Below are 72,089 nucleotides of genomic sequence, written 5' to 3'. Positions count from 1 at the left end.
TGTCTTCTCTTTCATGGTACAAATCCAACAGTCCTCTAAAGAAGGCATCAAATTTGCTTTCTAATCATATGTGATAATGAAATCACCAATGGAGAAATGAACCATGATTGGAAACTTTACTTTTTATTTTCATTTTATACTGTGTCTGATACCAAAGAAAAAGACACATGTAAAATTATAAATAATTTATTTCAATCAAATAAAGTAAAACTGTAATAGTTGAATATATATTTTATAAAAATATTTTTGTCGAAGTCAAATTTTAAAATTGTGCATTTTCTGTACAAAAATACATAAAGTGTATTAATAAAAAATTCTAAACACTTTATGTAGACTACACTATTGCTATATTATCATTGATGTAAAGTTGGAGTATAACTTTGTAATAGGTGTTCAGGAAAGTCCCTGAACCCTAAACCCTAGGTCCATGTCCAATTTTAATCAAATAATTTAATAAGACTGAGAAGGATAATTATTAAATTATTATATTTATTGAGGGAAGTACCGAGCCAAGGTCAGGATAATGAATAGACCCACATGGATTGAGAGTCCACGTGTTGCCTGAAAAACCATAGAGGAGACAGAAAACAAAGTCCAAAAATCTCTTGCCATGTGGAGAGCTCAGGCAGCACAGAGACTTTGTCTTCCCCCTCACAAACATAGTAATAACCTATGGTGGTGGGCCCTACATTCCAGCTCAGGTGAACCAGAATGAGGGGTGATTGGTCTGGGCTAGTGGCTATCTCAGGAAGAGGCTGGCCATGGTGCCAAGTTCTGAAAACTGAACTTGACCAACCACAATGTCAGAATTAGGAAAGGGGATCTTGCCCAGGAGGGACCACAGGTTGTGAAAACAGATATCCTTTAGGCAAAAGATAAGAATCCTCATCATTCTTTGATCACTAGCAAATTCAGAATGCAAAGATAGGCACAAAGACATTCTTGCTTCTTACTTACAGGGACTTACTCACCCTAACTGCCTAAAGGAGCTGCCAGACTCCCTCTCAGGAGGGACTACCACTGACTATTGCTCTATTGATTATATTCAAGGTTTGCTTCTTAGAAAGTGTCTGTCAGAAAAATCCTGCTAGAACGTGCCACAAGTTCATGAAGTCATGGCTTCAGATTTCACTTGCAAGCCTTGAGGTAACCTCAGCATCAATGACAGCCTGAGGAAACACAGACATTGCCTACACAGTGGCTTCTGTGATAGCTTTACCAACATCCTGTCCTTGACCCCCACCTGTGATGTTCCTTCTGTACCTACTTAGATGCTGATGGTCAACCACAAAGCCAGCTTGACACAGGATAGACTAGTTTGAAGGTTTTTTCTTGTCATTACACATTTCAGCTGGTTGACTGTCCAAGTGACCTTTTACATGTTCTCTATCCCCACAACCTGTCACAGACTAATCACTGAAAATCATTCTCATAATGGTTTGCTCAGTGGAAGTCATCTGATATCAGAAATGGGGTTGCAAAATGTCTACATCTGGCACAGGAAAAGCCTTGATTTTATTCCTGTTTTTTCTTCCCATGCACTCAGAGATTTCTGTGCATTCAGCATGCTATCTCAACCAGTGTTAATAAAAGCACCAAATGAAGTATCTCTATAAAAATATTTATTAAGTCTTGAGTACTTAAGTTTCTTTTATTTAAAATGTTTATTTATTTATTTCCAAGGAGCAAGAGAGAGAGAAAGAGAGAGAGAGAGAAAGAAAGAACTGGCATGCCACAGTACATCTGGCTTTATGTGGGCACTGGGGAATCAAACCTGGGTCATTAGGCGTTGTAGGCAAGTGCCTTAACTGTTGAGCTATCTCTCCAGCACTTGAGTACTTAAATTACTAAAAGAGCTTTTTATTAGTAGTTGAGGAATGAGTATTACTGACTGTGGTTCCCCGCAGCCCTGGGGCCACTGCACATTGGTCTCCCAGGGGCAACCAGGCAACTGCGGAGCCGGGTCTTAAGAGGCCCTGAGTGCGAAGGGAAGAAACACCCAAGGAGACAGCTTCAGAGAATAGCTCATTTGTTTGTCAAGGGAATGGGTTGGGTTTATAAGCACCTGTGAAAGAACGGGAAGATGTAGTGGTCTAATTAGCATGTAGTGACATCACAGGTGAATGGGAAAGGGTCACATGGACTGAGTAGTGGTGGAGAAAGGTATGGGGTATGGGTCGCAGAGGATTGGCTATGTGAAGGCTGCTGGCTGATACCTCATTATCTACAGGGGCATGCCAGGAAAGCTACAAGAGGACCAAGGCTCTGGGGAAAGTGAAACCTAAGTCTTATCAGGATGTCCAGGTGCTTGGGGCTCGGAGGAGGGAGCAGCCTCACTCATGCTGGTCTCCAGGGGAGATCTAGGCTGGCTGCAACCTCTGGGAGAAGGGAGCCTGCTGGTCTCAAGGAGATTTATCCGGGTCTAAGCCTGCTGCAACCTCCGGGTCAGGGTCCCTTAGTCATGCCTGACAGCTCTGGCCTGCTTAAACCTCCAGTGGTCTGGGGCCCACAGCCATGCCCGACATATGATTAATTCATAATTTTGTCAAGCTTCTGCACCATGAAGATGTGGTGTGCACACTAGAGCACATCTACTAAGAGTTATGAGCATATCCGTATCACCTAAGAGTTTCAGATAACTCAGAGATGAAAATTTTAGCCAACTACCCTAATCAAATGAAGAGAAATCACCAATTGCCTGTGTGACATTTGCTATGAGATGCAGCACCAATTTTACTTCCTTAAGTTTATTACCCAACCAAATCAAAGTCTGAGAAGGAAGGTGGGGAGGAGGACAACCCTGTGGAATACTGTGTTCTGGATACAACATTACACCTCCATTGTATCTTAGCATCCATTTTTGTTTCTTCCTGCCAACAGGCCTTTGCTACTGCCTTGGTATTACTGTAACTTGCTTTTCTCCCTCTGCCTGGCTCTGTATTTAGCAGCTACAGGCAGCAGAGCCTGAATCTTGTTTTAAGAAAAATGTTACAATGGGGAAATACTTCAGTAAGTAATAGATTATTCAGTTTATTAGACCACATGCTTTTTCCAGAGTTGAACATCCTATTAAGGAATTTGGCATTGTTTTCTCTAGAAAGAAGGAAGATTCTGACCTAAATTAAAATTTTCAGGTTGCCAAACAAAGTTTTTTGGAAAGTGTTCACAAAGGAAATGGTTTATCCCCACTAAGATAAGCATGAGCTGAGTTGTAAAACAAATGGAATCCAACCACCAGAGTTGGACTCTGGCAAAAACATTCTCCCATAAACCTTGCTGCCTAAGGCTGCAACCAGGAGATCTAACCTAGACCTGCGTACATGGAGCTGTGGTCTGGTAACATAATACACCTTAATTCCTTGTGAGACAGACCTAAAAACACTTGAGAATGGAAATAAGAGCAATGAAACCACAAGCTATACACTATCCAGTCAATTAATTTGTTTATAGTATTTATATTCAGGGTTCTTCCAAAAGCCTTTGAGGGAATTCAGTGTTCAGAACACTGCTGTACTTAGCCAAGGGTGGTTTCTGGCTGAGTGTCAAGGACAGCTTCAAATCTCAGAAAGAGTTCTTTGTGGATAACCTGAGGGTATAACCCTAGGAATATTACCTCCATCTATGTCAAAATAAAAACATCCATCCATGCCCATGGAGCATGTGGGCTCTTCCCACCTCATGCACACACTAGGGAAGATAATTACAGCCCACCAGCACAGAGTCTCCTGACTGTGAAGACCCTATTAGCTTATTATGCACAAATCCCCCATGCATGAGACATTAAACCTACAACAACCCCTGTGGAGCATGTTTGTAGTCAATGGCTGCTTGTCTTACTGTTAAGATATCGGTCCTTTTTCACTTTGAGATCTTGCATGAGATAGAAATGCATCTAATCATTTCTCTTCTATTTTTCATAAATATATGAAACCTATAAACTCACTCTCTTTTAATCCAAATTTCCCACTATCACCAGTCATTACATATATTCTATAAATATACTTTTTTAAATATTAGACATGTTACCATCCTAAATATCTATGCCAAACATATGTCTTTCATTAGATAAAACTTTCTTCTTCAAAAAATCTACCACTCATGATGGTTTGTTTTGTCTACCCCACTCAACCACCCTCCCTGCTCAGTAAAAAGTTCAGTAATTCCGTTATTGTGCAATATGTCCCCAGCCACTTTTATCTACAATATATTATATTAATCTTTGCTACCACTTTCTTTCTTATATGGCAGTCAAGTGCTCTCTCTTTCTTTTGTAATTTTGTTATTTGCTATTGTAGGCCATGCCATCAATTCATTCTCCACCAACAGCCAGAATTATTTTTTCCTTTAAAAAAATATTAATTTTTAAATTTTCTATTGTATTTATTTGTTTGACAGATAGAGAGATGGAGGAGAGGGAGATAGAGAGAGAGAGAGAGAGAGAGAGAGAGAGAGAGAGAGAGAGACAGGGAGAACATGGGCACATGAGGGCCTCTAGCCACTACAAACGAGCTCCACATGCATGCTACACCTTGTGCATCTGGGTTTATGTGGGTATTGGGGAATCAAACCACAGTCCTTTGGCATTGCAGGTAAGTGCCTTAACCACTAAGCAATCTCTCCAGCCCTAGAAATATATATATATATGATTTTTGAGGAGAGAAAGTGTGTGGTATGGGGTGTGTGTGTGTGTGTGTGTGTGTGTTTGTTCGGGGGGGGGGGGACTAGGGCTTTTTGGGGATGCAAACTCCAGATGCATGTGCCATTTTGTGCCACTGGTTTTATTGTGAGTACTGGGCAATTGAATTTGGACTTACAGGGTTTTCTAGCAAAAACTTTTAATGGTTGAGCCATTTCAATAGTCTTTAGAATTATGTTTTAACATTTTAAAATTTATTTTTTTTTAAGGAATTGCAGGGAATAAATGAATAAATAAGTAATAAGGGCATCATTAGCCCAAGTTTCCTTGACCTTTCTTACTTGTATAATAATATATAAAATAAACTAAGGAAGAGAAAAAGAACAGAGACATAGTCCTAGTGTACCCTTTACCAGTTTTGTCCTACAGAAACTAATATATTGCAATATTATATAGATTGATGTCAATGATAAGATATAAAACTTGGCTATTGTTGTAAACCAAGTTTGTCCAAATTGAAATGTTTCATCTGTATGGAATGCTTACTAAGACAGGAAGTAAGCAAGGCTGAGGACTCCACCAAGCTCAGGAAGTTACTGAATTTTTTTTAAAATTTTTGTTGTTGTTTATTTATTTGATAGCGACAGAGAGAGAAAGAGTGTGTGTGTGAGAGAGAGAGAGAACAGGCGCTCCAGGGCCTCCAGCCACTGAAAACAAACTCCAGACGCCTGAGCCCCCTTGTGCATCTGGCTAATGTGGGTCCTGGGGAATTGAGCCTCGAACCGGAGTCCTTAGGCTTCACAGGCAAGCGCTTAACCGCTAAGCCATCTCTCCAGCCCACGAAGCTCCTGAATTTTTAAGGCCGCTAGATCCTTCAGCACGTTATTCTCACAGTAAACAACAACTGAGGCTGGGGATGGAGGAAGGTTGACTGAAACCAAGGGAGCTCTCAGTGTGCTCTAGAAATAGAGCTGTGAGGTTTCACCATTACCTAGCTGGAGTGGGCCTTTCTGTGATACAGCTCCCTTAGCATTACCCATCCTCCTGTAAGTAACCCTTCACCTCTTCTTTCTAAGCAATCCCAGTCAACTCATTGGTTCACCAAAACTGGAGTTTGGTGCGGTATTGCTTTTGTCTTTCATAGTTGTGTTTGCTTCTTCCCAAAGACAAGTTTCACATTACAGCTGTCAAGACAAAGTACTTTTCTGTCCCAAAAAGGATCTCTCTGTGTTCCTTTTAAAGTAGACAAACTTTTTTGGTCTCACACCTTAGCATTGGTAACCACCAACTTGGTTCACAGTTCTTCAATTTTGTTATTAAAGAATGAAACGAATGTGAAAGAAATGCAAGTGGACTAACACATTATATGACCTTTGGGGCCTGGCCTTTTCATACAGTGTAATTCTCTGAAGGTTTCTTCAGGGTGTAGCAGAGAATGAAAATTTAAAGATAGAAACTACTAAAATATTTTATCAATATTTATTTATTATTTGTGTGCAGGTAGTATTGTGTTGTGTTGTGTATGGTGTGATATGTGTAGTGTACTCACATGCTCTGTGCATGCACGTGCAGAGGTCAGAGGAGAACATGGAGTGTCCTCCTTAATTACTGATCTGCACAGATTTCCTTGACACAGAGTCTCTCTCTGAATACAGTGCTTTCTTGGTGTCTGCTACCTTTAGGACTGGAATAAGGCATACATGTCCGTATCTGTCTGTTCATGTGGGTGCTGAGGAATCTCTTGGGGAGACTTGCATGCTTGTTCAGCAAACATTTTTACCCGCTCAGCCATATCCTTACCTATGAAATTTCTTTTAAATGTTACATAAAAATAAAAAATATTGTTTTATGATTCTGGTACTAGTGATATTTCATTATGTGTATACATTTTTTTATATTCAAATCAAGGTAAAGTTATTTATCTTCTTGAACCCAGTGGAAGATAAGCTTTCTTTCTCAAGGGACACATTTACAGTATGAAGGTGGGATGTTTTGTGGGTTTTTTGCATATGTATGTGTGTGGAGTCCATATGTTTATGCATTTTCATATGTGTGTGAACATGTGTGTGCAGATGTGTATACACATGGGTACACGTGACTGTGCTGTTACAGGAAACTAAGTCATTCAGAGATGGCACCAGAGAGAGAGAATCATAAAATTTGTTTATGTCAACATGCACCCAGGGGAGTAATTTCCAGAGCCTGAGTCCTGAGGTCTGATAGCTCAGATGTTTTATAGACAGTATTGCAGGTAGACCGACATTAAAATCTTTACACTATTGGTGGGTTACAACTGGTGTCTTCATTAGCCAATCTCCTTCTTGCTCTCTGAGTCAAAGTCACTTGCTCAACAGAGTTCACTGATTTTGTTAGATTTACTAGCCAGCTGCAGCTAGGGATTTTCCTATCTCCAACACCCCAGCACTGAGGATCTCAGGACCCCCACCTCCATACCCAGCATTTTATATGAGTGGTTGTGGTCTGAACTCATGCCATTGTGCTTAGTGTACAGCAAACAGTTTACATACTCAGCAAGTTCTCCAGCTTCTGGTTAGTGTTTAGGAAACTACCAAGTTATTTCTAGAATTGCTGGGCCATGTTACATTCCTACTATACACTGGTGAGTGATTGTCCCTATTCTACCAGCATTTTATATTTAGTGATTTGTATTTTGGTACATGGTGATATCTTGCTTAAACTGTAGTTTTCTAAAGTCTAACGATTTTCAATATCTGTCAGTATCACTATTTACCATCAGTATATCTTCTTGGATGAAAGGGACTGGTCTTTACTCATATTCTATTTAAATTATTTGTTTTGTTTATTCCCATTGAATCCTGAGAGTTCTTACTTATTCATTCTGTGTATTAGCCTTTGACATTTTTATTGTGGGTGATTATGACATGTGATCATTCTCACTACTAATTTAGGTCTTTGCATTTTTCCATCAGCATAGTATTATTTTCAGTATTTACAACTTTAATATGTTTTAAAATTAATACCCAGGTATGTCTATCTTTTGGCTAAGTAGATGTAAATTTTATTATATTTTCAATTTTGAAGTCCAGATCTATAGTGTTAGTCTATAAAACTATAATATTTTTCTATTTCTGATATATGTATATCTGTATATATTTGTGTGTGTGTTCATGTTCATGAGTGTGAATATGGGCCAGCACAGGTAGAGGTCAGATAACTTTCAAATGTTATTCCCTACCTTTTACCTTATTTAAGGAAAGATCTGTCAGTCCTATGGCTCATTGTTGCATTTTCTAGTCTAGCTGGTTTGCTAGGTTAAAGGAAATTCTTCTGGTTTTTCCTGATATCTCACTTTTAAAAGTAGTGTTGGGTGATCAGGTGCAAGTGGCAAGTACTTTATCCACTGATCCATGTTCCCAGCCCTTGTTTATGTTTTCATCATATATCTTTACTATATCTCTTAGTTGAAGTTTTTGTTTTATTTTTTTCCTACTTTCTGTTTTTCTTTCTTTCTTCCTTTTGTAGATTTCTTCAAATTCTCAAGCATCTGATATTGAGGATAGTTTTATTTTTAGTTCACATGACACTGATTTTCTTATACCTCCTGTTGTCCTAACCAAAACTTGTAGAACTGGGAGGTATGGGTGTAGTTCAGTGACAGAGTATGTACTTTGCAAGCACGAGGTCCTAGACACACTGGTATTATAGCAGAAAATAAAAGCTGAAATTAACTGAAAGTCAGTTGCTTTTCTTGGAATTATCCAAGAGTGAAGGACTTAGGACAGACCATCACTCCACAATTCTAAACAAAGGTAAAGATAGGCAATGAGAGAGCGGACAGGCTATCAGGAGAAGATGCTGCTAAGGCCATAAACTGATAGAAACATTTAACTGGTAAACTTGGTAAACTGTCTGAAGCAAGACTATATATTAGCCTGAGGGTAAGAAACCAGCTATAGAGTTTCCATATATTGAGGTGTATCATTTCTAGGGACTCTACTAGGTTCTCAGAGTGAAGAGCCAAGAAAAATAATTTTGTTTCTCTCTATAAGAAGAAGTACCAATTTTGAAATATCTCCAGAATGTTCTTCATAAGGCAATGACTTGGGCACAACCCTTGTGTGACACAGAGGAATAAAGGAATGTACCCTCTTTTACCTTTTCTACCTTTCCTGTCACATGGGGACAGAAGAAAATGCTTAGAGCTACTTGTGAAGATCACAGTACAGAAAGAGTGGTTCTCTGAAGATTGACGCTCACATTTGAGATTCCTTCTGTTACTTGCTTTTTCTTTTCAAAGTGTGTTTTTCTTGCTTCTTATAATATATGGAAGTTTCCTTGTAAAAGTTGGAATGCTTTTCTTTCTGCCAGAATACCTCCCCACCTCATTAAGAAGACCACAGTATAATAGTAGTGAACTAGACCTGAAAGAACTATGAAAGTTAGTCTCTGTTCAAGAAGATAGTTTTGGCTGGGCACAGTGACACACACCTTTTATACCAGCACTTGGGAAGCAAAGGCTGGAAGATTAGGCATTAATGCCAGTGTGGGGCACATAGCAAGATCCTGTCTCAAGTTTAAATTTTATACACACACGCACATACACACACACACACACACACACATAATGTATATATATATAAAGTTTAAGAAGGAACTTGGAATTTTTAAGAACACTGAAAATGAGATGGAAGCAAAGTCAAAAGCACTGGAAGTATGTGAAGACTACTGCAGAAACATGAAGGCCAGATGAACGCTTAGCCAGATTAGTATAAGGTTTCACAATGATGCCCTGTTTAATTAAGATCTTATTGGTTGGTTCATCACATTCTGACTGACTTTGAGCAGAGTTTTTTTTTTTTTTTTTTTAATGTATCATAAAAAAGGATTGAAAAAAAGGGCTGGAGAAATGGCTTAGTGGTTAAGGCCTGCAAAGCCAAAGGATACCAGTTCAATTCTCCAGCACCCACACAAGCCAGTTGCACAAGGGGGTGCATGCATCTGGAGTTGGATTGCAGTGGCTGGAGACCCTGGCATACCCATTCCCTCCCTCCCTCTTTTTCTCTCCCTCCCTCTTTCTTTCTCAAATAAATAAATAAATAAAACATATCAAAAAATACAAAAGCAGCAACGGAACTAGATTTCTATATGGTATAGACAAAATAACTGTATCCAAAAAATAATAGAGGAAATCTATAAGAATAGATGTGCAATATAAGCAAACAATAGTAAACTCAAAAAAAAAAATGAAATGCTAGTGTGAGGGTTAATATCTGGCTTGTCAGTATGGCAGAATTTACCATGGAAACAAATCTCTGAGATGTCTGTTAGGAATTTTCTAGACTAGCATCTTGTTTTACTGTGGGTGGTCCCAGCTCATGGGCTATGTTCCTGGACTGTATTAAAAGGGCAAGTGAGCTGACCATTCAACATTCATTGGACCACAATTCTTCTTCTGATGGTCTATGAATGGGACATTCAGCTTCCTGCTCTGTCATGCTTTCCCCTTAATCATGGACTCTACCCTCTGTAACTGTCAGCCACAATAACCCCTTTCCTTTCCTAGGCTGCGTCTGACTGGTTGTTTTATCTTAGCAACGGGAAAGTAAATGATACAGATAGAAATACAAAGAATACTGTAGCAGAAATGAATCCTTCTATGTCCTTATGAGTACAGTGAGCATGGCTAAGCATTAGGTAGATGATTTGAAATATATACCCATTACACAAAGTAACACTGCGGGAAACTAAAGGACAGGGTATTCAGGAGATGTAGGAAATTGTTTAAAATCACAACATACATTATTAGAATACCAGGAGAATTAAAAAAAAATGATTGATAATAGAATTAAATGAATATTTGAAGTGATAATAGCCAGGAATTTCCAACATTTATAGACATCAAAAGATGGATTATATAAGCTCAGAGAACAACAAACAGTACACATGAATGTTGGATGTTATCAAATGCTAAGTATATGCATTCATAAGGTAATCTTAATATGGTGGACCTCGTTAGTTAATCTGTATTCATGGCTTAAAAATTATTTTATATATTTCTAAACTATACTTCATAATATTTTGTAGAATCTGAAGTGCATATGTGTTGGTGTGTTATTTTCTTATATATTTCACAATACTTTGTAGGATATTAAATGTATGTTATTTTCTTTTGTAGTTTATATTTTTATGATTTTGATAGAAGGATAATATTGTCTCCAAAAATGTATAGAGAAGTGGTCTGCCACATTCTGTTTTCTTGAAAGCATTCTATAGAATAGGTTTCTATTTTCCTTTTAGTGTTTAGAATTCTTCAATGAAACTATTCAGACCCATAGATTTCTGTTGAGGGAGTTTTAAAACTACTGAGTCAATTTCCTTAGTGATCTTGGGTTTCACATGATTATTTTATACTATGTGGGTTATAGTACCTTATATTTTAAAAATAAATTTCCCTTTGTAGTCAATCTATCATTATAAAGTGTCACATTTTATGTTTGTGGAGTTGTTCATAAATTATCCTGTCAGTGGCTAATAGCTCTTGAATATATACCTAATTTCATTTTGCAATTTTCTAAGAAAATTATTATTTATTTGCAAGGGGGAAGAGAGAATAAAAGAGAGGGAGAATGAGAATGTGAATGGTCATGGCAGGGCATCTTTACCACTGCACAGAAACTCGAGATGCTTATGCCTCTTTGGGCATCTGGCTTTACTTGGGTGTTAGGGACTTGAACCCAGGACATCAGGCTTTGCAAGCAAGCACCTATAACCACTGAGAAATCTCTCAAGTCTTCATTTCTATAATATTTTAATCCTTGTCTTCTTTTCTTCATTGTGAAACTTTAATGCTGTTAGTTTTATTGATAATTTTTCAGATAACCAGTTCTTTGTCATTCTGATTTTTTTTCTAGTTTTAATTGAATTTACTCACCTGGTTATTTTTACTGTTCTTTTCCAATGTTATTTAGCTGCAGTTTAAATTATTGACTTGTGTATTATTTAGGGTTCTCTAGAGGAATATATCCTATAGAATGAATTGTATTAAAAGGGAATTTATTGGATTATTGTACGGCAGTCCAACTATAGCAGTTTGCAGGCCTGAGAGTTAAGGAACTCAGCAGCTGCTCAGTCCACGAGGCTGGATGCCTCAGGAGTCCCAATCTGGCACTGAAGGTCTGGAGGCTTCCTGGGGAGCCGATGCTCATCTGTCCACGCTGGTCTTGAGTCCACACTGGACAGCAGCAAGTAGCAAGTAGCAAGCAACACTGGCAGCCAGGTGGGAGGAGGAGAAGCTTGCCTTCCTAGAGCTTCTTTAGATAAAGCCTCCCCTCTGAGAGGGGCCACCCATTCTGTGGGAAGGGCTCACCCTGGAGGAAGAATTCCTCCTTTAGTTAATCCTCCCTGGAAGCAAGCTCAGAGACACACTTAAGAGGAATGTGTGGATTTCTAAACAGATCATGTTTACACAAACTTAAGCATCACAACTTGATAATTTTCTTTCCCAGATATATGTGTTAAGGTCTGCAAATTCTCCTTTCAGCACCAGATACACATGATAATGCATGCACTGGAGTTCCTTTCCAGTGGCTGGAGACCCTGGCATGCTGATTCATTCTCTCTCTCTCTCATAAATAAATAAATAAAATATTTGAAAAATAAATAAATAAAATATAATGATATGTTTCCAAAAGTTGAATAAATACAAAATTAAACTTGTGCCAAGACTGAAAAAATAAAAGCATATTAGAAACAGGTATTTAGATTTTAGCCTTGGCTCCATAACCAAGGATCCTTGTAATTTTGACCAAGGTACTTCCCCTCAGTCTTCAGATTTGAAAGCAGGCAAAAATGATAGAATATGTTTTATTCCTTCTATGATTTCCATTCCAGGATTCCCAGGCTCCAGTGCTACATTCTAGTAAAGTATGTAATCTCTGTGAGCACCTATTGCAGAGGGGACACAACCAAGCTTTGATATTTGTATTACTTTCCCATCTCAATTTTCATCATTAATTTTCATGAATTATGCATGAATGATGGAGGAGACCAAAAATAGACATTAAGATAAAAGAAGAAATAGTGGAAAAGAAGAAAATGTTCATAGGGTAGGGGTATGGAAAGAGGGAAAACAAGGGTGATGGGAAGGGATTATGTAAATTTTAACAAAGTATTTTATTCCAATTAAGAAGTAATAGTCTACTTAAAAAAAAAAGACGTGGACTGAGCAGGTACCAGGTTCGGTGATTCTCGGGCCTGCAACTGCTATTGGACTACTGTAAGCTAATCCAATAAATTCCCTTTATAAAATAAAAAAGAGAGAGAGAAAAATGATACCATAACTGTTAACATTGAAAAGCACCATTCGTCAAATGGGAAACCATATAGTTAACATAGTATATTAAAAATTTTTATATTACTTGTAATTATGAAAAAATAAGTAGAAAAACAAAAGACAAAAGAAAAGGATCTCTGGCAAATTCACTGGTGATTTTTTAAGTTCTTATCAAATCAAAATAATTGAATTATTTTAACAAAGCAGAAGTATATCACATCAATGCACATGAATTGAAAAAAGGCATACAATATTCTCTGTAGAACCAGTCATATCTGGTATCTTTACAAAATTGTCATCTTGGATTATACTAGAGAGGAACTTTAGTAATTTGGGGATTGACAGACTAGGATAAAATATACTTCTGAAGCCCTGCATTCTAGAACAATGAATGGCATGGTTTATTTCAGTCTTAAGTGAAAGAGTGAAAGAGGAAGGTGTGTGTGTGAGGGGGGGAGTGATTAAATGAAATGTTCCCTCAACGCGCACCAAAGGATGTAGCAATGGCATGTGTCTATTCTGAGACGTGTTTGTGGATGTCCTCTGTGACCAGGCTGCTGTTGACCACACAGACAGAAGCAGGACTTACAGAAACCCATCTTTTAGCTTCTGATACAAATTGATAGATCTGTGCCTCAGTGTTTTTTCTGCAGCTGATGAGCACCTGCATTCCCTCTTACCTTCCCTCAGAGCTTTTAATCAGACCCAACACTGAAGGATTAAAACTTGGCCAGTCATAAGGGAAAAAGTCTCTCCTATGAAACAGTGTCTGTACAATCTGGCTTGCGCCCAAACCACAAGAGCTTTAAACAGTCGGCTAGCTTTGCCACCGCAGACAGGTTTAAGCACAGAATGGGATGAAAGCTGCTCTCAGGCTTTGACTCTTACAGGTTGCTAGAGCCCTTGATGTTTCGTGTCTATTCTCTGAAAAAATGGCTGACAAATGCATGGCAGTTCTGTAAAAAATATTTTGAAATGTATTTTATGATAAGACAAGAGAGTGGAAGGTAAGCTAGCTGAATTATTCTGAATATGAGTGCTTATTTAGGTGACTTTAAATTATCAAGCTAGTAGTTTATTCCTGATTTTTATATTTAATCAAATTGTTATTTTTTCCCCAAGATAGCCCCTATTTATTTTGCCATCATCACATAGAAGAGACTAGTTCTGCATCCTGGTTCTGACAGTCAGGAACTGTGAGACTTTTGAGAGTTCCTTAGTGTTTCTGAGCATCTGTACCTTACTCCACCTGGGATGATTTGTTGTACTTCTTGACTAAACCCATAAATGAATATATGAGTATGGCTTAAAGCACCAGAAACACAGAAGCTACTCAGTGAGGAGCCTTTTGTGTTAGCATTAGTAACATCAGATCATTTTTGTTGGTTTTTTATACATGTTGATAATCAGATAACCTGGATATAGTTGAAAAAGATTTCTTTAAAACAATATACTACCTAGTACATATATTCATTACCTTAACTGCACAGGGATTTGTCTTCTCATTCTGCTAAAAATAACAGCTGGTCCATGGTGCACTAGACTGGATGTGAGGAACTAGCCCTGAGATATTCCTGAGAGCTCCACTCAGCATCATTTTAGTGTTTTGCCGTTTTGTTTTCACAACATGTTGGTCATAGTTGCTAATAATAGAAGCTAGGTTAAAAAAAAATCATTAATTCAGATAAATGTATTCCTCACACAACCCTTCTTTTCCTGCCACATACGACACTGTTTATTTGTTGTTGTGGTTGTGTTTGTTTTATGACAGTGTTTTGATGTTGCAGGCTGTGGCAGGTCACAGTGGTATGACCTATTGCCTGCTCTGGATGTGGGGTTACAATGTTGTGGACCATGTGATTTACTAAAAGGAAAAGAGTAAAGTTGCTCACTTTTGGCACCTAATTGCTTTTATGGTGTCTTCTGAACAGTGAAATGAGGCTCATGGCCACATTTCAGCGAGTCTATGGTGGGAAAGAAAAGCAAGAATGGCAGATGGTCCACTGACCTGAATAATGGCCACAGTAATTCAGATTCTCCAAACCACCCTTATGCAAAAAGAATAATCTCAATGTAGGAAACAGTCTGAGAAGGTGGAGTGCTTCATCATTCGAGGCACATAAATAAAAACCAATGCTAGTTATTAAGCTACAAAAAGAAATGTCATCATTATTATCTATTTATTTTTGCAATATAGGAAAGAAACAATTAGAGAGGTCAGGAATGTGTTCTTGAGTACATGTAAGGATACTGACTGCATCGGGCTGCTGAATGGAATGACCACAAGCCCTGTTCTTAGGTTGAAGGTGTGGAAAACAGCACAGAGGCGATTCGCTTTCCAGACATAGGATAGATACTGACTTTCAGCAAAAAGGTGCTAAGATCTCAAAACAATCTCAAGTTACCAGGATAGAAGAAAATAATTTAAAATAATATTTTATTTTTGTAAATGGACTTTCTCTTCCCTTCTCAGAGCCCCCCTTTCATTAGGCATGAGGAAAGTCAGTGTCCACAGAAAATACTTCAAGATGACTTAGTGAATTTTATAAAAGGGTTCCATAAACACTAGCAGTTTTTATGAGAGAAATATTACTGACATGTGTTGCATCTTATGCCCAATAATGTGAAATTAGTTCTTGATTATAGTGCTAAAGGAACTGGAAAATCCAAACCTTTTCATTGAAAAGTTTACTTTCTGAGGTTTGCCTTGTTTTAAAATACACTCTCTTGAAAATGTCTGGCTTGTGAGCTACTGTAATAATAGTAAGGTAAGAGAGTTAAAGAAGCAGTAACAAATTCAAATGCAAATATTACTCAGACCTGAGGTGTGCATTACTTACAGAATGCTTGATGCCTTTGACAGGAAGGAATACTTATATAAATCACAAGGTCTGGATTTAGGGGTTGGATATAAATGCATTTAATTGAATGAATAAAATAATAATTATAACAGTTTTAATTTGTGTGAATCACTCAATAATTAAAATGCATAAAGTGATTTAAATAAATCATCTTAACTTTTGTTTCCTGAGACCTCAAAGCATCTAGTCATGTTACCATGGTTATCACATGTATTATGAATATATTTTTATTGAGTAAGAAAGTACTTTTGATATTAGCCTCACATTTAACAACTGAAGTGACACAAGGTAATGAAATATTACTTTGATATTAAAGCTGCAAAGTAAAATAAGTCATTACATTGTGATCTTTTTTGAGAGTTGACGCATCAGAGAAGAGAGCATAATATTTTTTCTACACTTGTGGATTTCCTGATTTAAGTTTTGACTTCCTTATTGACTTTTTTCTATGAGATTAAAAGAAAAAGAACAGTAGTTAATGTGTTCCTCTCATGTGTTGTATAATCACCAAGAATTCTTTACATTTACAATGTTGCCTGGATTAGTTATAACTGACTAGTTCTTAGATGTTTTATGAGCAATAAGTAAGTAGTCCAAACTCAGTGAATAAATCCTCAAGAAAGTGTGTGACATTTTAAAGTGCTAAAATACTTCAAATAGTTTCCTATATTCTGTGCCCTTCCTCATTTTATTTCACATCTGTGTTTGCCACTAATTAATAACATTGTCTTTTTCTTCTTCATGAAATATGGACACTTCAAGAAATTTCCACTTAAGAAATCCTTATTACACAATTGTGTTCATTTTACTATCATAGAGAGTAATTTGGCCACTTGGGCTCTTTTCCCTAGAGTAAGTATAGTTTGAGTTCATTTTGCCAGAAACTACTATGAAGTGATGTTGAATCTATTTTAAGAGCAAAGTAATAAACATTTATTTTAATTTAGGCATATGTGTGACTTTAAAATCACATCTTTTCAATATCACACACAAAAAGCCCAAGCAGCAAAGAGTAATGCTGAATTTTAAAATTTATCCTATTTTTCATATTTTATGAGCCTTATTATACCATTGCCACTTGCTTTTTCTTTCCATTGAGTTACTTCTTGCTAGGTACTTGAGAAATGAGTTATTCCAATGAAAGATCTTTTTTCTAAAATGAGAATTATATGTGTATATTGAGGTGTCACATTTATTTTCAGTCATACTAGAAAAGAATTATAATAATTATATATTTATTCTGCCTTCTGTATATACTGTTTGTTTTTACATGCAGAATAAAACTTGTTGAGAACAAGACTTCATAAAGATCCATGGCTCTAATATAATATATTCCACATATCATATCCTTGCTCCACACATACAGTGCCCATCTAAAAACTTCACATTCCCTCTTAAGTCTATAGCCAGGGGTTGCTTTACAGATGGATTCCAAAGGTAAAAAACGGTATCTTCACTTAAAGATCCAAGAGTATAAATCAAAGTTCCAGGAATGTCCAAGAAAGTGAAAATTTAAACCCAAAGCATCTGGCAAATGTGGTAGTGGGCTTTATTATTCATAACATCTTCTTTCCAAATGTACACAGGACAAAGTTCCAAAGTTGGGCTCAAAAATGATACCTTCTGATTTCCTTCCACCTCAAATGTTTGGGACACTCCAGAGAGCCAACAATTGAACAAGAAAGTCATGCAAGAATTGTAAAAGGAATCGGAAAAAAAAGAAAAAAAAGCATATACTTTGCAAAACATTGCATTTGATTCCAGCAGTAGAAACTATGTGCGGCTGTTTGTCTTGGTTCTGCTGCCCCTTTGCACTGTTCAACATGGGTTGGCTGGCTGCATGGCTTTCCACAGGCTTTACAAGAGCTTCACTATTCGTTGGGCAATAAGGAGATGCTTTTGAGTTTGTGGAACTAAAAGCTCCATTTAGTCTTTCACTCAATCTGCTTATGTAACTTAAATATTTTTAGTGCCCAGCAGTTCAAAGAAGCTAATGTGTTGTGATTCAAAAAGACAAATAGAACACACTAAAAACAGCATTTGAATGTTTTCCTAAGCGAGTTTCAGGGAAATGTGTGGTGCTGTGAATGGAACTCCACATAGCATTTTGGCCATCAGAGCACTTCCTTCCCTGTGCTCAGGCCTCAATGATTCATTGTGCAGCCCTGCTGCTCCCATGGGCCTGAGCCTGACTCTGTCCACAGTAATCAAGCCTGGATTCATTCCTATGTGGCTCCCAGGTGACAGAAGGGAAATACTCCTCCTGGTGATTTATTGATGAGCTAAGCCCACTTACAGATGCCAGTTTCACTCCACAGCCTGCCTTTGCAGCTTGGCTCTGATCTTGAATGCCAACCAAGGAATTCCTACCAGGAATGTCCAAGAGAACTAACTCTTTCTTACTATGGTCTGAGATATTAATAAACTTGTAGAAATCATTCACTTTAGGGAACATGCTAAGTGGGATTTGTATCATACACCCACTCTTACCAGGAAATGATTGAGGGTAGTGAAGTGTAGTGTCTCAGCAGCATTCTGGACTTCTGTCAGGGGCTTTAGATTAGAAAAATCTTACTGTTGGAAAATATCTCATTCTTGACTCACTTGCTGATGTGATCAGTTGTGACATGTAGAGTCCTCTTGAGAAATAATACACATTCATGTACTGCCTTCAGTCCATCTACTGTGAAAATAAGGCTTCTTTAAACATATTGAATTTTATTCAAAATATGGAAATATCTTAGACTGAAAGATTTCCAAAAACAAAACAGTTTTTGTTATTCAGCTGTCACCTAAGTTCTATCTGGACCCAAGTGAAGGTTAATTGTGTAAGATCATGAGTGTGTAGAAAGAACAATAATAGTTCCTGTTTGGCCATGCTATGCAATATTTTTCTTATAACAATATAATATAAATTTATGTAAATATTTATCTCCAACCATTAAAAAAATCCATAACAAAAGTTCCAGGCTATAAACCAATACAGTGATTTTGCCAAACAGCTGACACTCACTGAGAAAAATGAAAAATTTTCCTAAAAGAATGTATGTGACTGAGAATTGATAATGCTAACTAATGTTTTAGGGCATTTCTTGCAACTATACTACTACTTCCAAGAAATGTATGACTTTTTTGTCAATAATTTAATATATTCAACTTGAATTTTCTCTGTTCCTGTTTATTCATATCCTTTCTCTTCTTTGACTTGCTATATCAGACTATTCTTTGCTGGATTATGAGGGCCCAGTTCATATTCATGATTTATTTTTTTTCTTTCAACAATCTTCCTTCAATTCAAATGTACAACTTAGTTTATAAAGCAGAATATCTGGTCATTAATTTAAAAATGGGATTATTTTACATATTATTAAAAGGTATCTTTCTTTAGCAAAGAATTGTTAACATTTCTTTCACAACTTATTCCTTTTAATTCATTTTTCTTTGACAATTATATAATATTTCATGAAGTATCTGCACCTTAACTGATTATCTATTACAATATTGATTTATATGCACATTTTCTGTAGCTCATCTTTTGTCATTTGTAAGTATATTGGGGTTCTCTAGAAAAGCAGACCTGATAGAATGAATATATGTCATGAAGGGAATTTATTAGGTTGGCTTACAAGACAAGGGTCGGATCCAACAATGGCTGTCTGCATACAGGGGAGGCTGACAACCAGGTAGAAGGTTGGTTGTCTCTGCAACCCTGCTCTGGTGGCAAAAGTGTAGCAAGTTCCTGTAGAGCTGCCAGATGAGTTTCTATCACCACTGGAGGGGCAAGGATGCTGGGCCTTTTTAAGATACTTTGTTTTTATTTATTTATTTGAAAGAGAAAGAGGCAGAGAGAGAGAGACAGAGAGAAAGAGAGGATGGCCATTCCAGGGACTCCAGCAGCTGTAAATTCACTCCAGATGTATGTGCCCCCTTGTGCATCTGGCTTATGTGGGTTCTGAGGAATCAAACCTTATTCCTGTGGCTTAGTGGTTAAGTGTCTAACCACTAAGCCATCTCTCCAGCTTGGATACTGGGTCTTAATGTTAGCAAGGATTATAGTGTCAGGGCAGATGTGCTCACAAACAAAGAGCAAATGCAACCAGCGCAAAGGTAGTTGTTTTTTCTCGGAATCCCTTTATATGTAGATTGTCACCTGAAGGGCTTTCCCCTGAGTGGGATCTTTCCCCTCAGTTAATATTTAAAAACACCCTCCCAAACCTGACTAAGAAGCGTTTGTCTAACTTAATTCCTCACCCAATCAAATTGACAAAAAAATTATGCAAATGTCTCATGCTTACTGCTGTTCCATGTGATGAATTACTAAAGACTAGAATTTCAGGGTTAAAAGCTCAGTATATTTTTTATTAATTAGTTTTGTATTCAGCAAATACAGGCAGTTTGGTACCATTGTTAGGCTCATCCATGATCTACTCCCTCACCTTGGCCCCTCCTTGTTGAGGTAAATGGGTCATGCATTGTGTAGTTAGCCCACAGTTTTGAGTAAGATAAATGTCTCTGCATATCATGTCCCAACATGTGGCTTCTCACATTCTTTCCGCCCCCTCTTCTGCAAAATTTCCCTGAGCCATATAGGATTCATTTTTGGTTTGCTTCAGTGATGAGGTTTTGGGGGCCTCTGGGTCTCTGGCTCTCTGATTTGATAGGAGTTGATTTTTCTCTGGGTTGTTCTCCTTTCCCCTTGTGCTGGTATCCCTTTCACCGGGAAAACAGCACCCTTGCTTGTTTCGCCAATTGTTCTTAGTTTTAGCTGAGGCCCTTTTGAGGTATGATGGGGTGGCTCTCTCCTTAGGATCTACATCTATCTGGAAATGACTGTAAAAATCATTACCAGCTTATTTTCTAAAATTGCTGTATGTAACACATTTCTTCCAGCAAATGTGAAACTACTTGTTTCTAAATTTGGGGTGAGGTTGCTATACAAAATTCAGATTTGAACTTTGATTCTGATTAATTTTGTAAAGTTTTTTGTTTGTTTTTTTGAGGTAGGGTTTCACTCTAGCTCAGGCTGAACTGCAATTTACTATGCAATCTCAGGGTGGCCTTGAACTCACTGTGATTGTTTTATCTCTGCCTCCCAACTGCTGGGATTAAAGGTGTGCACCACCACACTGAGATTTTGGGGGGGGGGGTTGTTTTTGATATAGGTCTCACTCTAGTACAGATTTATCTGGAACTCACTGTAGTCTCAAGGTAGCCTTGAACTCAAAGTGATCCTCCTACCTTTGTCTCCAGAGTACTGGGATTATTTTATTTTTAAAAAATTTATTTAAGTCTTTATTCTTCCATAATGAGGACACTCAAAATAGTACTTTTTTTTTTTTTTTTTTTAGATATGACTCCAGTAAGTAGGCTAGGCTGGTCTCAAACTCACACTCCATCTTCCTCAGCCACCCAAATGCCGAGATTACAGGTGATTACCATCTTACATGGTCAGAATTACATTTTATATTTCTAAGTACCATATTTTCTATGATGTTTGGAATTGTATTGCTTTTATGTTAGGCGTAACATTATCTTTCAATGGTTAAGTGGTGTGTTTCTTAACCTCTACATATAGCATTGATAATTCAACTTTCTTTTTTGTATTTTGCATGCATGAGCATGTGTGTATGTAGAGTATATGTGGTGTGTCATGTGTTGTATGTGCACATGTGTGTGCAGATGAACCCACCATGCGCATATGTTTAGTGGCCAGAGGAGAATTTCCACTGCCTGTCTCTGTCACTCAACTGTGTGCTCCCTTGAGACAGAGTCTCACCCTCAACTCTGAACTGTTTTTGGTCAACTAACCATAGAGATTCTCCAGTTTTCAACCTCTCCCTGATGAAATTAGTTAACAACTATTTACGTGGCTTTTGGGTGAAATCAAGTTAGAATGGTATCAGACCCTTCCAGACTCTTGTGTTTTTAATCACTGAGTCATGTCACCAGCCATACTTTCTTTATTACTATGAGAAATAAAGAAAAATGTTCATTACAAGATATCCATATTTAATATCTATGAATGTTTTCTTTGTGCACAAGTAGATCTTGACCTTGTGTTAGTTCTTTTGCTTAACTGCAACATTTATGTAACACCATGATATCTTAAGACAGAATCAGTTTTCCATAATAATGTCCTGTGTAAATCCTACCTCATATTAATTTTCCAGTGCCACTTCATGTATGTCACCTGATTTCTCTTTCGTTGATCAATTTTTAATTACTGAATCATATTATTTTTAGCATTTCTATAAATGGCACAAACAACTTCACCATTCCTAGATTTTGATTACAATATCCACTTGTATTTGACATGAAGCATATTTATTAAATTTTGGGTATTTTCCTTTAACATATTTATGTATGTTTACATTATCATTTACATTTTATAACTTTTATCATGTCATTTTGGGCTTGACTTACTTTTATGTTCCCTGTAACTCATAATAAATCAGAGTAACATAATCAAAACAAAATACTAGTTTCTTGCTTTGTCAAATACTAAGAGCTAATACTGCTTTCCTGTACTTAATTGAAACCTTTCCAATAATCTTCATCTAAAACCTCTGTCTTTTCTCATTAGACATTGAGTATAATGTAGGAATATATTGCATTCAAGTATAAAATATAAAATTTCCCTCTCTTTTTTTTCTGTAATTGCCAATATTCATGTTATGTTAATATTATCTTAGCAGAAAATGTGATATTGCCCACTCATATTACATGTTATATAGATTTAATGGGATATATTTGCATAAATAATATGTATGGATATAACCATTTATTCCATACAATAATTATGGGATGCCTACTATATGTGACTATTATGGGAATAGAAATTCATGAATGTACAAAACAAACATTTTTACCTTCATAGACTCTACATTCTAGAAGGCTTTGTATCTTTTTGTGTCAACTCATTGCCTTTCTGTAAGAAACTTAGTCTTAGCTAGTTAATATTATACTAGAATACTTTAAATGTTTTCCTTTGGTGGGATAATTGGACAATAATTTTCTTGAATTAACTCAATTAATTTGGCTAGTAATATTTTAAACCATCACCTTTTTGGAGTTTGTACATTTTGCTTTAATAAATTCTAGATTCCTACAGAATAGTTTATAAGTCTTATTCCAGAATTATATTTAATATAAATTGGACTTCCTAAAATACATATGGTAAAGCATATTCTAATATTTTATTTATCATTTGTTGATAACTTTAAGATGCCTAACTATGTATGTGCAAATGTATTTATTCAGAATTCCAAAAGCTTGTATATTAATTGGCTAAGAATAACGAGGACATGATATAAAAATTACACAAATGTGGCTTAGGTAAATGGACATTCTGACCATAATTTAATGAGAAAGAACCACTGGAGGAGTAAGATTGTAGAAAGATGATAAGATCTGTTCCAAATGCTGTGGTAAAGTGAGGGGAGAATTAAAGCTACAATAAGAGTACTTAAAATGCTCTTTGCCACTGTTAATTGTGTCATTATTGTGAAGAGAAAATGATGTGATGTTACCAATGCTTTCCAAATCAAAAATGTCTTAAGATTGTTGTACCAAGAGAATGAAATATGTTAAATTTCAATATGTACTTGTGAAAGTAAAACTTTTTTAATTAAGTAATTTTTTAATAAAACTGCTTCACAAGCTTCTGATTCTTTATTTCCACATGCCAAATAGTCATAAGTTGAGCTCTTAATATTTATTATGACAAGGGACCAGTAAACCTATCATAAATGGCTTTAACATGTTTTTTTGTCATAATGTGTAAGAAACCACTGCTTTATGGAAATCATCAAATGAATACCCTGATGACAGTTATTAAGAGTTCATAACTTTTACCTACTGGTATTAACATTAGAGGTCTCATATTTGGGCTAGGGAATCCTGGATTTAACATACAACTAGCCTTAGATTTATTCCCCACTATCATATGTCAGCAAAATAGAAAACAGTTGATGCAAAACACTGAAATAATCTATCACATTACAGTTGCAACAGTGTAACGTTAGCTAGTATTTGTAGAAAATACATTTAATGAGGAAGCACATTCACAGTGGTTGATATATACATATACATATATATATATATATATATATATATATATATATATATATATGTATGTATGTATAGTATATATATGTATGTATACATATATATGATCAAAAATTTGAAATTCTTATTTTCTTTGAAAAACCCTGAAATGACATTTACTTTCTTAATCCTAGTAGTCCACAGTCAAGAAGTATGTCTTATGCCTGAGGGTAGCAAGGTGATAAATTTTATCCAACTCAATAAAAACTAGAAAGCTGGGCTGGAGAGATGGCTTACTGTTTAAGGCACTTGTCTACAAAGCCAAAGGATCCATGTTTGATTCCTCAGGACCCACATAAGCCAGATGCACAAGGTAGTATTTGATCTGGAGTTTGCAGAAGCTGGAGGCTTTAGAGCTTCTCTTATCAAATATATAATTAAAATTAAAAACTATAAAGCTATTACTATTAATACACTTAATTCTTACAAAACCTTATGAAGTAGACCTTGGTATGCTTTTCAAATATGAAAAATTTACTGAAAAGTAGCAACTCAGCCAAAATCACATTATGATTATGGGGAGAATATGTGTTTGAAGCCATGTGGTCTGGCCCTAGAAACAATTTGCTTAAGTACAGTACAATCTGCCCTCCTAAGAAGGATTCTTTTATTTCTAGAAATCACTCTAAACAGGGATGCCCTGCCTTAATTCTGACAGATATATATAAATTATGAAAATTGGTTATTTGACTCTATAGTGTGGCCAAATTACTTTTTTTCTTCAGCAAGTAGAGCATATTTGGGCAAAAAGAAATTCTTGGAAAAGAGCTGAAGAATAATAAAGAAAACAACATAGTGATTCTGAAATGCTGTGAACTGGTCCAAAATAGCATAGAAAAATTGTACTATAAAAATACAAATATAGTTACATAGATGTTTTAGGATACATTTTAATGTAGATATGGTAAATAGTAAAACATATTCATGACACAGAGAGAGTTGAGCGTTGCTGACAGTAATTTAAATAAGATTAATGGTTATTTGCAGAGAGAGAGAAGAGAAAATAATATTTGAATTGCTGAAGAATATTGGGTTATGAAAAATAGCATTAAAACATAATAGTAATAAAATACATATTAAACTCTTTGATAAGTTTATTATCAATGGAAACATTAGTGAGTTGATCATTCAAGCCAATGATTTATTACTATATATTACCATATGAACAAAGCAAAAATCTGTAAAAAATACATAGCTTTATAGTAATGTGGAGAATAGGAACAGAACTATCAATATTCATTAGTAGTTGTATTATTTTTCATTTTCAACTATGTCCAACTAACTGGAAAGCAATTTAAGAGAGCAGTAATTCATATGTGGTTCATAGTTTTGCAGTCTTCTTTCCACGGTTAGATAGCTACATTGTTTCTAGGGTTATGGCACTGCAGAGAATTGTGTTGGAAGTTTGCGAGAGAGCAAAGCTCTTCACCTACGGCAATAGAAAAACAAAGACACAGTGAGAAGGGTCCTAGAACAAGCTGTAGTGTAGTGTAGTGAAAAGAGTAGGATCTACTCTTTTCAGCTAAATCCTGCTTCCTAAGCTTCCATGACTATACATTGCTATCAAAAAATGAACCCAGCAATAGATTAAGATTGATGAGTTCAGAATTTATCTCTTCCCCAAAGCTCCACCCATGACTACTTCTGTGTTGAATATAAGCCCTTCAACATATGATTCTTTGAGGTTATTTTAAATATTTATTTTAATTTTATTTATATTTATTTATTTGAGAGAGATAGGGAAAAAGAAAGATAGATAGAGAGACAGAGAATGGGCACACCAGGGCCTTTCGCTGCTGCAAACAAACTCCAGATGCATGCATCACCCTGTGCCTCTGGCTTATGTGGGTCCTGGAGAATCGAACCTGGGTCCTTTGTAGTTGCAGGCAAGTGCCTTAACCACTAAGCCATCTCTCCAGCTCATTATTTATTTATTTATTTTGGTTTTTCGAGGCAGGGTTTCACTCTAGCTCAGCCTGATCTGGAATTCACTATGTAGTCTCAGGGTGGCCTTGAACTCACGGAGATCCTCCTACCTCTGCCTCCCCAGGGCTGGGATTAAAGGCATGAGCCACCACACCAAGCCTTTAAATATTTTTGTTCATTATTTATTTACTTATTTGAGAACAACAGACACAGACAGAAAAGCAGATATAGAGAGTGAGAGAAAATAGTCATGCCAGGGCCTCTGACCACTGCAAATGAGCTCCAGACATGCGCGTTCCTTTATACATCTGGCTAACGTAGGTCCTGGAAAATTGAGCCTTGAACCAAGGTTCTTAGGCTTGACAGGCAAGTGCTTAATGCTAAGCCATCTCTCCATCCCTTTGAGGTTATTTTAGATTAAAGCCATGACTGGCTGATAGCAAATGTTTCAATCTCCATGACTACTCTACCCATCCCCATAATTAAAATTACCCTAGACAGTAAGAATGAGTGGGGCCAGGAACCAGTAAAATTCCAAGTTAGGCAGTGGCAGTCTGTACTGGGGTACAGTTTACCCTGGCTTTAGAACTTTGATTATTTCCCACAAGTCTACAAAGGACTTGATCTTTTATTACACATGATATTATCATTAAGGTAATAATCAATTTACTATCTTTTTCTTTATAAAGAATTTCAAATCTTCTTGCAATGTGGAATAATCATTTCTAATTCCTACTAATTTTTATATGCATAAGGTTACATTACTGATCAATAATCTCAAGGTTTTGAAAAAGAATCAACCCCACGGCGGAATAAAAAATATGTTGATCTGAGGCTGAGCAACTTAAACTATAAAAAAAAAAAATCACAGTTTAAGAGAAAATATCTTGTAAAGAAGATGGAATGCAGTACTGCATATAAAGGTTGTAACATTAGTAAAGACTGCAATAAAAATACTAAAGCATTTAAAACATATTATTAAATGTAATCTCTAACAGAAAAGTCATTATTGCCTGCACAGGGCCACTGTGACTTTTCCATGTCTACCTAATTGGGCCATTTCCTGTCCTTAGTAGAGGTTTTTAAGGTTCTTACGTCATAGTATCTGTAGAATCAGTATCCTATCTTTTTTTTTTAATCAGAACATTCCTAATTCATGCTTTTATTTACTTCCTAAAAACTCATAATTCATGTATTTCTACCCAAATTCCTTTCACTTCAAATATAACTTTGCTAGATTTTTCCTAATGAAGCACAGCCCTACTTAGGGCATACAAAACTTCTCAGAAAGAATTTGTTCTTGATGAAATTCCTTAGTGAAAATTTCAAAACCTTAAAGTCTCTTTCTTTACATACTTTCTCTACTACTGATTTACTGTGGGTCAGCATAGCTCTTAGAAATTATAGAACAAGTATACTCCTTACAAACCTTTTACATCAAACTGTTTAAGATTAGTTCCTTTGCTCAAGCTACTTTCTCTTGCCAGAATTTCTTTTCCTTCTCTTTGTACAAGTTTAACCATTACTTCTCCAAGCTTTAGATTTCATGATACCTTCTCTGTGAACCATGCCTTGATTTGTAGCTCTTTATTCTCTAAGATATCAAGCTTTATTTTATTTTATTTTATTTATTTGTGGGGCGACGGAGGAAATTGGGAGAAAGAAAGCAATTCATATTGAATCAAGGGGTATGCTTATTTTCTCTTTCCACAACTAAAGACAGTAAATCTGACTGAAAGGAAATATCCAGGTTTTTAAATGTCATAAATTATGGTATCACTCAAATTCCCAAAAGAATGGATCTCATATTTTTGTTTATAAACATCCAGAGATATATTGGTATATGATTTGTTAAACATGGAAGAAACTTATGAATGGATTTTGGAATGTTTAGACAAAACATGAATATGCTTGATTTAGGAAATCAAATGTGACAAAGAGATGAACAATGAAGAATTTCAACATTGAGCTGGAGAGATTTCTCAGTGGTTAAGGTACTTTCTGGCAAAGCCAAAGGACTCAGGTTTGATCCTCTAGTACCCACACAAAACAAGATGCACAGGTGACATATGAATCTGGAGTTCCTTTGCAGCAGTGGCTAGAGGCCCTGGCATACCCATCGCTTTCTCTATCTCCCTCTCTCACCATCCTCTCTTAAATAAGTAAATAAATATTTTTCAAAAAGAATTTCAACACGGAATGAGAATTGGAAGAGTGTGGAGAGGAAGAAAGATTTATGAGGTTTGTTACCCAATGCCTCCATTCTCTTTGAGTAGAGTGGTTCATTTCTGAGATACAGATACTGCACATGACAGAGTTGCAGGACTGACTCATTCTCATTGTGTTGAAGTCAACAAAACAGCTTGCGTGACTCTAAAGCCAAAGTTTTTTTCATTGCATTACTTTCTATTTTCTCCTTTTTTTCAGGGATTTTTATCCAACCATTCACCAGAGAGGCCTTTGAAATGACAATCTTTGTTGATACTACTTTGACTTGGAGCAGGAACTTGGGAAAACTTGAACTACTGTGGTGTTGGGAATCGTTACTTGAGGTTTGGAAACGGTGATACTAAACTCTAAGAAATTATGATCCAAATGCTATGGTAACAAACTGTCCTTCAGAACAAGCAGGTGCTGTTTCAATATTCCATCAAAGTTACTTAAGAAGAGACTGGCAGCTGATCTCTCATTTGTGCTCTGAATAACACTTGGCTTCATGCTCTCCTAAGGATGGACAAGCCAGCTGTTTCCCATTAAAACAATTTTGACTGAATTTTAGAGAAAGTCTTTAAAAGCCACATTATCTTACTTCCTACATGATGTCTTTATAATTACCAAACTTAAAAAAAGTTCTGTTATACATATCTATATATCTTACAACTTTAAAATGGACCTATATTTATAAATATTTTAGGAACATTAAATAAAAATATTTTTAAAAAGTTTTAAAAAACATCTTAACAAGTCAGATCTTTCTATAACATGACAAGCAATATCAGAGATTATATTGTACATAGCTTTTCCAATTCACCTGTGAACTTACATCATGTAACAACTGGAGCTCTGCATTTGAGTCCCTGGTTCTGAGATGAGCAAGAGATACAGAAATGGAAGTATGAATGCCTAACTTTAAGTTCCATAAAATGGATACCACATTTAAAAGGGAGGCCATCAAAAGCCTTATAAAAAGAGAAAGAAGATAACTAGTTCCTGGAACTATTTGATAACCACCTTCTGGTTATAAAAAATATTTAGAAAATGTGAGAACAAAACTGGAGGGTATGTGTTTTGAGAGAGAGCTATAGGAGTTTTTGTCCTACACCTACCCCAAAGTAAATAGGGAATGTTTCTTTCTTCATAAGCCTGAGAAAAGGGGATGAAATTAGCCTTGCTTTAACTAAAGGAAAGCTTCCTATGTAGCTCAGGTTCAGCTGTCTGTAGACACTGCACAGTCTGAGCTGACAGGTGACAAGGGACAGTGTCAACTTGGATTCTCAGATGTCAAACACAAAGAAGAGTTGCACCAGAGACTTACACAACTTGTTGGAGCAAGCATGGATAGTTTACAGTGTTAATATATGTCCACATACAGCACCCATACTACACAGGGTAATCTTAGATGTTATCTAACCCAAGATATTTGCAGGGAACACTGACACTAAAGTTGGGGGGAAGCTATGGATTTTTCAAAGACTGAGAAGGAAACTGAACTCACAGTTGAAACAATCTGTTTGTCTACAGATGAAAGATGTTCAGAAGCAAAAATTTTACTATGGAAACCCAGTGATGAGTAGAAGCTGTTTTAGACTGCAGCAGTGCTAATGGGTCAGCTAGTGCCATCTTCGATGCTGGTCAAGCTTTTCCTGACTCCACCCTTCCTCCATCTTTACCCCATAATTTTTACTGTGAGGCAAAATGTAAGTAAACTGCAGGAAGAAGATACCAAGTATAGTATGTGCCATCCCTATTACAGACTTCTAAAAATAGTTGAAAATGCACTGGCCAGGTGTTGTGGCAGATACCTTTAATGCCATTATTTGGGAAGCAGAGGTAGGAGGTTTGCAGTGAATTACAGGCCAACCTGAGACTATAGAGTGAATTTCAGGTCAGCTTGGACCAAGGTGAGACCACCTCAAAAAAAAAAAATCACTTCCACAAAAAGAAAAAGAAAATGCATTTAATAAATTTTAATAAAATTAGTATTAAAATTAAACATCTTCATTACAAACAATACAATCTTGGATACAAGGTATTTAATCGCCCAAATGGAGCAAACAGTATAAGAAATCTGTCCAAACTTTTATTATAATATAGAAATTTGAAAAGCAATTAGAAGAAAATGATCTCAAATGCTTCCCTTTGCCCATGTTAGCCATGAATTATCCACCTATCTATAGATATTCATTTTACATAGAACTGTTTTCCTTCCTTTGTGGTAACTGGACACCTCAGGATTGCCTTTATTTTAGAGATTTTTCAGAAATATAAAATGACGTGTTTTGTGAAATTGATGATTATTTTCAGGCTTTATATAAGCTTTCCTTCTTATGAACACTGACAAGATAAACTCTAATGTGCCAGGAACAATAGACCATATCTTTAATTTTCAGACTCATTTGAAATTCATTTGCTTCATATTAATATTAAATGTCATTTTGGTCATAGGGAGATGATACCATCTTAAAAACAAGAAAGTATTTTTCATAATTTTATAGTACTCATTATCATTACAATGCAAATGAACTTAAAGAGAAATAGCTTGATTTCCCATTGTTACTTTCTTTTTTTCAATGAAACCCAGCTCCTACTTCTAGCATATTTGATATTAATTTTTCATTTCAAGAAAGAAATAATATACAATTGAATGGTGCTGAAATGCTTAAGGGAGACATTATACATCTCTGTTAAACTATCCATGAAAACCTTGTAGCATTATGAATTTTTGATCTGTCATAAAAACTATGCATCTTTAATGCTGGAGAGATGGCTTAGTGGTTAAGCACTTGCCTGTGAAGCCTAGGGACCCCAGTTTTTCAAAAGAAAGGCCCATCAAGATACAAGAAACTAAAAGAACTCCAAACAGATCAGACCAAAGGAGAAACTCTCCAAGACATATTAACATTAAGACTCTAAACATTGACACGAAAGAGAAAATCCTAAAAGCATCTAGGGAAATAGCCCATCACTTTTAAAGGTAACCCCAATAGAATTACTTCAAACATCTCAATGGATAGCCAGGAGGGCCTGGAATGGAACACTGCAAAAACTAAGAATGTATGGCTTCCAACCCAAACTACTTTACCCAGCATAAGTTTCCCTCATAACAGATGGTGAAAGAAAAACTTTCCCTGACAAAACTCAGCTTTACAATTATATGAACACAAAAGAAAACCTACAGAGAGTATTTCATGAAACTCTCCACGCAGAAGAATCAAATAATTAACCTCAAATGCCAACAAGAAGCAGATCACCATAACCAAATGGATAAAAGACACAAAAAACTTCAAAGTCCATGAAAATATCAAACCTCACAGTCATTACTCTAAAAATTGATGGCCTTAATTCACCATCAAGAGACAGAAACTAACATGAAGGATCAGAAAATTAGACCTCTCAATCTGTTGTCTTCAAGAAACCCACTTCACCACTAAAGAAAGACACCTCCATAGGGAGAAAGGATGGAAAACAATATTCTAAGAAAATGGGAATGAGAAACAAGCAGGTGTAGCCTATACTACTATCACATAAAATAGACTTAAAATCAAAAATAACCAAAAAAAGACAAAGGTCACTTTCTACTTATCAAGGGAATGATCCATCACAGGATATCACAATCATGAATTTGTATGCACTAAACACAGGGGCATCAAAGTTCATAAAACAAAACCTACTTGACAATAAAACAGAAATAACCACCAACACCATCATAGTTGTGGACTTCAATAAACCATTATCAGTAATAGATAGAACATACAAAGAGAAACTCAACAGGGAAGTAAGATTGCTCAACAAAACCATAGATAACATAGACCTAATGGACATCTACAGAGCATTACATCCCAAATCCACAGACTACACATTCTTTTAAGCAGCCCATGGGACATTCTCTAAAATAGATTGTACCAGATGACAAAGCCCACTGCCATATATTTAAGAAGATAGACATAATTCCCTCCATGATATCAGATCACAATGCTGTATTGCTAGAAATTAGCAACAAAAGACACACCAAGAATCCCATCAGCTCCTGGAAATTGAACAGCATACTTTTAAACAATAAATGGGTAGTGGATGAAATAAAAAAAAATGAAATTGTGAAATTTCTAGAAATGAATGACAATGAGGACACATTGTACCAAAACTTATGGAACACAATGAAGGTGGTCCTCAGGGGAAAACTGATAACACTAAATGTCTTCATAACAAAAACAGAGAGATCCCAAATCAATAGCCTAACCATCCACCTAAAGGCACTGAAAAAGCAAGAAGAATCCAACCCAAAAAGCTCCAGACGCAAAGAAATAACTAAGGTCAGAGCAGAAATTAATGAATTGGAAATTAAGAAAACAATTAAGAAAATTGATGAAACAAAGAGCTGGTTCTTTGAAAAAATTATCAAGATTGACAAATCCCTGGCCAATTTGATCAAGGGGAAAAAAAAAGAGAGAGAGATGCTTCAAATTAAGAAAATTTAAAATGAAAAAGGAGAGATCACAACAGACATAAGTGAAATTGATAGAATCATCAAGACTTATTTCAAAAACCTCTTCTCCACAAAAGTGGATAATATGGAGGAAATGGATAAATTCATGGACACATACCATCTACCAATGCTAAACTCAGCACTGTTGAAAAATAGTTAAGTATTTTTTTGTTTTAATTGTTTTAAATATTTGGTAATCATGAAGATCTATAGTAGTTGATTTAATACAAATTCTGAGAGAAATGTTCATTATTAATAATGGATATCAATCCAAATCTCAAGAACTCTTTTTTTATTTTTTATTTTTTATAATTAACAACTTCCATGATTGTAAACAATATCGCATGGTAATCTCTCCCTCCCTCCACTTTCCCCTTTGAAACTCCACTCTCCATCATACTCCCTCCGCCTCTCAATCACTCTCTCTTTTATTTTCATGATCTTTTCCTCCTATTATGATGGTCTTGTGTAGATAGTGTCAGGCACTGTGAGGTTATGGATATCCAGACCACTTTGTATCTGGAAGATTATAAGCAGTCCTACCCTTTCTTTGGCTCTTATATTCTTTCTACCACCTCTTCTGCAATGGACCTTGAGCCTTGGAAGGTGTGATAGAGATATTGCAGTGCTGAGTACTCCTGTCACTTCTTCTCACCCAGTTTATTTATTTATATATTGTTTTTATTGAGACACTCTCTCTTTCCCTCCCTCCCTCTCTCTCTCTCTCTCTCTGCTTCTTTCTCTCTATATCTTAAATAAATAAATAAATATAAAAGAAATAAACTTTTAAAGAAAGAAAATCAGGGACTGGAGATATTGCTCAGTGGTTTAGGCATTTGCTGAAAACTCTTTAAGATCAATAGTTGATTTCAGTATGTGCTAGAGCTTATGAACATGCATGTATTAGAGGTGTAGTTTACCCTCTGTGACTTTCTACTATGCTTTATATTACCTTGATTATACACATCAATATGGGGCTGGAGAGATGGCTTAGCTGTTAAGGTACTTGCCTGCAAAGCCAAAGAATCCAGGTTCAATTCCCCAGGACCCATTTAAGCCAGATGTACAAGGTGATGCATGCATCTGGAGTTTGTTTGTAGTGGCTAGAGGCCCTGGTGTTCCCATAATCTCTCTCTCTCTCTCTCTCTCTCTCTCTCTCTCTCTCTCTCTCTCTCTCTCTTATATAAATAAAAAAATGTACACATCAATCAGTAGCATTATTTTATTATATTATTTTTCATTAATTTGTCATTTTGTAATATTTAGTTAACAGTGATGTATTGAAACAGAGAAATGATTAAACAAGGTCACTTCACAGTTGTCAAATTCCTATTGCCCCATCAGGTACTTTATATGTGAAAATATATGCACATCATATACTGGCCATATAATTCATTATCCAACTGAGCCAAACTTGAAAATGAGACAGAACATCACTTAGCAATTGTGAAGGAAATAGGAACTAAGTTTACTTTGAGTAAACTAAGAGGAATTGCCACAGTCCTTGTGATTTTTGCAATAAAATCCAATGTATGTAAAAGTTTCGACATTTCTTTTGTCTTGCAGTGACTAGTCTGGAACCCCTCTTGGTTAGGTTCATTTTCCTTGAGAGACAAATTAGCACTGACGCCTGTTTTGGTACATCTTGCTATGGGCTTATGGAAAGAGGTTGGTAAAGGAAAGTTTGTTGAAAAATCCCAGAGAATGGAAGAATTTTGGTACAGAGCATCAGTGGGTTATCAGAGCATAAACAGTGTGCACACATGGGTTCTATTCTGATCTCAGTCAGTAATTGACAAACCAACCTTCAATATTACCCGTGAGCTCACAGGTCTGTCAGATCATCTGTAAAATAGTTTCAATTGATAGTTTGTAAGTTTACATCATTGATTTTTTTTTCCTTCAGATTGTTACTATTAGTATTACTTTGTGTTAAAAGCCTCAATAGAGCAGAAATGTAATGTGATACCCTTTATTTGTTATATGGGATCACTCAATAAAATAAAAGATATGTGAAAGAACATAGAATACAATAGAAAGGAAGACATGTGAAAGTGTTTCTTGCTTTAGCAATAGCCTGAGAATCTGCATATTCATTATTCCCTTTCCCATCAACTTTCTTTCATAAGCCTGCTGAATGTTTATTCACAAACTCCTATCTGTTGTAGGATGGAGGTGTTTGACTACCGTTCTAAGAAGTATTATGTTTATTGGCTCTCTTTGAAGAAACAGATAAATTATTTAATGAGGCAAGTACTGGCCAGAACTTAGAATATCAAATTTCTAGTATATATCAGATATGCTAAAAGTTGTTTGCAAGCATATCAACAACTGAATTATATAATGTAATAGACATGAAAAGTAATAATAGCCTGTCTTTTGAAAGATACATTCTTTTTCTAAAAATCTATTGAAAGTTCTCGTAAATGATGGATTTAATTATTCCTAATAGGGTTTTGTTTATGTAATATGACAAAAACATGCTATTAAAAAGCTAGAAAGTAATTTAACCAATTATCTCATTTTCAAATGAAGTATAATTAATCTGATTAAATTTCTTAAAAATCAAATTCACTGAATTGTTTGCTTGAGTTGATATCATGCACAAAAGTATTCATAAATTTCAGACATGTTTACTTGCAGAGGAAGATATACAGCAGTAATTTAACATCATTTATTTTGCTGAAAGTGACACTTATTTTTTTTCTGAAATTAAACAGCAACACTTGGACTGTTATGATTCATAGAGATAAAGCAGAGCTTTTGCCAATTTTACAGTGTGTTCCTGGTGACTGATTCATATATTCCCATTCAGGAGAGATGGGTGAGGAGGCACACATGGACAGTCTCTGCAATTGTGTCAGAAAAGTAGACAAAATCCACATTTCAAAGAAAGGAGTACATCAGAATCCATATTAAAGTCTTTTTTATAAGATATACTATATATCTGATAGAACTAATAGATAAAAATAGAACCCCACTAATGAATCAAAATCTCCCCTAAAGTAAATGGCTGTCAGACGATGTGGTTTAATCATCAGATAAAACTATAAAACTTAGATTGTTGACAAAATCTGTATGATGTTGAATTTCTAAATTAGTTTTTCATATAAAATGATAAATTCTGAATATATCCATAGATAATTAACTGACTAAATTCCTGAATTTAAGCTTAGGAGTACCTTACAATGTTATTATACTATCATGACTAGTGAACTTTTTTTTTTTCTGACGTAAGCTACATTATTCATTTTTGTCATTCAGTTGTCATGACAACCAAATGATGAAGGCATTATTATAATCAGCATCTCATAAAGGAAGCAGGGGATTTGAGAACTTAATAATTTAGGAGGTATAACAACTAAAAAGCATAACTCAAATCCAGTCCAATCTGTATGTACCCACACACACTTACTGCCTGAGAATAACCATCTTTTATACTAGTAAGTGATTACACTGGCCAGACAGGCTGTTCATCCCTGGTTTTTGTTTTGGCATAGAGCAATAATATACTGACACTAGTGATTGAGGCAGCATATAATCCTATGGAAGACAGCATTTGTGTGTTAATTTCATCTTTACTAAAACCTGATGGGGATGAAGTTATAATTATCTTCATTTTCAATTTGAGGGAACCAAGGATGAGAAAAGTAAATGTCAGATACTAAGTTACAAGATCAGTAGGAAGTGAAGCAGAGACCCAAGTCTAACCCCAGAGTCTGTCCTTCCTGCTAATATAATTTAGTACATACTGAATAAATTATTTAATTCAAAATACTATCCTTTGTCACTTAAATCAATCATAGTTATAATAACTTAGCTTTTATTGAATGAATATTTATTGAGAGCTATGATGATGTGTAGACCAAATAAACAGATGGAGAAAACCTTATTGAAAAAAAAAGTCTGGCTAGGAGCCCAGAAAAAAAAATGAAAACAATCTGTTACAAATGCCAGTTATGAATCCATTATTAAGTTAAAACTACATTAGAGACATGAGGTCACAATGCCAGAAAAATAGACTTTCACACCAGTTAAATGAATGTCATACCCTATTTTTATAACTTTATTTTTTCTTTAGTCCCTACACTCTTGTCATGAAAAGGTATTTCAAATAAAGGCAAGTGAAACTAAGAATGAAAGCTCTAAGTAGAGACATCAAGAGCAAGCAAATAAAAGCATCCAGTTAATGGTGATTTGAGTATTTCCTCTTTGCTAAACATGGTATTCTTGCTGTTGAGTAAGTCAATTAGGTTTTGCCAAGTAAAGATTATCAACAATATTTGAATATGTATTACGTGTGGATATTCTGCATATGATAAAAGTCAGTGAACATTACATTTAAGAAAAATTCCAACAACAATGTTCATTAAAAAAACAACCATAGCTTTATAAATTGTTTTATTTTTATTATTTATTTGCAAGCAGAGAGACAATGAGAGAGAGTCAGAGAGAGAGAGACAGAGAGAGAGAGAGAGAGAGAGAGAGAGAGAGAGAGAGAGAGAGATTGAGAATGGGTTTACCAGCACATCCAGCCACTGCAAATGAACTCCAGATGTTTACGCCACTTTGTGCATCTGGCTCTAGGTGGATCCTGGGGAACTGAACCTGGGTCATTAAACTTTGCAGGCAAGTGGCTTAGCTGCTGAGCCATTTCTCCAGCCCTATTGTACTTTTTGCTATTTGCTTTTTAACTTTCAGGATCAGTGGCAGTTACTCATATGCTAATAAGCATGTTGCTCATATACTAAAGGTCCATATTCGAAACTATCTCATAATTAAAAATAAAGGTAGATGGAACAATTGCAAACTACTGGATTAACAGACTTTTAAGAAGCTAAATTAGACATCATTTAAATATGATACAAAATTCAATTTAAAATTAATTAAATAAACTTTGAGTTAATATGGCAGATTGTATATTATACACATATCTTCTTCATTACTAAATTCCAATTGAATGATAAAATAGTTGAAATTGTGCAAGCACAAAATCAGGAGAAAGGAATTAATATATGAGAAATGATACCATTATTTTGGTGGGTAAGTTTCCCACAACTTAGTAACAGAATTCCAAGTGACTTCAGAAGGGGGTTGGGTTAGCTTCTGGTAACTGCAGCAAGTATATGAGTTAACCCACTTATAAAGAGAAAAGATCTATTTTTTTCTTTTGGTTTTTCGAGGTAGGGTCTCACTCCAGTCCAGGCTGACTTGAAATTCACTATGGAGTCTCAGGGTGGCCTCGAACTCATGGCAATCCTCCTACCTCTACCTCCTGAGTGCTGGGATTGAACGTGTGAGCCACCATGCCCGGCTTAAAAGATCTATTTTTTGTTCACAGTTTCAGAAGTTGTAGTCCATGGTCACTTGATTGTGTGTTTGGGGTCTGAGGCAAAAGCACACATCATGGCAGGAATGAACAGCATAGCAAACATGTCCACCTCATTGCCAAAAGAAAGAGCTTAAGAAGGAACCAAGACCCCACAATTCCTTTCCCTGGAACATCCCCAAGTAGCCTAAGGACATCCCACTGGCACCTATCTACCTGACAGTTTTACCGCCTCCCAGGGACACCACTCTGACCACATTATTAACACACAGGCCTTGGGCAATGTTCACATCCAAACTATAGCAAAGATTCTGTTTGGGTGGCAGAACTGAACAGATTTCCTCAGGAAGAGATCATAGGTGAGATGGAAACAGAGAAATCATGTAAAGAAGCTAGAAGCAAGTCATATCATCAAGTAAAACTTAAGCAGGCAAATAAAGGACAATACAGATTCTGCAGAGATCAAGCATAAATATGGAATTACGCTTCTCAGTAGTAATGAAAATATCAGAATGTTTGTTGGACATATGTCCTCAGAATTTCAAGTAAAATTATTTTTAACTATGGATTCTTTCTATATGTGACCACACAATCAAGGGTGAAGAGACCACATTCTTATTTGTAACATATGAACTTTTTTCTCACATCAATTTACTAGGAAACTTGATATAAATATAACAAAATAATGGAATAAACAAAAAATGACAACAAATGATTAAAACCAAACAAGTACCCCCAAAATATGAATGATATTTTAAGATAAAATAAAATTCAGAACCTCATAGCTATGAATCAAATGAAATCTGAGCCCAAGGAGAGTTACTGCAGGAGAGAAGTGATCTGATGGGAAAATAGAACTGGTCCATTTCTGAGAGACTTTCCAATAGGGAAATTTTACTGAATGCTCTCAGAAAATAGTTGAGTAATTGGTCCACATATGAGAAACAGCCAATAAAATATAAATTAAAAGGCATTAAGCTTCTTGAGGAATACATGGTTAAGTAAAGAAAAGTATTTTGTGATTTGCAGTGACACTTTTGCTATAATGCAAGATTAATGTGTGATTTCAATGCAGCTACAAAAGAGACTGTAGGTATTGTGGTGGGTTAGATCTGGTTGCCGGTTTGAAAGGATTTAGAATAACCATGAAAATAAATCTCTTGTCCTGTCTATGAGGGATTTTCTAGATTAGCTTTGAGGTGGTAGAAAAACTCACCCTAAATGTGGGTGGCACCATTTTCTGAGTTGGATTCCTAGACTATATGAAAAGGAGAAAGTTAACTGAGCCTTCAGTATTTGTTTCTGAGCCACCAGACCAGGAAATATTATTAGTTTCATTAGCTGTTAATTCCGTGAATAAAAAATTAGTGAAATATACAAATTTTATCTGAAATATTTTTGATAGGAAAATGAAATTTGTTAAATTCAAATGTTTGTGAAATTTACTCACTAATGATATTAAAGTCTTATAATAAAGTTTATACTCTTTGATTAAAGAAATTATGATGGTTGAAATAATTTTTATATGAAGGCTTTTAGTTTTAACTGTTGCTGAAAATGATGGTGATTAAAATACCTCATCAATCATCAGGAGGTTGAAATTCATGTAGTTACATGTTTAGAGTCCAGTGTGTTAGTACACACCTGCAGCAAAAGAATATGAGATAAGGCAGGAAGATGACAAGTTCATTTTAAAGCCACATTTCAAAACTAAGAGAGTAAAGATGATAAAAAAAAATTCAATGTTTATGATCTAGAAAACAATGTTGTTAGGGTATCAATACTACATAAAATAACCTGTGGATTTAGTGCAATCCTGAACAAAATCATGAGTTTTTTTTCACTAGAATAGAATAAATTCATAGTCATATCCAGTTTCATGAAATGGCCCATACAGTTCTCATAGATTACAGCAAGGCTGGAAGACTCATGCTCATTGCTTTAAAAACATACAAAATCCACAGCAAACATGACACAGGGGAATGACCTAAAGTCAAACACAAGCAGTAAAAAGATTTAGAAATAAACCTCCCATTTCAGTGTGTGTGTGTTTGTGGGTGAGCGGGTGGGTGTGTAATTTGAATTTTCATAGTGGTTTGATTTAACATTATACAAAAAAAATCATTCCCAAAGGAAATAAAGACCTAAATGTAAGACTAAAATCATGAAATATTTATAAGAAAACAACAAAAGCTTCATGGCCCTGAATTTGGAAATATTTTTTTCTGAGTATGGCCCAAAACACAGATAACAAAAGAACAAATGAGACAATCAGCCTTCATGGGCATTCATTTTAAGCACCAAAGGACAGTCAAGAGAAAGAAAAGTCAACGCATAGAAGGGAGACCATGCTCAAAGATCATATTTATGATAGATGATTAGTGTGCTAAACTTCAACAAAAAATTGATTCAAATTTGCTAAATATATTTGAATAGATAATTCTACAAAGACTTACAAATTGCCAGTGAGCATGTGAGAAGATCCATTCTGTTCTAATTAGATGCAAATACAAGCCACAACCAGATACTGCCTCAGACCCCACTGAAGGCTACCTTAAAGGATATGAACAGAAGGCGAGTGTCATTGAAGGCATGAGCTTTTTGGAACCCCATGCTTATTTTTTGCATTAGAAGCTTGTCTACAATTGAAAATAGTGTTGGTTCCTCAAATAAGCAAAAATTACCATTAGAAGCCGGGGAGATGGCTTGTCCATAACACTGCTGACCCAGGCTTGATTCCCCAATATCCACATAAAGCCAGATGCACAAAGTGGTACATGTATATGAAGCTTGTGGAAAGAAGCCTAGAGACATCCATACTCTCTCCTCAAAAAAAGTATAAATAAAACATTAAATTCCCATATAATGTAGCAATTTTAATTCTGGGTTTTTGGACTCTTCTGCATATCCCACTAATGAGAAATTTACCTCTGTGACCTATTGGCTTCCTTGAAAACTTTCTACCTCCAAATATCATCAAACTGTGAATAATATTTGCATATATGAATTTTAGAAAGACATAAAGTTCAATCTATAACAAGCATGTAGTAAGCATGCATGAATATATTAATATATATATATCTTCTATATTATTCTGTGTCTCTTACATAACTTTACACAGAAATGTCCAAGTTCACTCCATTATCAAATGGAGTTAAATAGCCAACTATTGTCACCTTTCTAAAATCCCTCAAAATCAGTAATAAAGTATAACTCCAAATGTCTCTCACCTATTTTCATAAAGGTTTTGCCCCAGTGACCTTACAGTGTAGATTGAGAAGCTGTTGCTTCTTCTAAGCCCAACCATCTAAAGAGATTTTTTTTTTAGGTTCTGTAGTCTTTTCTGTCCGAAGTCTTATAGTCTTCATTGATAGTGTCACTTAAGTCATTACTATTTTCCCAAAACCTTTCAATGATGTTATTAATGTTTATGTTTTCTACACATTAACATTCACTTCATGCTGTAATGGTTTTTCTGCTGTAATGCGTACATCGTGTTATAGTACCACTCAGAATACTTATATGCTTTTAGAGGAATCCCCAGTGCTTTACCTTTCCACAGTCCCATTGCCACTCAGAGTTTGACTCTCACTGATCTATGTAACGACTCATGATTTTCTTTTTTCAGTGGCATGTAAATTGCATTTCATGAAAGGTATACTTTTCTGGTTGGCTTCTTTTACTCAATATCTGATTAAGATTCATGCACATTGTAATGTGGCTTGATGATTCATTTCTTTCTCATCTTTACAAATTTATTTATTTATTTATTTATTTATTTATTTATTTATTTGACAGAGGGTGACAGAGAGACGGGAAGAAGCAGAAAGTGAGAGAGAGAGTGAGAGACAGAGAGAGAATGGGCAAACCAGGGCTTACAGCCACTGAAAACAAACTCTAGACACATACTCAACCTCCTGCATCTGGTTTATGTGGGTACTGTGGAATCAAACATGGGTCCTTAGGCTTCAGAAACATGCACCTCAAATGCTTAGCCACTTCTCCAACCCCTCATATCTTTTTTTATTATTGAATAAATACTCCATTTCTTGAACATATCATGGTTAATTTATGTATTCTATTTAAGAGCATTTCATTGCTCCCACATGGGTATTTTCGGAAGGAGGACCAATTATGAGTAAAGGTGCAGCAAACCTTTGAACATAGGAATTTTAATGGCCATAAAATTATCTAATGTTTGAGTGAATACCTAGGAACATGACTGATGGCTCATTAGATTGTGTTTAGCTTTGTAAGAAAGTTCCAGCTAGCATCTATGATGGCTGTTCCATTTTCAATTTCCATCATTGATGAATAAGAAAAATTGTTCCTGAAAATCTCTAGCAATTACTAGATTCAAACTTCTCAGTTTAGATACTCTCACTAGAGAATATCACTGCTATTTTAACTTTTATGTACCTATTGGCAATCATGTACTGTGCCATGCTAATTTTCCAAAACTGTATATTTTTTGCTGAATGAAGTGTTCAGACATATGTATATATATTGAATTTTTTTTTCTTTGAAAAAAGATGTTTATTAAACAATTTTAATTGTCATAAAATGACTAAAATGGGTTTTAAAAATTAAGGCTCTTCTCTTTCTGGGGATTGCCAGACAATGTAAAAATAATATCAGTCAACCCTGATGAAACACTTTGTTCCTAAAGTTAAATTTCATAGATTCCTAAACATTTTAAGATTTAAAAATTTGACTATAAATGACAATTAATGGCCATCTGTACTGAACACACACTGATCAGGTGTACAATGGTCTAGTTGAATAGGTAAGCAAAAATATTCCAGTTAAAGCATAAATTTTAATTTGAGCATTTTAAGGTCATTATTCTTCCACACTGTCATGATTTCCCTAAAATTGAAATAGTCTGATACAGGAATGCTAACCTTGGGGCTCTATATATTCCCAGAGGATGACTGACTTGGGCTGGCAATTAGTTTGATTATATATTTTTAAATGCTCTAAGGTGAATTATCAAATGATTCAGAATTACATGGCATGCAGTATCCAAAACTATGGCTCTGATGCATTTAGATTTACAATAAGAGTAAGAAGTGTCATTCACATTCATTGTACACCCCACCCCTCCCACAAGAAAAAAAATCACTACCTAGTCAAGTTCTAGAGCTAGTACAGCATTAAGGGTTAAAACTTACCACTTTACCAGGCCTTCTCCATGTGCAAATAAATCCCTCCTGACAAGCAGTGACTATACAGTCTTCAAGAAAAATTAATACAGTCAGTCTTTCATGAACTATCTTTTTACAGATCAGCGGCTCTAACAAGGGAACATCTTCCATCCGAGGACACAGGGGAGTTCCCAAAGTTTTAGCTGGGTCCGTTTTGGTTTTAGTAACTATATTCAGTTTGTCACTGCTCTTGCTAGAAATGTGCCCCATGCTATGGTTTCGTTTATGGTCTTTCTCGTGGTGTCTTTCTTTCCGGTCATGCAGTGAGAGAGTTGCAAACTTGCTGACTCCAGAGGCAATGGCCCGGTCCATGACACTACTTTTGCTGCCGGCATTTGAGACAGCTGAATGCGGAAGGCTATTGGACCGTGGCAGCGGATGGGGCACAGAGTTCCCGGGCGTTGTGACGCTGTTCCCATTGCTTCCAGCAGGGGGACTTGTGGCATTCATGACATTTGTATGTGTCCTTGCTCTGGAGAGGGGCTGGTGTGGGAAAAGGATGTCTTCTGTAAGGTCCCATAAACACATTTGTGTATCTTGGCCCACAGAACAAAACCGATAGGTGACTCTTACAGAGCGGCTGTCTGTAGAGTTCCATTTGGACAGCCTGGACTGAGTACTGTTTGCTCGATCTCTGCCAAAATGGAGAAGGTCCTGGAAGTCCTCATCACTGCCACTGAACTCCACAGGGTCACTGTCTTCCACACTGGTAGTATAGGGATCAAACGCCACAACACTGACCCAGAATTTGTGCCCATGGCCTCTAGCTATTACTCGGCAGTCTAGAAAGGACCAGACTGTCACCAAGTCGTCCTCTCCACCTGTTACAATGTATTTGCCGTCAGGGCTCCAGCACGCACAGCAAGCCCCCAAAGTAGCTTCGCATCGTACCATGCAGCTCCACTGGGTCGAAGTTGAACACGCGCGGAAACCCGTCCTGGCTCACGCACGCTAAGAACTTGCCATTTCCTCGTTAAATAGTTTGCTAATTTCTTTTTTAATTGGGTCTATAAGCTGGACTTGGCCTGCGGAAAAGCCCACTAGGAGAGAGACACTTTCTGCTGTGGCTGTTAGGTGGTTGAAGTCATGACAAGTAGGCTGTGCTCCTTTGTATATCCTTTTATCTATTGGTTTACTCAAGTCAGCAGCCTTGCGGACCCCCTGGTAGATACAGAAGTAGAGCTCCCGGCCCACATCGAAGCAGAGGCGGTCGCCGTTGCCACCCTGGTCGTTGAGGCTTACGAAGGAGACGCGGACAGGGTTGGATCCCTGCGAGTTGAAAGGCACCCGGTTGGGCCGGCTGTACTCCGAATGCGGCAGCAGCTTGTACAGACCTTCCCGGGTGGTGAATTGGGTCTCATATTTTGAATTTTTCTCTTATACATTTTAGAAGTTATCAGTTATTTATGTATTTTTGCAGGCAAAGCAAGAGTTTATATAAACTGAAAATAAAAGGTGGCAAAACACAGACTACTTTTGAGAGTAGGGTTCTGGAAATTGGAATTCCTCTTCATTTAATTTGAATGTGACTCTTTTTAGAAATGTGTTTTATAAATAATCATCTCCAAGCCTAAGGTTTCATTTTTTTTTTTATTTTCTAACAGTATTTTTTCTTATGAACTTTTCAGTTTTAGTGAAGACTAAATATTTGTTGTTTTTCATGGGCTTTTCTTTCACTGTGGTCTATAAGAAATTTTGAGTAATTTTTGATTCTGTGTTTTATTTTTTATGCATAAATTATGATCACCATAACAGTATTTCTAAAAAGGCAATCATTCACCCAGTAAGTTGTCTTTAAAGATTTTAAATGATCACTTAATAGTATACATGTCAAACTATTCTTGGAGGCTTAATAATTTTCACAGATTTATAACCCTGTCTATCAGACTTTTTATTACAGCTATACTTATTTTTCATTGGGTGAGTCTTGATAATTTGTGTCTTTCAGTAATTTGGCTTATTTTAAAATAATTTATAAATTTTTGCTGTATAATTTTCAGTATTTTAATCATTTAATTGTCTAGGAAATGATAAAGATGGCCATCTAACTTCTAACATTAATAAATTGTGTACTTTCTTTTTTCTAGACTATCTTAGGTAGAAGTTTCAAAAAATATTATTGATGTTTACAAAGAGCCAAGTTTTGGATTTGTATTATTTTCAACTATACTTTGCCTATTTTTGATTTCTGAGTCTTCTGTGATCATGTTTACCTTTCTTTTTTCATATCTTTGTCTGAAAGTTTCTCATTATTATCTAGATTCCTAAAGATTCTGATTTTTTAAATTTTTTATTTATTTATTTGAGAGAGACAGACACAGAGAGAAAGACAGATAGAGGGAGAGAGAGAGAATGGGCGCGCCAGGGCTTCCAGCCTCTGCAAACGAACTCCAGACACGTGCGCCCCCTTGTGCATCTGGCTAACGTGGGACCTGGGGAACCAAGCCTCGAACTGGGGTCCTTAGGCTTCACAGGCAAGCGCTTAACCACGAAGGCATCTGTCCAGCCCAGGATTCTGATTTTTAGAAATTTCTTCTTTTTACTTAAAGTAATACTATAATGTATATTCACTCATTACTGTAAATTTTCATGTAAATACTAACTTCTCTAAATTTTTAACATTTTAGTAAGTTGTTTTTATTTTTCATAACTAAAATATTTTAAATGTTTCTTAATATTTTATGCTCAAGAATATAGTCTTTCTTATTGAAAACCCGATGTGTGCTTGAGAGGGATGTATATCCTGCTATAGTTGGATTTTCTATAAATTCTAGCTAGATTGAGTTGACTGATAGTACAGATAGTCATGGTCTGGTAGTACTGATGGTCACAGGTACTGAAAATATTGATAGTCTGGTAGTATTGATTGTCATGGGTACTGATAGTCTGATAGTATTGATGATTGTAGTGGCATTACAGATTTTAGCTCGGCTTTGTTATCAATCCTTTACAGTGAGGTTGTGAGGGCTTCAATTATATTGGGTTTGTCTATCTCTCCATATAATGGTTCTAAATTTTGCCTTATATTAGTTAATCACTCAAAATATTTTCAAACCTAATAGTTTAGTAATTATATATGAATACTGAAAAGTCAGTGTAATGTAATAACATATTATAACCTCTGTGTACATATGTTCGGACTGTAATAGAAATTAATACCTCAATTCACATTTTTGTTACTTTAGAACACATAGTAGGTAAACATCTTTTTTAAATTAAATGTTTTCTTGTGAATAAACAAAAGCTTACACATAACCATATGTTTTTCCTATCATAATATATACATATTCATAAATACATTAAAAATTCAGAATAGTTCTGCTAGAATTGGAATTTTCCATGCAAACAGAAAATATATGACAGTTGTTCTTTAAAGAAGGAGCTCTGAGATATCAGGCAGCTATTTACAATAAATGCATTTCAAATGGAAAATGCATGTGCATATATGCTTAGTACTACTGCCATCAGAACCTTTGTGTTGAGAATATATTGGCAGAAATGTAAAATAGCATGCTTTTAAGAAGAAAACAATAATTAAATTATTCATACATAAGACATAAATGTCAACCTGACATTTTATTCTCCATTTCATTATCTTTGTTTTATGATTTTTTTTTAACCAAGATATGTCTGCCTGACAACTTCTAGGTGATAGTTCATTAGTCTAGATGCAAATGTGTCCCTTGACCCACAAAGTGGCCTGAAAATATGAACTGCACATACCATTAATTATTAAAGAATAAGATAGAAGAAAATAGAACATTATAAGAAGATAGGTTTTGAGAAAACCTTTTTCGTATTTTATTTGTGAGTGCTGTAAATAGAGTCAACACAGGGTCCTCACCATGCGATGTGAGCCCTCTATCAGTATGCTGTATCTCCAGCTACTGATACTTTCTTTTCTTTTTTATTGACAGCATAAATACTTGCAGACAACATATCATGACTGTTGCAGTCAGGTTCTCATTGCTGGCAGAAATCACCTAACCAAGAGCAGCTTATAGGAAAAAGAGGTTTATTTTGGCTTATAGGCTCAAGGGGAAGCTCCATGATGGCAGTGAAGATGATGGTATGATCAGAGAGTGGATATCACCCCCTAGCCAATATAAGGTAGAATCACAATAGGAGAGTATGCCAAACACTGACAAGGAGAAACTGGCTATAACACCCATAAGCCCACCTCTAACAATATCCTCCCTCCAGGAGGCATTAATTCCTAAATTTTCATCAGCTGGGAACCTAGCCTTCAGAAAACCTCAGTTTATGGAGGACACCTGAATCAAACTGCCACATTCCACCCCTGGCCTCAAAAAACTAACCTCAAGAAAACCCATAATGGCACAGAATAAACATTCACACTGTCAAAGATTGCATTGAGCATAGCAAAGAAATATTCAACTAATACAATATTATTTAAAACAACTATGGAAAACATCAAACTCTGTAGCTTCAAGTCCAACCACTCTAGCCAGGGACAAATCAAGTCTGATCATTCTAACCAACAAGTCTCTGGCATTCGAATTCCTCCCCTCCATCTCACAGTCCTAGAAAACTTCATTGGGGCCAGGAGCACTCCTTAGCAGCCATCTCAAAGTCCTGGGATCTCCACTGGATCTTCACTGCAACCCACAGTTCATCCTCATGGCCCCATGGGGGTCTCCATGCAGGTATGCAGCAAACCTGCTCCACACTGCCCATGGCCATTTCCAAAACACAAGACCATGTTGCCAACTCAATGACCCTCTCTTTCCTACATTTCTTATACTCCACAATACCAGCTAGGGTGCCATTTTGTTAATCCAGGGTTGAATAAAACAAACTTTGAAGAACCGGACACTCCTTGAGCACTCAGGCCCCTTCAAAAGAGTGTACATTCTTCCTGTTGCCCCAGTGAAGGTCAGCTGGCCCAATCTCAAAGTTGTAATCTCTCAATTGTAGCTTAACAGGAAGCAGTTTCAGACTAAAGATTTCTTTCTGTGCCATATCCCTCTGCTCCCACCAGCTCATGTCTATGCAAAGAAACCATGCACAACTTCTCAGGACATGGGCATAACAGCAAGCTTCTCAAACAAACTGCTAGCCCAGTCCAAGCAAAGCTCTTTCTCACCCTCATAAGCCAAACCTCACAGTCCATAGTTCTTACTGCATTCAGGTATTTCAACTCTGACCAGAATAGTCCATCAAGCTGTACTTACAGCACTGCAAGGCATCTCTTAGGCCAACTTTTCAAGCCCTTCCACATTCCTCCTGAAAATCAGCTCCAAAAGGCCAAAGTCACACAGTCAAGTGTCTAGCAGCAATCCCACTCCTTGGTACCACTTTACTATTGCAGTTGGGTTTGCATCACTTGTAGAAATCACCCAACAAAGAGCAGCTTGTGGGAAAAAGGGGTTTATTTTGTCTTCCAGGCTTGAGGGGAAGCTCCAAGATGACATGGAAGATGATGGCCAGAACAGAAGGTGGACATCACCCCTGGCCAACATAAGGTGGACAATTGCACAGGAGAGTGTGCTAAACACTGGCATGGGGAAACTGGCTATAACAACCAAAAGCCCACCCCCAACAATACACTTCCTCTCTGAGGTATTAATCCCCAAATCTCCATCAGCTGGGAACCTAGCATTCAGAACACCTAAGTTTATGGTAGACACCTGAATCAAACTGCCACAGTGATAATTCCCTCCCATCCCCCACTTTCCCATTAACAAATATACACTTCATCATATCACCTCCTCTTTCTAATAGTCCCTTTTTTATTTTGATGTCATCATCTTTTCTTTCCTACTATTGTGAGGGTCTTGTGAAGATAATGCTAGACACTGCAAGGTCATGGATATCAAGGCCAATTTCTATCTGGTTGATTGCATTTTAAGCAGCTCTACCCTTCCTTTGGCTCTTGTATTCTTTCTACCACCTCTTCTGCAATGGACCATGAGCCCAAGAAGGTGTGGTAGAGATGTTTCAGTGCTGAACATTCCTTTGTCACATTCTCTCAGCATTAGGTTCCTTTTGGGTCACCATCATATGAAAAGAGAACCTTCTCTAACCAAAAGTGATAGCAGCATTAATATGTTGGTATGAACATCAAGTGAAATGCTTACAAGGCAGTTTTGTGAGCAAAATATGTGCATTCAGTTAAACAAGAACAGGCATTACACTCTTAATACTCATGACCCCCTCCACCATAGCCTTTTGATTAGGTTTTCAGTACCAGGCAAGTATTCCCTCCATAGATCAAGTCTCCAGTCCACTTAGGAGTTGGTTTCCCCCATAACAGTCATGCCACTATTGCACCAATTGGCTCATTTAGTCTGGCTGGCCAAGCTTGAGGCTTGCAATGTCAACTGTTTTCACCACTGATGGTTTTTATACTCCATAAGACTGCATGCAGTGCAGCATTTTCCAGATTTCTGTCAGCTTGTTTACTGAGAGATGGTTTTCAGCTCAGCACCAGTTTGATTTCTCAGTGGCCTTGTAGCCAAGGCATGCAGAGTCTTTAGTGATAGGGTTTTATTATCCTGGTGGTAAACCAAGAGACTTGGCAATAGCTTGTAATGTTTTGGGAACATCAGCAATCTCCCTGGCCAACAACTCACTGGAGGTATCCAGTCCCTGGCACTGAAATTTTTCTAGTAATAATCTATGCCTTCTGGATGTGCCATTAAAAAAAGTAGGTTATCATATGTCTTATTGATATCCTGAATTTTGATTACACCTCCCCCAAACTCCTTTTACTCAGTCTTATCCCCTGACCTCACTTAGGCCATTCCACCCTCAGTAATTGGTCCATCTTCTTACATATATACAGTACCATTCCCATAAGTCCACTCCTCTCCTCCCTCCCTTATAGCCCTTTTCTAGCTTACTATCCTCTGGTACAGATTTTTACTCCAACTCTCACACAAGACTGAACATTGGTAACTAGGATCCACATATGAGAGAAAACATGTGACATTTGGCTTTCTGGGCCTGGGTTACCTTACTTAGTATTATCCTTCCCAGATCCTTTCATTTCCCTGCAAATTTCACAATTTTATTTTTCTTTACTGCTGAATAAAACTCCATTGGGTAAATTTATCACATCTTTATTATCCATGAATCTGTTTAGGGACATGAAGGCTGGTTCCATTTCCTAGCTATTGTGAATAGGGAAGCAATAATCAATATTGGGCAAGCATCTCTAAGGTAGTGAGAAAAGTTCTTAGGATTTATACCTAAGAGTACAAGAGCTGGGTCATATGGTAAATCTATTTTTAGCTGTCTCAGGAACCTCCACACTGATTTCTACAATGGCTATACCAGACTACATTCCCAAAAAGAGTGTAGAATGGTTCCCTTTATCCTGCATCCTCACCATTTATTGTTAATTATTTTCTTGATGATAGTCATGGGATGGAATCTCAAAGTAGTTTTAATTTGCATTTCCTTGATGACTAAGGCTATAGAACACTTTTTCAGATGTTTATATGCCATATGTATTTCTTCTTTTGAGAACTTTCTATTTAGTTCAATATCACACTTTTTTATTTTTTATTTTATTTGTTTATTTATTTTTGTTTATTTATTTGAGAGCAACATAGAGAAGAAGGCAGAGAGAGAGGGAGAGAATGGGCGCTCCAGGGCTTCCAGCCACTGCAAATGAACTGCAGAAGCATGCACCCCCTTGTGCATCTGGCTAACATGGGTCCTGGGGAATCGAGCTTTGAACCGGGGTCCTTAGGCTTCACAGGCAAGCGCTTAACTGCTAAGCCATCTCTCCAGCCCACAATCGAACCTTTTTTAATTGGGTTGCTTGATTTCTTATTGTTTTGTTTTATGAGTTCTTTGTATATTCTGAATATTAATCCTCTGTCATATATATAGCTGGCAAAGACTTTTTCCCATCCTGTATGTTGTCTCTTTGATCTATTCAGTGACCTTTGCTATACAAAAGCTTTTTAATTTCATGATGTTCCAGTAGTTGACTAGTGGTTTCCAAAGCAAATGAGGTTATATTCAGAAAATCATTGCCTATGCCAATATGTTGAAGGGTTTCCCCCACTTTTTCCTCTATCAGTTTCAGAATTTCAAGTCTGATATTAAGTAAGGTCCCTGATCTCCACTTGGACTTAATTCTTGTGCATGGAGAGAAACAGGGATTTTTTTTTTTTCATTCTACATATAGATGTCCAATTTTCCAAGTGCCACTTGTTGAAGAGGCTGTCTTTTTCCAATGATTATTTTGGCACTTTTGTCAAAAATGAGATGGCTATAGCTGCCTAAATTAACATCTGGGTCCTCTATTCTGTTCCTTTGATCTATAAATCTGCTTTGTGCTAACACCATGATGTTTTTGTTACTATGGCTTTATAATGTAGCTTAAAATCAGTTATGGAGATACCATAAGTCTTAATTGCATTACACAAAACTGTTTTGGCTATTCAATAATTTTTGTGTTTCCAAATTAAATTTAGGATTGATTTTTCCAATTCTGTGAAGAATACCATTGGAATTTTAATGGAAATCGCATTAATGTATAGATCACTTTTAGTAATATTGATATTTCCACAATATTGGTTCTTCCAATCAAAGAACATTGGATGCTGTTACATTTTCTAGTGACTTCTGAAGTTTTAAAGTTTTCATTGTAGAGGTCCTTCACTTCCTTGGTGAGACTTATTCCAAGGTACTTTATTTATTTATTTGGGCAACTGTGAATGGGAGTAATCCCTGCATTTCATCCTCCACATGTTTATTGCTAGTATATAGAAAAGTTACTGATTTCTGTGTATTATTTTGTTTCCTGCTACATTGCTAATTTTTTATATCAGCTCTAACATTTTGCTGGTAGAGTTCTAGGGACCTTTATGTATAGAATCATTTGATCTCTTCCTTTTTAGTTTGTATTCCTTCAATGAATGTATCTTGTCTTATTGCTATAGCTAAGACTTTCAGTACTATATTAAAGAGTGGGAATAATGGACACCCTTGTCTTTTTCCTGATTTTAGTAGACGAGCTTCACGTTTTTCCCCATTTAGTATTATGGTGGCTGTAGGTTTGTCATAAATAGTCTTTATTATGTGAAGATACACTCCTTCTATTCCCAGTTTCTGTAGGAAACACGAAGGGATGTTGGATTTTGCCAAATGCCTTTTCTGAATCTATTGAGATGTTCAGGTGATTTTTGTTCTTCAGCCCATTTATATAGTGTATTACATTTTTTGATTTGTGTATGTTGAACCATCCCTGCATCTGTGGGATGTAGCCTACTTGGTCAAGTTGAATGATCTGATATATCCTTGTATTCTGCTTGCCAATATTTTCTTGAGAATTTTTAACTATGTTCATGAAAGACATTAATCTGTAATTTTCTTTTTTGTGTTCTGTGTTTGTCTGGTGTTGGTATCAAGGTGAAGCTGACCTCATAGAAAGAGTTCAGGAGAATTCCTTCCTTTTCTATTTTATGGAAATGTTTGAGAAACAGTAGTGTTAGTTCTTCCATGAATGTCTGGTAAAATTCACTAGTGAATCCATCTGGGCCTGGACTTTTTTTAGTTGAGAGACCTCTTATAACTGCTTGAACCTCTGTACTTGTTATAGGTCTAATTAAATGGTTTATCTCATCTTGATTTAATCTTGACAGGTGATGTAAATTACAGAAATCATCTATTTCTTTCAGATATTCAAATGTAGAAGAGAATATATTCTTAAATTATGTCCACATGATATCCATAATTTCTTTGGTATCTGTTGTAATGGTGCCTTTTTCATCTCTAATTTTATTAATTTTTGTCTCTTCTCTCTTTTGGTCACATTTGCTAAGGGTTTATCAATCCTGTTTATCCTTTCAAAGAGCCAACTCTGTTTCACTGATTCTTTGGAATGTTCTTTTCTTTCATTTCTATTTCATTAATTTCTGTCATAATCTTTATTATTTCTTCCAATCTGATTTTGGTTGGTCTTCTTCTTTTTTCAAGGCCTTAAGGTGAAGCATTTAATTGTTTACTTGTGAACTCTCTAATTTCTTACAATAGGAACTTAGAGCTATAAATGCCCCTCTTAGGACTGCCTTCATTGTCCCTCAATGTTTTGGTATGTTGTATTCTATGAATTTATTCCTTTCCTTGTTTGTTTCTTCAATGACCAATTCATTATTCAACAGTGTACTCTTTCATTGCCATGAATTTCTATATGTTCTGTACTTGTTCTTGTTGCTGATTTGTAGTTTAATCCCACTGTGGTCAGATAGCGTCAAGGGATTATTTCAATTTTCCTATATTTGTTAATATTTGCTTTATGTCCTAATATATGGTCTATTTTGGAGAATGTTCCATGTGCTCTTGAGAAAAATTTATATTCTGCAACATTTAAATGGAATATTCTGTAGATATCTGTTAGGTCCATTTGTTTTATGACATCATTTAATCCAGATGTGTCTTTGTTTAATTTTTGCTAGGATGACCTGTCCATTAATGAGCTTGGGGTATTGAAGTTACCAAGTACAATTGTGTTTGGTATTATCTGTGACCTTAAGTCTAATAGTGTTTGTTTGATGACATTGGGATACCCCATATTTAGTGCATACATGTTTAGGATTATAATTTTCTCCTGTCAGCATGTTCCTTTAATCAGTATAAAGCGACCTTTTTTAAAAAAATGTTTATTTTTATGTATTTATTTGAAAGTGACAGACAGAGAAAGAGGCAGACACACAGAGAGAGATAATGGGCAAGCCAGGGCCTCCAGTCACTGTAAATGAACTCCAGAAACATACGCCCTCTTGTGCATCTGACTAACGTGGGTCTTAGGGAATCAATCCTGGAGCCAGGGTCCTTAGGCTTCACAGGCAACCACTTAACCACTAAACCATCTCTCCAGTCCAAAAAAGTTGCCTTCTTTATTGTTCTTCACCAATATTTTTTTGAATTCTCTCCTGTCCCATATGAAGATAAAAATACCTGCTTGCTTCCTAGACCCATTTGCTTGAAACACTATTTCCCTTCTTTTCACCATAAGACAATACCTATCTTTTATTGAGAGATGGGTTTCTTGGCGGCAACAAACAGCAGGATCCTGCCTTTTAATCCAGTCTTCAAGCCTGTGTTTTCTTTGGAGCATTGAGTCCATTCATATTAAAAGTCATTGCCGGGTGTGGTGGCACACGCCTTTAATTCCAGCACTTGGGAGGCAGAGGTAGGAGGATTGCCATGAGTTCAAGGCCACCCTGAGATGACAGAGTTAATTCCAGGTCAGCCTGGACCAGAGTGAGACCCTACCTCGAAAACAAACAAACAAACAAAAAAAAGTTATTATTGAAAGGTATGTATTTTTTGATTCTTCTTGTTTTGTAGTGCTTTCTGTTTTCCATTTACTCTCTTGATTTAACTGTAATTTGAATATGACTTATTTTTTCCTGTTTCCTCATGTATGTGCTTTGCTTTCTCTTCAGCACAAAGGAACTCTTTAAGTATTTTCTGTAGAGCAGACTTAGTTGTCCTAAATTTCTGGGTTTGTTGTAGAATATCTTTATTTCTCCATCAATTTGGATTGATAACTTTGCAGGATAAAGTAATCTTGGTTGGTAGTTATTATCTTTCAGAACTTGGAATATATAATTCTAATCACTTCTAGCTTTTAAAGTTTGTGTTGAGTAATCTCCTGCAATGCTGATTAGCTTGCTTTTATGGGTGACTTGCTTTTTGTCTCTAATTGCCTTCAATATATTTTATTTGGTTTGTGTGTTTAGTAGTTTAATTATAATGGTGAGGAGATGTTCTTTCCAGGTTTTGTCTGTTTGGTGTTCTAAAGCCTTCATGTATCTGCATTGGCATTTCTTTCTCAATTTGGAAAATTTTTTCTTCTGTGATTTTCTTCTATGAAAACACATTATGCTTTTGGAGTGAAATTCTTCTCCTTCCACTATTTCCTAAATTCTTATATTTGATCTTTTCATAGTATCCCAAATATCTTGATATTCTCCTCCATACTTTCCTAGTAGCTTATCTTTCTTTCTCTTTGTTGGACTGTATTAGATCTGCCTCTGGTCTTCTAATTTAGATATTCTGCTCTCTCCTTCATCGATTCTACTGGTGAGACTTTCCACAGTTTTTATTTGACATACTGTGTTTTTCAGTGCTAGTATTTCTTTCATTTCCCCCCCCCCCCAATATTTCTATTCCTTTACTCATTTCATATAATGATCTCCTTATTTCATTAAACTGCTTTTTGGTGTTCTCTTTCAGGACTTCATTTTCTTCTTTGATGTCTTTGAGTAAAGACAAAAATATTTTTTTTTTAAATCTTTCTCAGACATTTCATTTAAAACAATCTCATTGGGGGGCATTTCTAATGGATTTATAATTTTTCGTAGGATTGTATTTTTTTGATTCCTTGTGTTTCTTGTATAATAATGTAGTGATTTTTATATTCTGACTTGATTTGATGCTTAGGTTTTCTAATTATCTGCAGTGTTCTTAGAGATGGAAGTCCAACTTTATTAACCTTCAGGGTAGGAGTGTAAGGTGCCAAGTATAGCTCTTGTACTCCAATCCAACAGGAGTTGTAATCCTAGGTATTGAGTTTGCCTGCTATTCAAGTATTCTAGTGAGCTGGGTGCAACAATTTACTGGCAAATTCTAAAATTTAACTGAGAAATATACACACTGAACAAAAAGCAGCACAGAGTATGAAAGTATAGGGATTAAAACAAACAGATAACCTTAAAAATCCAAAATTTCTAAAGGTGTGTGTTGCTTTATGCCCTTAATCCTGTCAGCTTGTTGAGATTTCTGTTCTGAAATGGGTTCCAGGTCAGCCTGAGTCTGAATCAGACCCTGCCCCAGTAATGACAGAATAAAAGAACAAAGGCCCTATAAATCTGAAAGCATCAAAGGCAACAATTGTCAACAGTCAATTACAGCTTACTTGAACATGATAAAACCAACCAGGAATATATACCCCCAAACCTGCCCTAATATGGAAAGTAAGATTAGCACTTGCAGTACATAAATATTTATCTGTGTTTTTTGTTGTTGTTGTTGTTGTTGTTGTTTTGTTTTTTGTCTGCTGGCCTCCTTATCTTTTGTTGTGGCTTCCAATCTCACCAAAGCTGAGTGCCCACCTTAATCCCTCTGAGTTGTCCTGTGGATCTAGTGTTCTGATCAGCTGTGTTGGATGCTCTGCCATTGGGGGCTGAGTGAGGTTCTTGGTTCTGATGATTGGGGGGATGGGAGAGTTCAGGAATCCTGGAGTTTTACTGAAACTGCTCATCTAGTCCCAGCCCTATCCCCTTCTGCAGCACCTCAGTTAATCTCTGCTGTCTCCCCTTCAGGTTTCTTGACTTTGCCAGGAGGCTGATTCTGTTGGAAAAGCCACTTGTTTGGTCTCTGCTCCTGTGGCTCAGTGCAAGGCTGTTCAGGCATGCAGATCTGTGTGGATGGGAAATGCAAGTGTTTTGGCCAGATTCTGACAGGTTTCCTCCTTTCTGGTAGACCTTGGTCTCTTGTGCTTCTCCCCTGTCACTGATAATAAACTATACACATTTATTTTTGAAAGATGAGTGTATTTTGCTATGGACTTGCTTACATCTCTCCATATGCTGGTTTATCATGACTACGATGCCAACATCTTACCTGGAAGTCTTCCTGATACTTTATTTTCAATGAAAAAGAGTAGCATGCAATTTGATGGTTTTTACTTTGTGGTTATGTTCTAACAATCTTCCTTCTTATATTGCCATACATTAGTTCATAAAATTCTCAAATGTTAGAATTGTGGGATTTGTTATTCTCTATAAATCAGAGTTTTCTCTGAGATACCAGGTTGCAGATATTTAGGTTTTTGTTTTCTGTCTATAGACTTCCTTAAACCTAACAAAACTTAAAACTCATTTTATGGGCTGGAATAAAATGGCTTAGTGGCTAAGGTGTTTGCCTGCAAAGCCAAAGGATCCAGGTTCAATTCCCCAGGACCCATGTAAGTAGATGTACAATGTGGCACATGCATCTGGAGTTCATTTGCAGAGGCTAATGGCCCTGGCATTCTCATTCTTTCCCTGTCTATCTTTATCTCTCTTAGCTTCATTCTCTCTAAAATAAATAAAAAAATTAAAAATTAAGAAGATTTTTTTAATAAAGAGAATATTTTGTAAGGCTCAAAGTTTTCAAGAAAACCATCTGAGTCATTATACTCAACTGCAGGATGATTGAACTCTTAAAGTATCATTGTTCATTTTAATTAGTAGAATGCCTTCCTTAGCAAACTTTATTGCTTATGCATGGGTTGTAGGAAGTTACCTTAAGAATAATCTTCCCAGAGACACAAGCAACATTACAAAATCAGTGGTACTGCATTCCATGTTATCGCTTTATAAAACCACAGAAAGCATAAGGAAAACTCAAACTGTTTCAAACATTCTGCCCAGAACTGAATATTTTTTTCTCTTTTTACCTATACTGTGTTGATTACTGTAGCTTCACATTAAGTGTTGAAAGGAAGAAGTGACATCCATATATGTTCTTTAGAACTTGCTTTTAGTGGACTGGACAAATGGCTCAGTTATTAAGGGGCTAGCCTGCAAACCCTAACCACCCAAGTTTGATTCCCCAGTACCTATGTAAAGCCAGATGCACAAAAGGGGTGCATGTATCTGGAGGTCATTTTCAGTGGCTGAAGGCCCTGGCATTCCCATTCTCTCTTTTTTTCTCTCTCTCTCCTTCAAATAAATAAAAATACTTAAAATTGTTTTTAGTGATTCTTTTTTAAAAAAAATTTATTTATTTACTTAGTTAGTTTGTTGTGAGAGATAGAGAGGCTTTGAACTAGGCAGATATTTAGTGAGAATGGACATGCCAGGGCCTTTACCCACTGCAAACGAATTCCAGATACATGTGCCACCTTGTGCATCTGGCATAGGTGGCTCTTGGGTAATTGAACCTTGGTCCTGTGACTTTGCAGCAAAGAGCCTTAAAAGGAAAGCAATCTCTCCAGAGCTTTTTAGTGATTCTTAACCTTCATCTTCTCATAAAAATATTCATAATAAACATGTAACTATCTCTACAATTTCTAGATTTTGATAAAGGAGCATCACTGGAGAATGCTGAAGTTCTTCAGCCCATACATCCCATGATCTTCTTGACCAAGACAAACAGCTGTCACTCTTTTTGACATGAGTAGTTTTTACTTGCCTGGATACTGATTAAAGACATAGGCAAGTATAACCTAAAGATCATTCTTTATTACCTTCATGATCTAATATAGTGCAACTATTTAAATCTTAACAATTGCAGATGATGTCTCCCACATTTCAGTTGAAGGCAAAGGTCTGTCCTCTACACAAAGGTGAATGAAGACACATTGTCCTAAAACAAGATAATGTGAATGCTCACTGTATTCATCATACTGGAGATGATGTCTTTATTGGAATGAGTCATACAGCCTGGACCTTGTTTATATGCAGTTACCTATCTGGGAAATGGTCTGTAAAGTTTGTCAATCAGAAAAATCAGTTATATTTTATATGGAAATGACACAAAAATAAACTCTTTTATTCCATAAAGTTTCTTCAGGTCAGGTGTTTTGTCCCATTAATGAGAAAGTAACTAATACATATACTAAAAATAATATGAATGGAATATGTATTATGCCCTGTAGTAGATAGCCTCAAGTCTCTGGGATGAACCTCCAGACTAGACATCATTTATGGGAGGAAGGGAGTTTTTGAAGTTTAAAGATATAAAGTAAGTTCCATAATGGCAGGAGACGCTATCCCACTTTCACAGGTCCAAGCAGAGAGGAAAACAAAAACAACCACTATGCTGCAGTCAGATTTGCATTGCTGGTAGAAAACACTCAACCAAGAGCAGCATGTGGCTTACAGACTTGAGAGGAAGCTCCATGATGGGAGGGAAAATGATGGCATGAGCAGAGGATGGACATCACCTCCTGGCCAGCATCAGGTAAACAACACTAACAGGAGAGTATGAGTCAAATACTGGCAAGGGAAAACTGGGTATAATACCCATAAGCCTGCCCCCAACACCACACTGCCTCCACGAAGACTTTATTCTCAAATTGCCATCAGGTGGGAGCCTAGCATTCAGAATACCAAAGTTTATGGGGGACACCTGAGTCAAACCACTATATTCTGCCTCTGCCTCCCATAAACTGATAATAATATATATTATAAAATCAATGCATTTTTCCAACTTTAAAAGTCCCCATAGTTTTTAGCAACCCCAGTGATGTTCATATATCTCCATAGTTAAAGGTCTTTTAACTGAGCCATAATACCAAAAGAGAAAAAGCCATAATGGTACAGAATAAACATTCACACTGCAAAATGTAGCATTGAGCATAGCAAAGAACTATTCAACCAAAACAAACAGGGCAAATACCAAACTTGGTAGCTCCAAGTTCAACAACTCTAGTCCATGACAAGTTTCCAAGTTAATTCTAAACAGGGATGATTCTCTGGAGTTCCAATTCCACCCCTCCAGCTAGGCTACACACATTCCCAGAAAACTTCATCCCCTGCTAGCAGCTCTTCTTGGCAGCCATCTTGTGGTCTCAGTGAAAAAATAATGGAAACAAAGCTGTAAGCAGAAAGAAGGTCCTCACTTCCACAACTGCCATGAAAGAAAGCCCAGGTCTGTGTGTTCCAGTGGAAAAAGCCAATAGTGGGTTAAGGGTAACAACAAAGCTCACTGCCATATATGCCATGTCTTTAAAAGCCTGTCATTCCTTGGGGTTTTTGTGATTTGAGGAAGGAATATTCACTGGGATGGTATGACCTTGAAGAGAGGAAAATCACATAGACCATTCCTTCTATTGGCATAGTGTCAGCAAAATAAATGTGAGTAACTTACTTGTCTTTAAGAGAGCCATTTAAAAAGCTTAACACATGAAAAGTTATAGAGAGGACTCCTTATGTATTCAGATGTGAGAGGTAGGGTTTCTTTTCATTTAAAAAAGTATGTTATTGTTATTTGAATTGGAAATGAAAACCATGAAGCTCTTGGTATTTGTAACTGCTAAAAATAACTAGCTTTTTTTTTTTTTCTGCCAGATGACAGAAAGGTCATGTTTGTGACGTAAACCTTAAAATGACATGCAATTCAGACTTGACAAAAGGAAGGGTCAATGTAATAAGTAATAAACTTTTAATCATATGAAAAAATTGAATAATATATAAGATATTCATTTGCATCTTTTGTAAGCAAGTTAAATAAAATGGGCTTTAACATGCAGATTGTTATGATTTGGTACATGTGGTAGTTTGAACAGACGTCTCCCAATACATTCCGGAGCTTATTAAAGCTTGTATCTTAGATCTCCAGCACCCTGGCTGAAAGAGGGGTCAGTCTGGAATACAAGAGCATATAAGAAGAAATCCTTGGTATGACTATTCATTAATTTGCTGCTTAATATTTTTTGAATTATAGAAATTAAGGGCATTTAAAATACATTCCAATAAAGTTCATGCATTTATTTTAAGAGTAAAACAAAATTAAACAAAACAAAATGGTAAAATCCTGAAAAAAATTATTGTAATGGTCTATACAAGTTAGTGTCAAAAGTAAAATTGAAATATAAATATCCCAAATCTGAAATAAAAGTATATTTATCATATTCTCCATCCATCTCTTCTCTTTCTCTCTCTTTCTTGTATATAGCCTCAGAGAAGGGGTAGGTGCATTATCTTCCTAAGAAATATTGTTGTTGTTATAATATATTCATCTTCTTACAACATTGACAAAATCAAACTGTGATTTACATGTAGCATCTCCTACCATGTCTTCATACAGTTATTGTTTGGAGAATGGAAATGTCACCTTGGAAAAAATATGGAAAATAACATATTTAGATGTTGACTTCTTTTTTTTTAAATTTAATTTATTAGTTTTCTTTTCAGCAAATACAGGCAGTTTGGTACCATTGTTTAGGCTCATCCATGATCTACCCCCTCCCATTGGACCCTCCTTGTTGATGTAAATGGGTCGTGCATTGTGGAGTTAGCCCACAGTTATTGGTACGATAAATGTCTCTGCATATCATGACCCAACATATTGACTTCTTTATATTGATCTCTAATATGCTATGTTACTTATTAACTCAATATCTTACTTGCATTTGGACTTTTATCACGTCACTTTAAGTATAGCTCAAGAATCACACTTTTGTCTCTAATTTTGTTTACTTTATTTCTCTTTTATCTATTAAACTAGTGGATTATTTTTAATGTTTATTATTAACAATATATTTTATATGGGTACATCATGTGCTGGTACCCTCTTTTCCCTCATCTCTGCTCCATTCTGTTGGGGATACTCCTCAGTGGGGTTGCAGGTATTCCACATGGGATTGTGGCTTATGCATTGTGGAAGCAGAAGTTAGTTGTTTTGTGGGGAAGGAATGCATCTGGGCATGATATCTCAACCTGTGGCTCTTAAAATCTTTCTGGTCCCTCTTATATAAAATTGCCTGAGCTGTGGTGAGTGAGTTTTATGTCTGCTTCAGTGATGGGTTATTTGTTATTTAATAGAAACTTTGCATGGACACGTCATCTGTGGTACCACCGCTGCCCTCCTCTCTGTCCTTATTCTGCTGAGGACCCTCTACCATGGAATTGCTGCCATTCACCATGGTGCTGCGGATTATGAGATGTGCGACCAGCAATAAGTCAATGTATGGTGTATGGAGGTTGGACAATGTCTCTGGATATTCCCCCAAACCCTGTGGCTCTTATAATATTTCTGTCTTCTCTTCTGCTAAATTCCTGGAGCCTTGGTGGGTGTGCTTTAAGTTTTCTTTAGTTCTCAGAAGCTTCTGGATTTCTGCTTTGGTATATTTTGACTATACTCAGTGTCCATCTCCATCACCCTGACACAGATTATCAGGCATACAATGGAAGCAGCACTGCTGTTCATCTCACCAATATATTTTTGGTGTCAACTGGACCTTAGCTGATGATGTCCAAGGGTGAGTCATCTTCTGCCAAGGAGTCAGCTATCTTGTCTTATCTTGCTGATAGATTTGGGTTGTCTTTGGTTCTTGGCTACTTTCTATGAAAGACAAACATATTAATCAATGAAGAGTAAAATCAGCATAGGTTAAAAGGGAAAATCATAATTAATGTAGAGTCATTTTGATGGGTGTACCCTCTCTTTTGGCCAAAGACTAGAGGGAGGTTCTCATTGGAGTCCATGATCCAGGCCTCCATAAGATTATGAGTTGGTTCCCAGTTCCGGCTATAGGTTCCTTTCTATTGAGCACATCTGTTAGTCAATCAGGGAGCCATTGGTTACCCACATAGGCTGGGTAACACTATTGCACAGGCATTTACATCTTGTCAGACTGGTTATTTTTATATAGCAGTGTTCCTTACTTTCTTGCAAGATTGCTGGCCATTTTTCCCCAGCTGCTCATGTAGCACTATCCAGCAGTATATGGCCTAACCATTTGAGAATTGGCTTCCTTCCAGATTCCCGAAGGATCTCTTGATGTTTTGTGTCTGCAGTATGTGGTGTCTTCAGCAATAAAGAACCATTATTGGGCTGGAGAGATGGCTCAGATATTAAGACACTTGCCTGCAAAGCCTAAAGACCTGGGTTCAATTACCCAGTACCCACATAAAGCCAGATGCACAAAGTGGTACATGCAGCTAGAATCAATTTTTAGTGACTATTGGCTCTGGTGTGCTCATTCTCTTTCTCTCTCTCTCTCCTGCCTCCCTCCCTCCCTTCCTCTTTCTCTCCCTCCCTCCCTTCCCCCTTCTCTCCCTTATAAATAAAATAAAGACATACATACATAGGAAAAGGGCCACTGTTTATATGGTTTTTGTGTTTTAACAGTAACTACCAATCCCTTCATAAGGAAAATTGAATGAATGAGGTTTCAAACATAAATATGAAAGTTTCACAGTATACAGGAACTTGCAAGATTCCAACAGATAGTATCACAGCACTCTTCTTTCATTATGAGTTTGAGAGGTATGTTCTTTTGTCTGCTGTAAACATGTCAATAAATAATAACTGATAGCAAGCAATTTTTATTTACATCCTGTCAATTTTAGTTCTATTCATGTTTGTACAACCTCAATTCCCTCCTCATAGAAAGAAACCTTCAGTGAAGACTTACCTAGAGAATTGTTAGGATCTTTAAAAGTTATTGCCTTAGAAAAGCCATCAATTGTTAATAATCTTTCGGAACCATCAAATGATAGAAGAATATTTTTATCTATAAAGACAGAGAATCCAAAATGCTGGATATAAGGAAGCAGAGCTTTCTGTAGTCAGCATTTCAGTAAGCTATTCATGTCGATGGTTAATACTAAGTTTCACTCAAGATCTCATTTGTTTGACCCTTTGTGCTTTTTATTTATTATTTTTTATGTGAGAGTGCAAGGGGGGAGGAGAAATAATTGGCATGCCAGAGCCTCCTAATTTCTGCTCAAAATTTCCTTATCTTTTGCAGTTATAAGACAAAATGCAGCTCAAATCTAAACTTGTTAACATGGACCTATTATTGTCACTACTCAGTTTACTCTTCAAAATTAATATACTCAATAGCCCTGGGAATAGTAGAATACTTATATTGTGGTATTAATAACAAAATCATGAGGGGTGCAAAGATGGCTTAGAAGTTAAGGCACTTGCCTGCAAAGCCTAAGGCCCCAGTTTTGATTCCCCGGAACCCACATAAACCAGCTTCACCGGGTAGCACATGTGCCTGTGCCTGGAGTTTGTGTGCAGTAGCTAAAGGCACAGGCATGCTCATTCTTCCCCTCCCCTTCCTCTTTCTCTCATTCTCAAATAAGTAAGTAAATAAATAAAATATTTTAAAAATAAAATAAAATGTAACAAGTCATGAAAGAATATGTAATCAATAATGACTTGGAGCCACTTGATAACACTAAGAACAGATAAAACGTGGCCCTTGAAAGAAGATATGAGATGGGATATGAAATGTTTGTGACACCAGCCCTGACATGATATGCATCATATTGCTCTCTTTAGAGAACAGATTCAAGCATAAATCAGCATTCTTATTTAGCTGAGGGTTAGAGTCTGAGCCTGAGGCTGCCTACCAGGCTATCAGCAAAAGAAGCAGGAGAATCAATGACAAGAAAAACTGAAGAGGGAAAGACCCGTAGTTGGTATATGCAAATTCATCAACGCTTGACTGATTTTTAAGCTCATATGTGACACATCTTCAAGGAGATGACCCAACAATAGTGAGAATGCTGAGTTAATTAACTGTTTCAGAAGTTGATCAGTAGTAGGAAAGGTTAGAGCTTCTAGACCAAGTGTTGTTTAGTGTCTTAAACTTTCATTTGAATCTTTTTTTAAAAAATTTTTGTTTATTTTTATTTATTTATTTAAGAGCAACAGACACAGAGAAAGAGGCAGACAGAGAGAATGGGTGTGCCAGGGCATCCAGCCACTGCAAACGAATTCCAGACATGTGCGCCCCTTGTGCATCTGGCTAACGTGGGTCCTGGGGAATTGTGCCTCGAACCGAGGTCTTTAGCCTTCACAGGCAAGTGCTTAACTGCTAAGCCATCTCTCCAGCCCCATTCATTTGGATCTTAATTTGCAGCCTCTGAAAGACAAAGACTTAAGGCAGACCCACTATCTGAATGTTTAATATTTATGTCAATACTATGATGTATTCATTGCTAAATTTAAAATAATATTGAAATTAGATATTATGAAGTACTCCAATTGCTTTTAAATTTTTGAGGGGCTGTTTTAGGCCCTTTATACTTTGAATTCATTTTAAAATCAGTGTACTAGTTTCAAATGAAAAAATTAAAGTGACCACATTTTTGAGTGACATTGTTTTAAAGTTATAGAAAAACTAAGGAAAAATCAATGCCTTAATGAATTAGATATTAATTTGTAAATATTATACATTCCTTTATTTTTTATCTCCTCATTACTTTCAGAAATTTTTATATCTTGAATATACAAAATGACATTTAAATAGTCATTTCATGTTCATTATGATAGAGTAATATTAGTTCAAATTTTTGGTTTCTAGATCATTTTACTAGTAAATAAATATATGATTAACTTTTCATATTGGCCCTATGTCAACTGATATTCTCTACACACTCCCTTTTCCTCTAAATAAATAAAATACTTCAAAGTAATAACCATCATAAAGCAAATTTATGAGTATGCCATTAAAGAAGGAATCATTTGTTTTATGTGTAAATTCCCTATGAAAGTAGAAATATGATCAAGAGCTATAAGGCAGTAAATACAATGCTAGGCCAATTCAGGTTTTCTGTATCAACCAACCACATCTAACAATCTGTTCCTAATGTTTCTAAGTTTTATTGGTGGAAAAATCTCAAAAGTTGGACCTGTAAGGGATAACTTAAATCACAGTGGATGAAATATATGATCAAAAGAACTCATTTTATTAGCAGCAAAATTGTTATCAATCTCATCACTTTTAAAGTGCACTTTTGCATTTTTTCTGCCCCCTAAAAATGAGACAAGACTTGATCCAACCTTGCATGTCTGTCATATGATAGTAATTCTGCACATATAGTCTGGAGACACCATTCAGGAGTTGTGATATTGCTAACATGGTTATTTATTCACTAACATGACATTTATGCATAATTTTACTAACATACAATCTACTTTGTTCACTCTTCTCTTCACAAGTGTTAAGCAAAACTTTTCTGAGGCCTTATGTATGTGAAAATATCAGTTAATTGAACACAGATTAGTTATAAAGAGCCAGATTTATTATCTTTAGAGTAAAGTATATAGTTAATATGCAAACATATAAAACAATGAAAATAGAATAGTTATAGTGATGACAGCATATACAGGCATGAAAAACATATGTACATGTTGGCTCTATCAGGGGAGTAGACACACTCCTAGTGATATTAAACCAAGCAATAAACCTTGGTTTCTAATATTATTTATTAATAAAGGATTCCAATATGTAACTCTACAAAATATTCATGAAGGATCTCTAAGTTGCATCAAAATGACCCCATAGCCAACTGAAAGAGCTACTAGGAACTGTGGAGGAGAAAAACAGTAAATAGTGTCATTTCATTTATAACTCAACCTATGAAATAAATATCCATGAGTCCATATTGATATAAACAGGTGATTAAATATAAAATATAGAAGAAATAATTCAAATACTCAATTCCAAAAAGTATAATTTGCATGTAGAACTTTTCTTTTTTTCCAAACGTGACAATAGTATGGAAAGAGAATAGTTAGTTTTCAGAGATTGTTTTGGCTCTGAGGTCAAGTGATTCATGGGGGACAATTATGGGTGGACTATTAAGAAAACTATAAAAGTATTGAAGTGATTACAAATGGGAGTCTAGGATGCTTGAGGATGCTGGGGATGAGGCTGAAACCAGGTTTTAATGCCAATGGGAAAGAGTGTGTTGGCAGTTTTCTTTTGCAGCAAGGATGAAAAGAAGAAACTGTTTCCAGTCAGCTTGGTGATCCATCCAAGGAGAATCCCCAGATTATTGAAAGTGAACTTTTGCTATATCTTTCTACCTATGACTAAAATATGACTAAGATAGTGGAGAGATGAACTAAATAATTTACTGTTAATTGTATGGGGACAGGATGTTTCTGATTTGAAAATCTGTTTCTTATTCTCAGCCATGCTATAAAAAGTGATGTTCAAATTCTTGTAGAGCACATGTCAAACAGTTCATCATTTTTTTAAGACATGAGAGAACTTCAAACATGAGAAAGACCTTCAAGAAGCCTCATTCTGACTCAAACATTTTCCACATTTAATGAACTCCAGAGTGTTGACATGCACTCTAGAACCTAAGGTAAGGAACTGTTGTGCATGGAGAATCCAAGGTACAGAATAGATGTGTAGATATGACTTTCTTCTACTAAAGTGAAATACTGATTGTTAGCAAGGAACACTAACTTTTAAAGCAATAAAATTTTTAATGGATGGAAAATAGCACAGAATGAAAAAAACCTCTTTGAATAAAATATGTGTGAAGAAAGGATTTGTGAATGAAAGCCACTTACCTGTAAAGATAAGATGTATTAGCAGAAAAGAAAAAAAAATTGTGTCCAAGAAGGGAGACATACCAAGAGACCAGTCTAAAGGGCCATATAGAACAATCTCTAGGAAGCAGGACTAAGTCATGTTAAAAAAAATATTTGATTATGTACTAAGGTAGATACATGTGTGCTATGGACCAACACCTCAGTACCTTTCATTTGACCCATCTAAGTATGGATGTATCAATAATTTTTTTAAATTATTTGGGAAGTAGAATGAAGGCATTTGCCTTCCAAGCTAAAGCACTCAGGTTCAATTCCCCAGGACCTACATAAGCCAGATGTGCAAGGTGGCATATGTGTCTGGAGTTGACAAGCCCTTTCTCTCTATCTACCTCTCTCTCAAATAAATAAATAATAATAAATAATAAATAAATAAATAAATAAATTTAAATTATTTTCATACCATTTGATATTAAGCATATGTTAACAATTTCTTTAGAAGGTGTTAATTTGATAATATTTATGTACCTATTTATTTATTTATTTATTTGCAGGGAAAGAAAGAGACTGAGAGCATATGGGCACACCAGGGCCTTTTGCCACTGCAAACTAACTTCAGATGCATGCATTGTATGGATACAGTGTAATTGAATCCAGGCCAGCAGGGTTTGCAGGCTGATGTCTTTAACTGCTGAGCCAATGCCTCAGCCCTTATTATCTTCTTTCTATAAAGAAGAATGCTGTTTAGGAGGTACACAAGAGAACATTTATCATAAACCTGATTTACATGATGAAAACTTAGGCTTCCCGCTGATGCCTTAATAGGATGTGTTTGACCCTCTTGAATGTATGATGATATTTTGCATGTGAGAGGAATGTAGATTCAAAGATCAGAGAGAGTACATTTCACTGTTCTACATGCTTTTCTTACAATCTGACATTGACACTATTCCCATCCAATGATAGGGTTTGTGTCATCAGTCTGTGAACTTAGTTCATTACAATCCAGTAGAGCATTACAAATGGCTTTTGTAACATCTGGTGCCAGGTCATAAGGAATTCGGGCACTTTTGACTTGCTCTGAAGATACTTATTCTTGGAATTCAAACTGTGTAGTGTGAGGAAGCCCAAGAAAATCTCACAGGAAGCAAGGCCCCAGTTCACAGCTCTGGATAGCTTCCAGTTCAGCAGCCAGTACCAGCTCTTTAGCCAATGCATAAGTCATCTTGGATATTTCCAGCTGAACCATGCCAGCTGGTGCCACACCAAGGGCAAATATGAGCCCACTTTGCTATTCAAACTACAAAATCATGTGTAAAACAAGTCTTCTGTTCTAAGTTTTTAGATGAAGTGATAGGTATCAACAGATAACTGGAGTATAAATCAATCAATCAATCAGTAAACAAGTAAATCTTGTGTAATCAGACATATTTTGAAGACCAAGTTAAAACAGTGACTTGATTAGTAGTACCCTTCTGGAATCAGCAACTTCTCTGCCAATTTAATGGGCAGTTTTTAATATTTTTTTCATTTACATATTTTAACACATCATAGGAAAACAGATCTTTGAAAAGTCTTTCTGGTCAGAGAAGAATTCCAAGTACTGCCATTTTGGAACAACTATGAGTTTCTAGAAGATGCAATTTAAGAAGCAATTATAGTTGAGGCAGCAATTTTTAAAATACCATGTAGACATCAATCTGCTTGCCATTGGAAGATAGAGTTTATATGAATTTGGAACCTTTAAGAACTTCTTTTCAAGCCCCGTGATCTCAAAATGAATCAGTAGCAACACATGGCTACATACTGGGAAAGAGAGGCAAGTTGATGATAGCTGGCCTGGCCCTGGAAATAGCTAGGGAAATTAGAATCCATTTTGCCTGTTGAGTCAGATGATTAATGGTCCATATTTGGCAAAAATGCAAAAATAATGTGTTTCCATAGGCAAACAAGGAAAAACAACAAGCTATGGCTGTTTGAGTATATTCATTCTGAAATATGTATTTGGTTTTATTCTAGAAAGGATAAAATCAAGTACTTAATGTAAGTCACCATTTGCTGTAGGGGTTTGATATCTCACTACATTTTCTTTACGATAAAAAAAATACAGTAGAGGTAGTAAAAAAATCTTTATGGGACAACAATGGGGATAAAGGTTTATCATTTTCCCCATTCCATATTGGAAATCCTATTCTTAAATATTTAACTCAGTATCCCAACTTTCGAAAAATATTTTATTTACCTGAGTGTGTGTGAGAGAGAGAGAGAGAGAAAGAGAGAGAGAGACAGGGGTGGGGAGAGAATTGGCGTGTCAGGGTCTCTAGCCACTGCAAATGAATTTCAGACACATGTGCCAGCTTGTGTTTCTGGTTTACATGGGTACTGGGGAAATGAACCTTGGTTCTTATGCTTCACAGGCAAGCACCTTAACTGCTGAGCCACCTCTTCACCCCACTCAATGTCATTTTATTTCTTATTACATTAAACTATACATATTTTAATGTACAGAATAGAAAGGTGTAATGGATATTGAAGAATACTGACAGTTTAATCATTCAAATATGGAATGAGAACCTTTATGGTGGGTTTAAAAAGAACCTAGCCCCTGTTCTCATTGGATCCTATTAAATACATACATTAATACAAATCACCAAAAAACACACCTAAGGTTGTGTGTGTGACAGCAGTGTAGAGAAAGGTACACTATACCCCTTGGAAATTCAAGGCAAACTTCCCTGAAGAAATGAAATCTTTGAGACACTAAAAAGTGCATATATTATTCAAGAATAGAAGACAGCAGTAATATATATATACATACATATATATATGTGTGTGTATCTACAGAGAGCTACATGTCTAAGTCCTTTGACAAGAGATAGTATTAATGTTCATGGATCTGAATGACCCAGTGTGGTTGCAGTGCAATCTTCAGGAGAATCTCGGGGTGAGTGGGGAAAAGGATAGACTAGGTAGATTACATGCCATAATTATAAGACAACAAAAGCAACCCATGATCTTAATCAAAAGAGTCAGAGTAGTGATGGAAGGATACATCTTACATTTCCTTTAGTAAAACTCATACTGCATACTTTGCAAAGAAATTATGGAAAAGGTCAGAGTGGAAGTAAAGAAATCAATAAGTACAAATCATTGCAGAACATTTCCTAAACATTTAGTAAACATAATGTATCAGTGATGGAGAGACTATGAAGAAATGGACAATGATGGTGTCATGAATGAACTATGGTTTTCTAGCTGCAACATGTTGATGATTCTTTGAGAAAAAGGATAATTGAAAAGAAAGTAGGTCAGTTCCAATATAGCTTCAAAGGTTGTAAGAGACCTACTAGATAAGGAACTGTTTCTGTCTTAACTGGAAGTATTGTTTAGTTGAATGGTAATATATAAATAGTGTAAGGTTCAGGAGTGACCAAGACCATGGAGACCACTCTGAGGCAAAGATGGAAGCTTTTATATGGGGAAAACACGAGCTGCCAGGACTGACTCTCAAGGGTGGGAGCACAGTCAACTTTTGCGACTACAGATAGTGGGCTACATAGAGCTCTTCATTTGGAGGAAGGTGAGGAAGAGAAAATAACTCCTTTGTTCTTTATATTTCAAGTTGGGTGTGAGATCAGAAATGTGACCAGGTGTCCTGAGAGATAAGGGGTCAGGAAACCTAGACCTGGGGCATTGTTAGGCAAGGAAGGGATAATGGTTGGGTGGTTTCTTGAGGAACATGGATGACCCAATTCCTTATGTCCCTATCATCCTCATGCTGTAACTCTATTTTGTCCTGAACTAACATTCCATTCTTTGGTTAATAATGAGAAAGGCATGTTAGTTTTTCTTGAAACCTGTAAGGGTGATGAGTTCTTATGGGAGAGGCTGGATAAAGCAGTCAATGGGTCTCTCTTTAGGGCAAGTGATGAGGAGGCAGTTTCATAGTGACTAGAGGTTACAGAGTGGTGAAATCAATAGTGCCAGTGTAGCATGTGGTAATGATTTGGTCCTGAGTGGAGCACAGACTTCTTTCATACCATCCCTGTATTGATCTGGCTTCAGGACAGTCACTGGCAGACACCTGTTATAAATAAGGAGAGGGAGATGGGCTCTGTGCAGTTCATGAGGAGACAGAAGGGAGAATAAAGGAGCTTGTTATTCTTTTCACCAGTGATGACATCAAAATGCAAGGTGTGAAGGGAGGATGAGCATTCAGAGGTACAAGATAGAGTGCCTGGGGCAAGAGGAGGCAGAGGGGCATTTTGGTATCAGGGAAATAGTAGGAACTAAAGTGAGTTAAAGTTTGAGAGTGCCTGTTGCAGTGGCAGTGTACTTATCCCTGGGTGAGATAGGATAAGGGCTAAGGAAGGAGGCAGCCCAGGGAATAGCTCTGACTCTGGCTAAAGCAAATAGAAGGATCTGGGGTCAGTGTAGGTGAAGTTAATCAGGTACATGCAAAGGCAGAAGGCATGAGTTAATGTTGGAGTCTAGTAATTTAAGTCAGCATCAGACAGGAGAACCTATTATTTGGAATCATTGTTTATATTATATATATAATATATAATAATATATAATATATAATAATATAATATATATTATAATAATATATAATATATAATATAATATACAATAATATATATAATATAAATGATAAAAAACAATACATGTATATATATGTATATGTATATATATATTGTTTTTTAACTGGGTGATTAAGACCATGTAAGCTGCCAGAATTAACTGTATATTTTGGAGATCAATAATGGCACTGTAGGGGAGACTCTTAGGGACCTGTGAGGAGTTCTATGACTCTCAGCATTGTCATCTGTTAGGATAAGTCAAGGCTGTATTGAACAAGTGGTCCTCCCTCTTTTGTGAAGACTGGAGGATTGATTTTTCTCCAATGTGACTCTCCTGTTGCAAATACAGTGACTTGGAATTCATTTCTGGGTCTTCACGTACTCTCTAATCAAGAATAAAGGTAATTTACCAGAAGCT

The 72,089-nt window shown here is 36.2% G+C and overlaps 1 protein-coding gene and 1 pseudogene across 1 annotated transcript; both read right to left on the bottom strand.

Moving 5' to 3' along the window:
* Positions 1–43,031: 43,031 nt before the first annotated feature.
* On the bottom strand, positions 43,032–43,983 carry LOC101615742 (annotated as a pseudogene).
* Positions 43,984–44,024: 41 nt separating this feature from the next.
* LOC123463947 (WD repeat-containing protein 20-like) lies at positions 44,025–56,331 on the bottom strand. Its single transcript, XM_045160048.1, has 2 exons — positions 56,166–56,331; positions 44,025–44,458 (listed from the first exon to the last, which is right to left on the bottom strand). The coding sequence occupies exons 1-2, from the start codon at positions 56,329–56,331 to the stop codon at positions 44,034–44,036; spliced, it is 591 nt and encodes a 196-aa protein (XP_045015983.1). The 3' UTR covers positions 44,025–44,033.
* Positions 56,332–72,089: the final 15,758 nt, after the last annotated feature.

Source organism: Jaculus jaculus, chromosome 10, assembly GCF_020740685.1.
Source record: "Jaculus jaculus isolate mJacJac1 chromosome 10, mJacJac1.mat.Y.cur, whole genome shotgun sequence".
Lineage (NCBI taxonomy): Eukaryota > Metazoa > Chordata > Mammalia > Rodentia > Dipodidae > Jaculus > Jaculus jaculus.
Note: the sequence above shows the minus strand (reverse complement) of the source record. Positions and strands in the feature narration are given on the sequence as shown.

Excerpts from the sequence above, each read along its gene's own strand:
- LOC123463947 (XM_045160048.1), bottom strand. The coding sequence starts at position 56,331 with ATGAGCAGTTTCAGTAAAACTCCAGGATTCCTGAACTCTCCCATCCCC. Across the intron at positions 44,459-56,165 it reads AAGGTGGGCACTCAGCTTTG|AGAAAAATTCAAAATATGAG; the intron begins GTGAGATTGGAA and ends AAAATGTATAAG.